Here is a 72,089-nt window from a genome sequence, read left to right on the forward strand (position 1 = left end):
TGTAAAGATGCTTGATCCACCTCTAAAAGATAGGGCGAGATCACTGTGACGTCATACTTAACTTTCTTTCTCTCGACAGTTTTCGTAAATGTTCGGATAAATTCGGGAAAGGAAATGACGTCATATGTCAACAAAAGTTCAGATAGGTACAGCTTTTTTTTTACGTAAGCATATGTGTTGTTTACTTTCGTGTTTTTAAAGGATTTTGTATTGTTAAATAAAATAGATGTATGCGATTTAGAGGTAAGAATTTTCCTTAGAAACGCTCCCTCTTCCACCATGTTGCTATGCACCGCAAAGGATCACTGGGATAGTAGAACGTTTTCACGCGGGTCCACAAAATTTTCTTTGAACAATGTGCAGATTTCAACTCGAATTTTCTCCGTTCGTACACGTTGTCTATGGAGCTCCCGCCGCCTCGCTGCGCTCGCTCTTAAAAGAATCATAGTTAAAAGTCACTGTATGAAATATTTACCGGTGAAACTAGAACAATTTTAACAAAACCTTGAATTTTCGGTTGGACGTAACTATTTTTTATACCCCTGTAAAACAGTTACTATATAACTCTATACAAAAAAGTCCAGCATTTTGACTGTTGGACTGGAACTGATGGATTGAAACGTTTAAAATCGACTGTAATAAAAGACTGCTGACCGGTGACGTTACATTCAGCAAAAACGAGTTATTGATTGGAAGGGGTATAACAAAGCAGTTGCTGACTGTGTCTCGGGCAACAGTTGATCTGTCGAACCGGCTCGCCTTCGGCCTTGGGCAACAATTTGCGAGCCGCTCCGGCAGATCAACTGTTGCCCGAGACACAGTCAACAACTGTATACTATTTCTTGCGTCAAAACAGTTCTAAAAAGGACGCTGGTTTCGAGTGAAATAATGTATATGCATAGATTGCAGTCTTAGCTCAAAAGTCAAACAAATCCTCTTGATTTCAAAGTGGTCAGCAATGAATCGAAATAGACAGCCCTACGTGAGATCGCTGTTTGACACAACTTCTTAAAGTGCAAGGTCTTGTTGAAATGGTTCTAAATCGCCGAAACGGGGTGCTTTGTTTCATATATTAATTACCTGATTTTGTGAAAGAAAAAAACCTGATTATAGCATACTTTATTGTGTAAATTACACTAGATGATTAGAAACAAGTTCTTACAACTTACATGTTCCTCTCCTAATGATAATACATACAATTTAATGTTACCGTCATTACCGATAACCTGTCAGAACCATTGCAGCTTCAAAAGTTTACATGTTGCCTATAATGCTGCAAATGTCAGCTAATCAAAGACAGGAAATTGTTTAAATAGAGCAAAAAAAACTATCTATACATACTTTTAGGCCCACAAATAACTTCTTCAGCTGCAACCGTCAATGTAACAGGCACGCGTCGAATATTATTTCTTCCTGCCAAATTTATCATATGAATCAACCAGAGGTGTTCCAAAAAGAAGAAAAAGATTCCGGGGGTATTTGTTTTGTGGAAAACGCAACAATTCGCAGTGAGATAATCTAGTAGGGCATATTAGGGAAAAAAATGTTTGGTTTTTTTTGTTTATCTACATTATTTGTGCATGCTCTTTCAAAAAATGCAAGTGGTAGAATTATTAGGATAGACGGCATGCCCCATAAAATGTAATATTCCTTATAACGTGGGTGCTAAATATGTTTCAGAGATTGAGTCCCCATAAGTCAAGGATTTTGAGTGTGCTCTCTCTCTCTCTCTCTCTCTCTCTCTCTCTCTCCATGTAAAAAGTAAACTACTAAAAAATAAAGCTATCAGACATTAACATTTTGTTTTGTCATTTAAATGTTGACAATTATTTACTTATTCTTTATTGAAATTAATGTGAATTTCAAATAAAATTCACGCCAGCCACTTTTGTCTCTGTGCTGTACTAGATGAATGATGCTTATTCTTTGCAGCTTTTCTTCAGATTGGGATGAACTAATCTTATTAAGTACATGTATCTTTATTTGTTGCCGTTGTTTTGGGAGCTTGAACCGTACACGAAGAAATGGAAAAGAACTTCGTTATTTTCGTCAGGAAAGGATCTACATTTAGGATTCCATATTTGAACCATATCTGAACCTTTGGGACCCACGGACAGACAGAGATTTTGAATACTACTCCCAAGATAACCGTATTATATGAAATTTGCTATTTTCACCAGGCTAGCTATACTTGTTTATGGTCGTGTAAACCCATTTCCTTTAAATTGAAGGTTAATTGATAGTCTCGGAACCCCATTCTGACCAAAAGGTTCATAAAATATGGAATGTGAGTGTTAATATATTAATCTGAATAGTTCACAATTATGAAAAGTATAAAGACATGCACTAAATGCCAAAGTCAGCACAGTATTTGAAGTTCATGATCTCATGCGTGTTGAGGGGCATCTGCATATGTACACTCATGAACACACATGTTACGCTTCAAATTGTATAAGCATAGTTAGTTGATAAATAGAAGCAGAGACTGTTTACTTATAATATCGGATCTTCTTGACGTTACAGGTACTTGTTCCAGTTTCAGTCACCAAGAGGTTGTCTCTAGAGTCTACACATATTCCGCATGGATAGCGTAAATTGCAGTTGTCAATGTAGCGGAGAAACAGTCCGTCTTTATCTATGATGTGAACAATGCAATTGTACCAGTCTGATATCAAGATCCGACCCTGGCTGTCTGACGTGATGCCGACTGGATCAAATAATTTGTTAGAAACCCCTGTGTAAGTAAATCTGAGTTTTCCGGCCCTATTAACGACTACTGCTGCAGAGGCCCCATTGTCAGTTACACATATATCTTTGTTTCTGTTTTCAGTGATGTATTTTGTGTAAGCAAATGGAGGATTGGATGAAAAGAGAGGCTGTTCTCTTTCATTGAACTGAATGCTTTGTTTCTCTTTGGGACCATCGTATCGTACAACTTTTGTTTGTGTGTTATCCATTTTGAGCATAAGAACCAAAAAGTCACCAGAGGAAGTGCTGCAGACTTTTAGAGGGATCCATTCTATTAGTTTGATCACAGTTTGTATCGCACTATTTACTATATTCAATGATTTATCTTTGGGGTCAGTGTAAACTAAGTTTCCCCTCTTTGTAACTGCTATGTCTTCCGGTGCGTTTCCTGACTTGGTTTTGATTGACTTTAGAAGTTGTCCCTGCAGGTTGTGGAGTTTCATCGCGGTGCTTTGGCCGATGGTCCATATTCGCTCATCACTCAGACAGGCTACACTGGATAAAAATGTAAGCCCTGTGTCTACAGTTTTAACGATTCGGGGTACGTCCAGTAATTCTCTGCTAGAGAAGCCCAAAGACTCTATATACACATGTTCTTGTGTTGTCATTGAAGGAACTGAAAGAGAACCGATTTGTTCGTAGAGTATATCCGTGTCAATTTTAGTTCCCGAGAAAGTTGGTAAAGAAATATTTAGTAAAGGGGGCAGTTTTCTGAATTCAGAATTCCTGGATTTATAATCAGAGACAAGACATACATCATTGGAGCGCATTAATTTTTGCAGTTCATGAATGCTCTGTGTGATTTCTGAAATATTTTGTGCAATTTCATCTCCCTGTTTTTGAAGGGCATTCAGGTACTTCACTTCCATTTCACCAATTTCAGATTTCATTTTGTTGATAATGGTGTCTATTTTTCTGTGTATGTCTTCACCACGTTTATCAATAATTGTTGTTAATTTCTGGGAGTTTTTAATCAATTCCGATTTTTGAACTGGGATTTTTGATGCTATCTTTTTATACCTGGGATTAATTGACTTTTTTAGTTCTTGTAAATCCTTTTTTACAACTTCTTTCTTGCCTTTGAAAAAATCCAAAATTTCTACGACATCATGACCATTATGTGTTTTAGATGAAACACAGAGTACACAAATATGAACGTCACATTGTTCACAGTGGAGCTCACAAAGTTTTGAGGTATGTGTCGGACATTTCGGACAAATAGGATCAGAACTTCTGTTCTTGATCGACACCACCCTATGTTCTTTGGATTCATCCAAGAGGTGTTTCCCGGCGCAGACCGTACATAGGTGTACGTGACAGAGTTCGCAGTATAGCGTTGGAGATTCTTTATCGCAGAGATGACACCTTATGATGTCCTGGGCACTGAAGCCCGTGCCCATTGCTCATGAAACATTCATAACATGGACCAGATCTAAAATGTATTCGTTACATTTTTGAATTAATAATTTTGTTTTAAAACAGAACGTGTACAAGATTTTATTATCATCATGGTTTCAGGTTAAGTTAAGTTATTAGATTGTGTCAAAGTTTTAGTGATACCAGTATATTACATATAATTCATTTTAAGTGGTACAATTCTAAAAAAAAAATTAACGTTTTTCCTCGTGATTAATTCCGAATTCCAAAGATAAGAGAATCTGAACCATACTACCCTGATTGTGATCGCCGATACCAGGATTAGGTACCAAGATTAAGATAACAAGTACCAAGATTAAATTAACAGGTATCAAGATTAATATAACTGGTACCAAGATTAATATAACCGGTACCAAGATCAAGATCGCCAATACCAAGATGAGGATCACAGGTACCAAGATTAAGATACATGTAACCGGTACCAAAATAAAGATCGCCGATTCCAAGATTTAGATCACTGATACCATAATTAAGATAACTATGATCAAGACCACCGGTACCAAAATCAAGATCATCGGTGCCAAGATGAAGATCACGGAACCAAGATTAAAATCATCGGTACCAAGATTAAGACCGCCGGTACGTGTACCAACATAAAGATCTTCGGTATTATGATAATAATTAAACCAGAACATCGATTAAGATCACAGATACCGAGATTTAGATCACCAATACCAATATGAAGATCACCGGTACCACAAACATGAAAACAACAGCACAAAGAATAAGATCGCTGGTACCAAAGTTTGACGATAGCAGTTTTAAGACCAAGATCACAGGTACGAAGATTAATTCAGATCATGGGTACCAAGATTAAAATCGGCAGTACCAACATTAATATCACCAGTACCAAGATTAAGTTTACAAGTGCCAAGATTAATATCACCAGGACCAAGCTTAAGATTAGCAGTACCAAAATTTTTACCGGTAAAAAAAGATTGATGTGACTTTTGATACACTTTTAGGCAAAAGACCACTAGCATGAGAAAAAAGGGTAGTTGAGATACATGTAGCTACCTGAAGGCGAATAATATCACTACTATTACAATAGTTTTAACATGTACATTGTATGTAATCTTTTTCCAATGACTAGGAATTTCAGAAACAAAGCCGTTGGAGTTAGCAAAATGACGAATATGATCGCTTGTATAAGTCCATGCAATGACCGTTGAAATCAATGCCGCTTGATTTCGAGAATGGGTTCGGGTTTCATCCTCGAACGACCTCTTCATGAGGTCAACAAATTACTAATTAGATTTATCATTTATCATTTTAGGTCATAAAATATTACTAAATAAAGAAAAAAAAGAAGAAGAAATGTCAATGTTTTAAAAGCTTTAAAGTAATTGAGTAATTGAGTAATTTTCTTTATCATAATACAGATCTCTTCAAATACATGTATAAAGGATGCAAATGTAACCTAAAAATGGCTACGGTCCGATCCAGCCTTCGTAATTTATGCATACGCAAAGGATGTGCCTGGTTAATTGTACTTATTATTATATACTATTATACAAATGATTTTTTTTTGTAGATGAGAACTACTTATGTTCTCTCTTCCCTGTGGGTTTAGTTCATAGATCCGAATAAAGTACTATATCATACCTTGAACTGTCAATGGACACAGAAAAATGAGAAATTTGGCATAAGACAAAAATTGTTTGATAAAAGTGTAGGAACATAAATTATAATGTACCGAAGCATACACTTTGGCATCTTGGTTAGTGATATAAAATCCAAAATTAAAAATGGACTGAAATGTTATATAAATATCCAAGCAAGAAATCTTTCGATCATCACAGGCAAAAAAACACATGAAATTGATAAAATTACAGATAACAACTATTTTTCTGAGAGTTTTCAAACAGATACATGTATGCATGAACTTTTTGAACTCATCAGAAGCTACCCTAGTTTGCAATAAAACAACATCATTGAAAATTTGTATTCCTGTTGTTAAGTGAATTTGTTCAGGCCAACGTGTTGACAACATAATGATCTAATTGTTGTTTGATGTTGCTAATATCTTTTCAAACCCCACAGCATCTTCAATGCAGTATTGTGAAAAAAATGGCATTTTGGTTGACAGTTAAGGAACTTTTCTAAGGAAAAGGAGTAATTGTTTTCGTGGGTATACTTATGGCGATGGACTGGGAAATGTTAGAATAAGCACATCAGAATGTAAAATTCACTTTGCCGTTCCATCTGATCCTGTTTTGTCAAAAGCAGCAGCCCCTTACGGAGACGACGCCACAGAACCAGAGATTTTGACCTTAACCCTTGATGCATTTGCAAAAACACACCAGTCAAAGGATGTTAAATTGTCTATTGATGGGAGGAGACTTGCTATTGGATTTGGAAGAGTTGGCGATGAAGATATGATTGGTCATGATGCAAGTCCTACATTAAATGAAAAGAAATGGAGACTGAAAAATGAACTTAATATAATCTTGTGCAAAGTGTGATATCATCATAACTTGCTGATGATTTGCACAATCAACAAAGTCTTAATATACAAGAAAAAGCTAAGAAGAACGCATTACTAATTACAATTTCAAACATGAGCAATATAGGATTAAGGAACTACGAAATCTTATCTTGAGCAGAAAACTATATTATTAATATGTTGAGACCAACTTAAATCATTAGAAAAAAAGTAAACCAAGATGTCTCTGGGTGAAAACATAGTCCATTTACACCTTTGAATAAAATAACCTCGGAAATTCTTCGACATGTTTCTTTGTGAAAAAAAAGCTTTTGTTTTAGCGGAATAAACAATAACCACTTGTCAGACCAGTTGCTGGGAATTTTAAGAGATCATGGTTCAATACAATTTCAATGTTTTTAGTGTATGATATGGTGTTCCGATGGGGCCACTTCGACCTTCGCACCTTCGCCTTTAAGTCGAGATGCGACATTGCGAAGTTGCGAAGGCGAAAGTGCGAAGGTGCGACTGCAAAGGAGCGTAAGTGAGAAGATGCGACGGCGAAGCGCGAAGATGCAAAGGCGAAAGTGAGAAGTTGCGAAGGCGAAGAAGCGATACTACTATCGCTCCTTCGCCATCGCAACTTCGCACTTTCGCCTTCGCATCTTCGCGCTTTCGCCTTCGTCTTTTTATAATTGTGGAGCTCTCTATCATTTAAAGACAATTTTAGCTGAGTGTATAAAAGGACATATGAGGCAGACGATGAACTTTTTAGCTCACCTGAGCTGAAAGCTCAAGTGAGCTTTTCTGATCACCTTTTGTCCGTCGTCCGTCTGTCCGTCTGTCTGTCCGTCCGTCCGTCTGTAAACTTTTTACATTTTGAACTTCTTCTCTAAAACCGCTTATCCAATTTCAACCAAATTTGGCACAAAGCATCCTTATGGAAGGGCAAATTCAAATTGCAGAAATAAAAGTCCGATCTGTTTTCAAAGCGGAGAAAACCTTGAAACTGTAGAAAAAGGGGGGTGCATTTTTAAAAATCTTCTTCTCACGAACTACGGACTCCAATTCAACGTAGTTGAGCATAAATTATCCTTATGGGAAGGAAAATATAAATTGCAAAAATTAAGTGCTAATTCTGTTTCAAATCTGAGTTATTACGAAAATAATAATAAAGGAAAGGCGTGTTTCAGCTTCGAGTTCGGCATCCGGTAAAATGGGTAGGCAAGACTTGGCCTGGGCAAAACAAAAGATTGGCAGTTATTAATCTGCCAATCTCATTAAAATTTCAGGATATTTGATAAACCAGTATATTTGTATTCGCTGTAAATATTGCTGCAAAATAGTGCGTATTTGGAATTGATGATTGCCGATCTGACCGGCTTTTATTTTGCCACGGCCCGGGTTTGCATACCCATTTTACCAAGACTCGTACTCATACTTCTAAAACGAGGTTCTTTGTTTAAAGCAGCCATGACATTATACGAAAAAGGGTCGATCTGACTATGATAAATTTGCTTGTTATGCAACAGTTCGCGTATGAAGGGAAATTTTTGAAACATGCAAATATATTGGTGCCGATTTTGTGAAGTAAATTGAGGCTAAATATTTCAATGCGTTGACAGTTAACACATGACGTTGGTGTTAGCTTGCTCTGATTTTCGTTTCGTTTTCATTATTTATGCTTTGTAACCTGGGAACTATCGTCTGTATTTCGTGATTTTTACGTATCAAATCAAACAGAGACTTCGGTAAATCAAACAGTTAACTGTTTACCTGCGCAAATTAAGCAAAATCTGATGTATCAAAAGAGTACTGAAATACAATTCATTCTATCGGTAATTCGGCATTATCTTTTGCGTAATGGTAGATTAATGCAATAGGTTTTGTTGAGATGTTCGGCATTTTCTCTAGTTTATTCAGTTTAAATAGAGTTTGATATCGCTAATGGAAATATGTTGGTATATACATGTATATATATGATTCATTTCGAAAAAATAAATTGTGTTCTTTATTTGTTATAGTGCATGTTTCTTGTGTTTAATTGTTTACAATTTCTATTTACTAACCATATTTGAGTGTTAAGCTTCGAATTATAAGCAAGATACAGAGATTTGCTCACAATTCTATGTTTGTACATAGATCTTAAAAACAAAAGATTAAAAAAGTAAAACAATTGTCAATATTTATTAAGAAAATTTTCAAAGTCTGTTCTTCCAGAAACCAACTTTAACAACTTATTGTATTGTAAACTTATTAATAACCTTCTTTCGTCATTATTACTCCTACTGTACATGTGATCTTTGACTGTGTTTGTGTACATTTGTATAAACTCATTTTGAGCCTCAAATACCAGTGAACTTGTCTTGAGTGAATAAAAGAATTTAAAATCTTGGGCCATTCTTTTTTTTCCATTTTAAATGCTGAATAGGAAATACCAGGTTAAAAATCTTAAGCTGAATGTAATAAACTCATGTGAACAAAATATGACTCAAACCTAGGCGAACTGTGAGCTCTGTATCTTGCTTATAATTCTACGATTGACGCTGAAATTTTGGTTGAACGTTAGAAATTCTATATGAATTAGAGTATGTTAAATACTTGTACAAACAAAATAAAAGAATGATATTCTGTGTATACCTACTCTCTGGGGCCCCCTATTTATACAATAAATAATGTGAAATCTACATCAATTTTGATAATTTTCCATACACGAGTAAATAAAAACGACATATTTAAAACAGTTTCCATAGTTCTGACACATTTCTGTTGCGGGGATAAAGTAATTATCGCTATTCCTAAGAAAATATCACAGCGGAAAATTATCCTGGTTTGTACGCAAGGTAAATAACAGTCATTTAATTACAATGGAGAAGACAAATTAAAATTATGAATGTTTTTAATTTGAGGAATTGAGCACATTGAGGTACAATTTTCTTCTTCACATCTATACATGTAGGATTTTAAAAATAAAATACGATAACTGTTATATTTTTTCAAAAATACAATAACTAGTATGTAGTTGATGAAAAAAATGTACCTATATGCTCTCATATATTTTGATCGCTTTACAAAGTGTGTGTGTGTGGGGGGGGGGGGGGGGTTAGAACAAAAATATAGGGAATAGGAAGTTAACAACTTACCAGTATACCCCTACCAAATGTTTAGTTTTATATCTTGCGAAGGATTTTCTTATTCTGGTAAAAATAGTATTTCATGAAGGTACAATGTCAAAGATTACGTGTATGCAAAAATAAGTGTAAAATTCGAATACTTGACAATATTTATTTTTGTTATTCTACCGAGGGACCATATGGCACAATATCTTTTGAACGCCCATTGTTGCTCAGGTGAGCGATGTGGCCCCATGGGCCTCTTGTTTAGAATTTATTTTCAACAGCCTGTGCAGATCCATAACTTTTTCTTTGGGCGGGGGGGGGGGGGGGGGGGTCTGAGACATATTTTGGAGATTTTACAATATATATTTAATAAAATTAAATTCTCAGGGGGGGGGGGGGATCCGGACCCTCTTTCCCCCTTTACTTCATGTGTGAAATTATTAATATTGAATTTTCCGGGGGGGGGGGCGGACCCCCTCTCCCCCTCTAGATCCATACATGAGCAAGGAGTGTCGCATAATGAAATTAGAATGTTACTGTGTTTCATCCACGGTAAACAGACAGCTGGTAAGTGACAGGAGTCTGGAAGTGCGTATGTATACATAATGGCGGACATTACATTTAATGTGGAGTATATAATTAGGCATAGCCAGCACTGGTTAACATATATGTCACATATACACATTAAAATATTTATAAACATTCATAGTAATGTGACCGCGTAGATTTTACGGTGCTAGGGAATTCCTCTGGATCTGCATCGGTCGTGTGCAGTACGAACCGGGTGAGGGAATGTTGGCGTAAAGGGTATAAGGTATAAGGTGTAGGCGCGCTGTGGGCCGTAAGGTAAAAACGAAGGGTAGGTTTGCCGTATTCCCGAAGGTCCACCAGTATACAGTTCCAGAGAAATAAACAGGCAATTGATGCAGGATTCCACATTTATTGACCGAGATTCAACGATGGCAACATTATGACATTTTAACAGACAGACATTTTACAAACAAGTCGGATATGGCCAGTAGTGGCCTCCGGACTCAAGACTCTGGGTGAGTCGGACGTGGCCGAGGCTGGCCGCCGTATTCCAGACTGCCGATTGACAATTGTACATAATTATTTATAAGAATCTGAACAATGAGTATAAATTGACAGGTGATGACATAAGTAAGCTGAGTGAAAGGTTCACATATATAAAATAATTAAATAAACTCAATGAGTCTTTGATGTCCAAGACATGAAAAACTGATAATTGCACAATGTTGTTTTAAGAGATTAACAGTCCTTGAGACATGGCACTCTGTCTCTTTGAAATCACATATAGAGTCCGAAAATTGTCAATCACTAAATAAATAAGTAACTTTGTAAGAAATAAACTGTGAGAAAATATTACGAAACAGATGTTGAATTTTAAAAGAAAAGTCCAAAATAAAGTTATAATTAAACAGTGAATTTTGCACGGTGATAGTTTCCCACCGCTCCGGGGAAAACACGTCCTCGTGTTTTGAATGGCATATCACATTTCTTCCTCTGTTCTTTGATTTTCTTCCACCGGTGACGGACGTTTGAGGACAGCTGAAGTTTCTACAGTTGACCGTTGTTTCCTGGTGATGAATAGAGAAAACTGTCTGCATAGTTCATGGCGGCTGAAACTTTTGTTGTCCATCGTTGTTACGTTGAGACTGAGTTGATGTTCAATGGGGGAACTCGCTGGCTGAAGAGGTCCAGGATCTGACTACTGCAAAATGTATGCAGCAGCCCCGGGCGTTGTTGTTACCCTTAGGATTCATCCACCAATTGTGACCGCGTAGATTTTACGGTGCTAGGGAATTCCTCTGGATCTGCATCGGTCGTGTGCAGTACGAACCGGGTGAGGGAATGTTGGCGTAAAGGGTATAAGGTATAAGGTGTAGGCGCGCTGTGGGCCGTAAGGTAAAAACGAAGGGTAGGTTTGCCGTATTCCCGAAGGTCCACCAGTATACAGTTCCAGAGAAATAAACAGGCAATTGATGCAGGATTCCACATTTATTGACCGAGATTCAACGATGGCAACATTATGACATTTTAACAGACAGACATTTTACAAACAAGTCGGATATGGCCAGTAGTGGCCTCCGGACTCAAGACTCTGGGTGAGTCGGACGTGGCCGAGGCTGGCCGCCGTATTCCAGACTGCCGGTTGACAATTGTACATAATTATTTATAAGAATCTGAACAATGAGTATAAATTGACAGGTGATGACATAAGTAAGCTGAGTGAAAGGTTCACATATATAAAATAATTAAATAAACTCAATGAGTCTTTGATGTCCAAGACATGAAAAACTGATAATTGCACAATGTTGTTTTAAGAGATTAACAGTCCTTGAGACATGGCACTCTGTCTCTTTGAAATCACATATAGAGTCCGAAAAGTGTCAATCACTAAATAAATAAGTAACTTTGTAAGAAATAAACTGTGAGAAAATATTACGAAACAGATGTTGAATTTTAAAAGAAAAGTCCAAAATAAAGTTATAATTAAACAGTGAATTTTGCACGGTGATAGTAAGCACAATGGCCTAGCGCATGCGTACCAATTATATCATGGATTAATCGGAAAACCTTGGCGAGTACGGTGCCTGCATCAAATTCTATGTAATCGACCGAGACTTTCTGAATGCTATCAAAAAAGGCGAAAGTGCGAAGTTGCGAAGGCGAGAGTGCAAAGTTGCGAAGGCGAAGGGGCGATAGTAGTATCGCTCCTTCGCCTTCGCACTTTCGCCATCACATCTTCGCGCTTCGCCGTCGCATCTTCGCACTTTCGCTCCTTCGCCGTCGCACTCTCGCACTTTCGCCTTTGCAACTTCGCACTCTCGCATCTTCGACCTAAAGGCAAAAGTGCGAAGGTCGAAGTGGCCCCATCGGAACACCATTATAATATGCTGAAATGAATTATCATCAGCATAAAGTCTACTGAATGATGATATATTTCTTGCTACATCATTAATGTAAATAAGAAATGACAGTTGTCCTAATACTGAACCTTGTGGGGAACACCAGCGTTGATACATAAGGTCGATATAACTTGTTTTATTTCTTAAATAACAGTGACTGTTAAAAACATTGTAAAAGATGTCTACTTTTGCCATAAGTTTGAAGTTTAAAATTCAGAGCTTCGTGTCACACAAAAAGACCCAGTACTTCCTGAATCTGCGTATTCCGTTTGCAGCGGAAATAACAACTTAATTTTATTGGAAGCATGTACCATTTGATAAATGGTAAATGGTACATGCTTCCAATGGAATAAGTTTGTTATGGGGGGGAGGGGGGGGGGGACACAGTCCAATAACTCAGATAATATTATACATTGGTTCCCCAAGCGTGATTTATAGTATCATTTTTTATTGAACGAGTTTTATGCGTTTTATAATGCGTTTCCTTTATTATTAGTATCCCCGAGCTGATTAGCACTGTTGACAAGTGAACTACTACATGTATAATTGTCCAAAAACAGCATCAGCTGTAGATGACATCTGTATACTTGTTGATCGAACAACACGCCGTAAGGACAAGTAGGTAAAGTTCAACAATATCTGAAATATACTCCTAAATATTTACATCAACTACATGTAACTGTTACTAGGTATGAATTCCTTTATTTCTTACGAAAATTAACTGTAATCCACAGCTATATACTAGTATTTATATTTTCCGGTGTCTTTTTGCGATAACACTATGAACCCGAGAGTCCAATGAGTAAAATACGTTTCATCGATGACTGTTTTGATATTTAATCGTATTATTTTAATAATAAAATGCTTTCTTTGGTGGTTCATGCGGGTATATAAGGTGGTGACATTGTAGAAAAAATGCATAACCTGCGTTAGCGGGTTTGTTATTTTTCAAAAATGTCGCAACCTTCATAATCCGCATGAATTATCAAAGAAAGCATCTTATTGTTTATTTTTATATCATTCAAATTGATAAACTTATTGTAAAAAATAAGTTACATGAAGATTAACTAAATTATTGTCAATGTACATCAATACGTTACATGTTAACTAAAAGAAACAGCCAAATCGTCTCCCATGGGATTTTGAGTCTGACATCAGCATGATTATTTTGTGCAGTCCGTGATTTCTCTTCTGTCGCTATAGGTTTCGACCAATCTGTGATTATAAACGGGGCGTGTAGATATTAGTCCTGTTAGTTTCTATCGAGCTATGAATTGACTAAAGTGTCCGTAAGAAAAAGAATCATACTCGGTAGATATCCACACAATATGTATGATATGGATGACATTTAATTACTTGTACATGTAGATAAAAATAGTGGAATTTAAGGATTTTTTTTCCTTCTTTAAAAATACATGTCTAGTTGCCCACACTGTCGTTGTCGTATTCAAACAAAAGATATTAATATGAAAAAATGCAATTTTGGGGCGGGGGGGGGGGGGGGCAAAAAAAAAATAAAAATAAAATGCAATATTTTCAAATCAAAAACAACTTTTAATTTAACGCATCTGGGACAGTGCCCAGTGGCTTGTTGAAGGATTAATATTTCATATTAAGCGGTGAACTGACAGCAAATAATACTTATATGTGTCAACAGACAATCGCAATCATGCAGTTCACAGTCAGTTCATCTGTTTCCTATAGCGCCATGAAAGTCGTCTGCTCTTTGTCTATCTTAATAGGTAAGCTTTTAAAATTCGTTTTCTTTAAAAGTAGTTTGTAACAAATTTGAAGGTGGGTGAATTAGATAGCACAAATGCCTATTTTGGTTTCGTCGTAAAATAATTTTTCAAATGTTTTCGATAATGTAATCATTTAAGTTTGCAAAAGTACATTCAGTTTTGAAAAAGATAAAAAAAATTTTTAAAAAAATTGCGTAAATTCCGGTTGTATCGAACCCACAACCTACATGGGCGTCGGAACCGGGGGGGGGGGGGGGGGGGCTTTGCTTTTTTGGAAAAGTTAGACCTAACTATCAGGCAGCCTCAGGGAGCTAGTACCAGCTTCCCCCGCCCCTCTTTTTCTCGCAACAAACATATTTTTTCTTAAATTTACAAAAAAAAAAATTGAAGTATCGGGAAGGTGCCGCCCCTGCCCTGCATTTTTGGTAGAATGTAAGGAATGAAAAAGAAAAAAAAGTAAATATCAAGAGTGATATTGAAATAAGCAGTTATAGTTATACAAGCCCCCATTAGAAATTTCACATTGGAATTTTTTTTTTTTGGGTAGGAAGGAAAGATTTATTTTGGAGTTAATATAAATATATATATATATATATATATATATATATATATATATATATATATATATATATATATATATATATATATATATATATATATATATATATATATTACCGTCCTCCCCCCTCCCCCCCTCCCCTTTCCCCCCTAGGATAAGGAATTTCATGATTTTGGGAATTTGGCTTCTTTTTTTTTTTTGCTTGTCAAGAGATTTGTGATGATAAGTCTAGCCCCCCCCCCCCCCCACACACAGACACACTTTCAATTTGCTTCCGACGCCACTGACCTATATCAAAGTGCGTGTCTTATTGCTCTGTATGTGAATTTGGTCAAGATTTTCGAACTTGTATTATTTTTCTGAAACGTTAAATTTTTGGGATACAAAATAATATTTGGAATATGTAGTGGGTCACTCCTTAAACTTTTTGTTGATTTTTCATCCAATCAACAGTCGCTAAATATTGTATGAAGTGATGATTTTTAATCGTTAAGAATTTTTCAAGTTCAAAGCGACATCACTTTTTCGATTAACAGCTTAGAGAGCCGTAAACAAAAAAAAGACAATATCTGATTATAGCGCAGAATTAAGTTTCTATCAGCCAATAAAAAAGTTAAAAATTGGTCATGTTTTAAGTAAGTTAGATCATATTAAGTAAAATTTACGCAATTAAGAATGGGCTTGGTCGCCTCGCTCACTACACCCTCTCTTAATCGCGGAAATTTTACTCAATATGATCTAACAATTACATATGCATTATTTTGAATAATTTCATAAATTTCTTCTTCATCAAACTTATTGATATTTTAATTTTTCAGTATCTTATCCGTCATAATGTAGGCAGTTTACACGCCTTATCCATTTTTGCTTCGGAAAAAAGTAAAATAATAATAAAAAAAACCCAGATTTTTTTTTCTTTTCAAATTGTGCATACGTTTACATGTACTTTATATATATATATATATATATATATATATATATATATATATATATATATATATATATATATATATATATATATATATATATATATATATATATATATATATATATATATATATATTATATGACTTCTGTCTATGTAGTATTTGGTGCGTTGCGTGTGGTACGCAGCGAGATTTGCCATGCTGTAAGCGACTGTGATACTGACTGTATCCCTCCCCATTACAAGATCTGTGAGGGGGGACAGTGTTACTGCACGTCAGCGTACTGTAAGTAATCACTAGTATTCTCAAAAAAGTACAAAAGTCCGAAGTGATAATGGTCATTGAATACGCTAAAACCGTTTGCATTTGATTTTATTTCATCCAATTAGCTAGGGAGGCCGAAATTGGTCATTTTATTGTCTGGTCTTATTTTTACTTCTACTGTCAAAATGTGTAACAGTTAGCTGATGAATTTCAATGTGACATTGTGTTAACTATATTTTAAGTAGTTTTGAATATGAAAATGCGCAATAAATCGTTAACCATATCTAACACATGATGAAGACAATCTCAGCATAAATTATGTAAATCATATTACATGTAATACCCAATTCTCTCTTTCAGGAAACTAGAATGCACAGAATTGCGCAATCTAATTAAAATTAGATCCTTCACGCTCTCGTATTTGATATGTCGCTGCGAGGAGATCCTCACAGGGGCGACATATCAAATATGAAAGCGTTAAGGATCAAATTTTAATTAGATTGCGCAATTCTGTGCATTCTAGTTTCCTGAAAGCCCCAAAAGAAAAAAAATATCGCACTTTACCATTTGCTAAATGAAAAAAAAAAAAGATGTCCGTTCTATCTATGGCACAATGAGATGTAATGATTAAATTTCAGATTAGATTTTCACTGTCCTTTTCCTTCCTACAGTTTGTACAACAGACTCGGACTGCGGTCAGCAGTGTACCGTGGATCCACGCCAACCCAACTACAGATGTCTGCAGTTCAAGTGTGTATGTTACAACCCCAGGCATTGAACGAATTAAAATAAACTGAGAGATCGTATTATAATAAACAGTTTTCTGTAAAATTACCAAATTTTAAACTTGTTGGGAATTTATGGAACAGAACAAAATACATGTATGCATTTGTATCAAAAACGTTTATGTAAATCCCATGCTGATCTGCAGTCTCAAAAGCAGGGTTAGCTGCTCTTTTGGACATGAGAAAGTTTATCTTTTGCTTCCAATGTCCAGAATCTCAGCATGCATGTCTTCTGATATTTTGAGAAATTATTGGTGGACTGAAGTCATATTGTAAGTGTCCATTCAGAAATTTAGAAAAGAATCATTAAAAGACCAAGATTTTCCATGATATTAATAACTTGGAAAATATGTTTACAGGTATATGGTTGATTTTGGAGAAAAAAAAACTATACATATTTCATATGATAAATATTTTTATTGTGCAGAAAGATTGGAATTAAAGTGAACAATAGAGACATTTTATTTTTTATCACAGATTTGTTAGGTATATATTTCTATGGCCCCAAAGATTATTTACAGTTGTATGGTAGAATTACATTACATGTACCACAAATGAAAAATATTGATGACAACCATTTCAATCTCTAATATCCTCCTTTCTTCATTTATAAAAAGGCAAATTCGAAAATAATGAATGAGAAAGTATGCCAAATAAATGAAAGGAAAGGAAAATTTGAGAAAAAATTAAGAGGTCTGAAGGCTGAACGCCCTTTTTAGAGTAAATTTATCTCCTTTTAAAAAGATGGGCACTATACAGAGATTAAGAAAATATTCTCAAATTCTAAAGCTAAGAGCAATGAAATTTTTCCTTCCTGGATTACATGTATAGTTTTGAGCTAAAACTATCAAATCTTAGAGTTTAAGGTACATCTGGCAACCCAGCCGCCTTAAATGGTGTAACAAAAAAAAACCCAGTGAGTTACATGTAATGAACAGAGCATTTAAAGCTTAGACACTATAATCATATAATAGATACATGTAATTACATATAAGATGTAATTATATACATTGTATAAGTGATAACAAACATTTGGAAAAAAAACCCCCAGAAATAACATTCATAAAACTTGAGGAAGTTTATAGGTTCAAAATCATGGAAGACAAAATCATTTCAAATCAATACGATGTACACAAATTTAAAGAGGGATAGTCATGGAGTAACAGAATCATAACGAATAACCTCCCTCCCTTGTAAAATCTAAAGCAATAAACATATTCAACAAAATAAACTTTCCTTAGTACAGTCTAGTATATTATGTATGTTAAGTCATGGCAAATTTTTTATACACTCTCTTTGGAAAAAAAAAAAACCACATCAAAGAAACAACTGCACTCATTGGCAAAATGAAAACAAATAAAAAATAATCCTCTTTTAATTTGGATGTCTAGCTTGTAAAAGCTTTTGAAGTTTTCACAAAAATCAACCTAAAAAAACATTTTTGGTAGATAAAGCTATGAAAAATTAAAGTGATGAAGGCATAAAATCCTTACAAAAAATAAATATCCATCTATCAAACTTTGCAATCCCTACAGCAAAAAATGTCATATTTACCAAAAAATGATTATTGAAATAATTTTATTTCTTTTAACATTCTAAGTTGATACCCACTCCCTTTTCACATAAACGAAAACAATTTAAAATAGAGTTTTACAAAAATCAGAAACTAGTATGTAAATGTCATTTTCACATAACAACAAGTCAAAATAACAAATGTGCCATCATAATTCAGAAGTCCTCTCTTGGTTTGCATCCAAATAAACATGAAACATATAGCCACAACTTCGGTCTACAAGTTGCTCACTTCTGATTGGTTACCATCTCTACGCGTGACACAGTCCAGCGATTACACTGGGATTCCCCCGCCCACCCTGCAGATCCCGTTCTGACAGTACCAAGGTAGATCGTCGCGCCCATGCTCAGTGACCTCTACGACCTTTAGGGTCACATGGTTGTTTCTCTGGCAGTCGATTGGTCGCTCCTGTAGGTCTAATGCTGAGTCGTCCAGAAAACACAGGGTCAGCATCTCGACACCATTTGTCTGCATCTGTTATAATATAAACACTTTATTCAGGTTTTCAAAAATGTTTTAAAGATTCTTTAATTAATAAAACAATATCTAAATATGTAGATCTAGGGCTGAGTTAAGAAAAGTTCAATACATGTTCTTGGATGTGGTAGTTATTTCCCGTTTGTATCATATACAAGTATTAATCCAGTAATAAGTAAAATAAAAATATTAGTAGCTTACTAATCATTAACCAATACTAACCATGTAATAGTACACTGGTAATCAAAATTGATTTTTTTTTAATTTACATATTTACAGTACTTTTATATCATATGTCAAAAAATCATTTTGTGTAAAAAGAAGTCCAAGCATAACTTAATACACAAATGTAAATTAAAAAAAACATTTTCCTGCTGAAGGAGGTAAATATAGCCTAACAATGGCCACGCCCACCCAGCCCTCTTAATCTCATTGAACTTAATCATGATGACAATTTTTACACCTACCATGCAGAAGTTTTCCTCCACAAAACTCTTCCACGACTTGTTGCTATACTCATAAGACAGTTTTGTAGTGAATTCGCCCCCATCTAGTTTTCGAATGGCAACTTTAACATATTTTTCTATTAAAAAAGGAAAGGTAGAGATTAATTCCATTCATAACATAACTTTCTCATCATTGATCATATATTATCAAAATATCAAAGGACATGACAAAAAATCATTTCAAATGTCAACCAAAGCATTATTACTTTAATTTCAGCTATCAAGTTACAAATCATATGCCGATGGCTCATAATTCTTTGCTATATGTCATTATGGAACGATCGAGCCTTGTTATTCACCGCTTTTACAAAATTTAAGCACAATAAATTTTAAAACAACAATTAAAATTTATCAATAATCGTATTTTCCATGGCAACAGACAAGTATAATATTAATGCAGAACTTGCCATTTGTTTCCATGGTGACATATTTTCCCATTACAAGTTGAAGACTGTCTTCATAATCCTGTTCTTCTAATTTCTCGTGCAGAATCTCACCTTGTGCAAGTGAATAATATGAATCCATATAAAAATCCTACAAAAAACAAAGCACATAATTATACAACTTACGCATATACCAGTATTTTTCTCCAAAAACTCATCAAGGAGGTAATATTTTCTCAAACCAAGTACATTTTGAGAAATACGTGTAAAATTTTGGCTACATTTTACAACAGAAATTACAACAAATGACCAAATTCAAAAATGGTCATAATACCAAAGCTGGTAAATGTGATTTAAAACCAGCTAATCAAACTTACAAGAATTGAAATTATCTGGATATTAAAGGTTATACAATTGTTGAGGATTCTTTCATGATTACCATGAAAGAATAACGACTGTTAAACGCAGGTATACAAGAATGTATAAATTAATAAATGTCTATTTTGTAGAGAATAAAAACTCAACACAATTTTAAAGGCAGTAAATTGCAATAGATCACATGAGTGCATTTATGATAAAAAAAACCCCCCAAAACTTGACAATAGTTCAGTACTTACCATTTCAGCAAAATAGGTTTCACTGTGCTGTGACAAAGCTCTCGTCAACTCTTCTGTAATTTACAAAACAGCATGAAAATAACACCGCAACACATCTCCAACATGTAATTAACCATAGATATATTTGTAACCGGTACATATTTATTGACTGCCAAGTATTTCTCCAAATATATTTTATTAATATTAGTTAACCATAATTTGTACTAGCTATTCCAAACAATTAGACTAAGTATGAAAATTGCATTATAAAAACTCTTTACAGTTTACAATGGTTTTTATGAAAAAAAAAATGTCAAGACTCCTTGATTTCCAACATTTTTCCACCACCCAATTAAATATCACTCAATCAGATATGTTGATCGAGTCATCTTGATTTCCAACATATCCCCCTCCCCCCTTTCCGCTACTTTTTTCAAATTTCAAGACACCTTGATTTCCAACATTTTTCCTCCCTCTCTCAACTAGTTTTATAAAAAATGTTTGAAATCATGGTGTTTAGAGATCAATTAAGACACCATGATTTTAAACATTTTTTTTCCCTTCTCTGTTTACTTTTCCATATATGTTGAGGCATCAAATATGATGAGCCATCTTGACTTCAGACATTTCGTCCCTCTTACCTATTTCTTCATCCTGTTGGCTCCTGGGAGAGGATGATCGAGGCGAGGGGAAAGGACCGGGCTTCATCATGCTGTTCGGAGAGGACGTGACATAGCCAGAAGTGGGAGTGCCCAGATAATTAGGAAACGGCTTGCGTGCACTCACCTGGGGGGTGTAGTAATTCTGAGGGGTTAGTGGAGTGTAAGGTCCTCCCACATCCGGGTTGGAAAAGCGTTTGGTGTTGTCCTTGGGAGTCTTGGGCTGACTTTTTCTTAAGTTTAAGTCAAGTTTTGGGAGGGCCTTTTTGAAGGAGGTTGGTGGGTAGAGGGCCTTACTTGGGTCAGTGTCCACAACCACCTGCTGTTTACTGGGGTCACGAGGATCTTTTTCTATCGTGAATGGCCGTATAGGTCCAGCTACCATAGCCTCGTTTTGAGATGCTCCCGATTCCTGCCCGCTTAGGTTCAGGCTGGAGCTGTCTTTCAGGGAGTTTCCTGACTTGGTTTTATTGGTCTCTTCCTCAGACTTGCTGCTATCTAGCGGAGTCTCATCAACAGCAAACAGATCGTCGTCGCTGATATTCTTGTCATAATCATCAAACATGGTGTTGTGTGGCGATATATCCATACCTTGTAGGTCCAATGGAATCATCTTTGATTGTCCAAGTCCATCATTCTTTTCCTTCTGTCCTGAGGAAGCTTGAACTTCACCTTCCTCTCTCGTTACCTTGATAGATTTCTCTGCATCTGTGTTGTCTTTTTCTTCTCCATCAACTTTTTCTTTGCTGCCCACTTTTTCTTCGCTGCCCACTTTTTCTTCATTCTCCTCTGGAATATGTTCCCCAGGTGTGTGAAAACTCTCGCTCGACTTCGACTTGGAGGAATCAAAGTCAAACAAAATGGAATTGGGGAGGTTTCCTCCAATGGTACTGGTACTTGGACAACTTGTCTCAGCAGTCGGCACTTCCAAGAAATTCATTATTGACTCATCAATGGCAGAACTGGAGGAATTCCTCGACCTATTGCTGGTGCTCTCGCTCCTAGCCGAACTGCTTGGAGCCTCGCTGTCATTTTCAGGTTTCTCCATGAGGGTCTGTATGATGTGATCCTGATTGAAATCGCTGCTGCCGCCTTGGCTTCCACTGTTGAATTGTGGGCTTGGGCTAGCAGCTGCAAGCAGGTCACTGTTGCTGCTGGTCTTGGAGAGTTGTTCTAAAAGAACCTTGGTGTGAAGTCTCTCTATCTCTGTCTCATTGCTTAAAATGCTCTCAAACATAGGAATATTGTTAGGGCTTTCGGGAATTTGTACCTCACCTGTCACTGTTGTGTCTAAATGGTTTGGAGCCGTCTCGTCTTCTACATACAGCGGCAGCACAGTCAGGTTCGTTTCTTGGAAAGGAAAGTGATTCAAGATCAAATCATCATATAGATATTGCTTGATTAGCTCGCTGGGATCCTTTATGCTGTCTGACAATATATCCTCCTGTGTGGCCAGGGTGGACTTCTTCAGACTTTCCAGATAAAAAGAGTTTTCCCGACTCTTAAAATCCCCCTGGCCTTGTTCTACCACCGTTCCAGGTATTCTTAAAGATACAGCGGTGGCCTCCTTTGGCGAGCTTGGAGGAAAGTCCTGCGTAAAACTCCCATTCTGCAATATAGTCTGTAATTGAAAATCCTTGTCCGTGACTGCCGACGCGTCTTCTACCTTTTGGGACTTTCCCAGTATACTGGTGATGTCATCACAGAGAACCAGCCTGTTGTTAAAGATCTCCTCGATTTTCTCCGGGTGGTTAATGCTCTCCTCGATCTCCTCCAGAATTTCCTGGGTTTGGCCGGTCAGTCGCGAAGAGGGGAGGTGGGTGTCATCCTCGGTCAGATTTCCAGATGGGAGCACAGAATACAGGTTGTCACCACGCTCATCTGTAGTAGGTAAACAAAACAAAAATTCCAACGATTTTCTTAATTATTTTATTACTGGTAACCTTTAAAAATTTAATAGGCTGACTTTGTTTTCTTACTTTTATTCAGTGTTTCTAACATTTCTTAACTTTTTTTACTCTGTAATTGTAATTTTACTTAATTAAAGCAAAAAAAAAATAAAGATAAGGTAAAAATATAGAATAAATTTATATGATATTTTTTTTCGTTTTAGAATTTTTTTTATGAAATAATTCAATCTAATGACTTTAAAAAATAATGTGATGAACCAAAACCCCAATTATAAAGAAAAATTATTCCTTTCCATCAACCAAAAGAAGCCCTGAAAAGCTAGTTTCATTTTCACTTACTAACAAGTTGGAAGGCGTGGTGTTGGAGGAGGGCTAGAGCAGTGGGTCTGTTGACCGGCTTCTTCTCAAGGCCCTGCTCAATCAGATTCCGTACATCTGTGTAGATGTTATGTGGAATGTCCTCCAGTGGAGCCGGCTTAGTGGCTATCTGCAATCAGATTTTTAAAAAAGAGTTTTAAATTTATCAGCGTAGAATTACCAAGCACATATTTTGACAGCAACCTAAATTACACATGGTTTGCATATTCCGTATATTATATTTTCTTCTTTGTGACATTCATAACCCAGCTCCTTCCATTTTTCCGATTGTTGTGAAACATAAATAATTCATACATATATAGGTTCCTTTGGATTTATCTAACTACTGAAATATTAAAATTTGAAAATATGATTTCCTCTCCTCTCTCTGTCTGTTTTTTAAGCAGAAAGGGGAAACCTACCACTAGCTTATACCCTTCCACTTTTTTAATATCAGCGATTTTGGTCCTGAACGGATAACAGTCCAGTGTATAGAGATAATCTTTGAAATACTCATTACAAACAAATTTCCCCCAAACCTCTAGTAAGATTCAAAATACAGAAATACTCAAAAAAAAAAAAAAATTTTTGTAACTTTACTCCGATCCCAAAAACAGAAATACTGGTACTTCAAAAACCTTAGCAAAACAAACAACTATTTCTATTACTCTATTCAGTTTTTAACAAATTTTACCATCACTTTTTTTCCTTAGCTACACAAACAACTTTTTCCATTACTCTATTCAGTTTCGAACAACAATCAATCATCCAAATCATAAATCATACCAGGAACTGGAGGGCGGTGGCATTGGGGTAGCGCTTCACCCAGGGTGGGTCCCCGCTCAGGATGTGTAGGAGGACACATACAGACGCCCACAAGTCTGACTTGTAGTTGTGTCCACTGCTCTCCGCCTTCTCGGGGCTAAAATGGGTCGGCGTTCCAACCAGACCGGAAACTTTCGTGGTTTGACGTCGTGCAACTCCGAAGTCTGCCAGCACAATCTCTCTGCCGTCTTCTCTTAATAGAATGTTGTCAGCTAAAGAATGAAAAAAAAAACGACTTGTTCAAATCAAATCAATTTTATATGCCCATGAAATTTGGTTTCAATTCTGTGCTGACTGGTTCATGTAACCTGCTTAATGAACATAATACATACATGTACAAATGATTATTTTGAGAGTGTTTCTTTCTCAATTGGTAAATTTTTTTGCAAAAAGCAATTCAATTTCATCAATGCTGCTTTACTTCACTGAACTATTTCTTTTGTGTCTTTAATTTAGAAATAGCCAAAATACTCATTCCTTCTATAATAAATTACCTAGTATTTCCTAATTGTGAAGCCTATACATGTATACGCCATAATTTTTCATGCAAAATTTTTAGGCTTAAAATCTTTTTGATCCAGCTATTTCTACTTACATTTGATGTCTTCATGAATAACTGACTTCTTCTCTAGATAAACCAAAACACGCAGCAATTGCTGAAAAAGCTGCAAAGCTTTCCTCTGACTCAGACGCCTCATCAGGGTCTTCTGTGCGTTTATGATCTCCGTAAGATTACCCCCTGTAACATTAGAAGAATTCATCACTATTTTGTATCCTTGAAAAACCTCGAGGAAAAATGACAGAAGAAGAAAAGATGCAGAAGAAGTACGGTACCATTTAGTAGAAAACTTACAGCCTGTTTCAAACCTGTTATAAACCTGCCTATTAATAACATATTATTTTGCTTCGTTACCATCATTCAGATTCTCAACCTTCTTGGTGTGAACTAATTGATGCGATTATCCGTAAGTTTACACAAAGAGTTTTATCAACATGCTGAACTACACGCACCTGGAATGAATTCTGAAATAATGTAAATTTTCTCCTTTCTTCGAAGGGCCCCATGGAATCGGACAATGTTGGGATGTTCCAAGTCAGACCAGATCTTGATTTCATCCTCTCGGTACTTGGAGATGTGAATCTGTCATGAAGAGAGAGTTAAAGCCGAATTACTTAGATGCATCTGTAGCCTGTCAAAACAGATAGTTTAACTCAAACCCAGTTAAAAATACTTCAAACTTAAACCTTTTGTGTGCTTCATGCCTGCTTATTAAAGAAGCTGGTAATACCGTATAACGGGTAATTTTTACTGCTGTGATTTTTTACGAATTTGTCTTAAAATAGGGCGATTTGAATTTTTACGCGTAATTTTTTTACGAATTGGACATGTCTGTAAAAATTAAAATCATCTGTGGCAAAAGGGGTAAAATTTCACCATGACTTTGTTACAGTTAACACACATATAAATCAGAAAATCATTTTTCTGTTAACGAGTCCTCAATCAAAATGATGGTGTTTATTCATTTACCTTTATTTCATGTGATATACACTTAACTTATTCCTATTAATCTGGGTATCATCATTGATGTACACCATGTGCTCGTCTCAGTTCGATTTACGGGGAAAAAGAAAGACAACTCCATTTCAATTTTTTTCTCTTTTTCTTTCTCTCTCAAACTAAGCGATCCATTTGGGTATAGCATTGTAGATAATGGTTTGAAATAGCTTCGTATCCCCGCCATAGTTATTGACTGAGTGATTGAAATCTAGCTACTAATGTGGCGTTCTACGTAGTTTTAAAAAATACTCAAGACTCAATGAAAGATATGAACTGTTATCACCACATGACCAAAACCACTCAAATATACCTACATGTACAGCTGTCAGGGACTGAGCTGAAGGTCATCAACATTTAATCTCATACGTACGATGTAGAAAGTTTACGTGCGGTGTTTTTTTACTTCCATGAAAATTTACGCGTTTAATTTTTAGGATTATATAAAACTCGTAAAAATTAGTAAAAAATAGCAGCACGTAAAAAATACCAGTTATACGGTATGTGTAGTTAAAATACATATATAATTAGAAACTTGACTTCAATTGCCCTGATTTCAGGTGACTTAAATGTTAAACAGTTGAAAAACAACATTTTACATGTCCATATATGTGAATGTATTAAAGTATTTGATACAGAACCCCATCTCATATTCTCTATTTTCGTTAATATATGTTTACATTATGCTGTAATGTTATTGAATGTTTACAGCATTTGATGCCGTTTTGCAATTGTTTGTCTATGGTATTTATATTGAAATTGTTTGTTTACAGTATTTGATCATGTTGATACTGTATTGTAGTTGTATGTTTAAAGTATTGATGCTGTATTGCAGTTGTATGTTCACAGTATTTGATACTGTATTGAAGTGGTATATTCACAGAATTTGATGCTGTATGAAATGTATTGAAATTGTTTGAATTGTATTGAAATTGTAATGTAATTGATTGTCTATGGTATTTATATTGAAATTGTTTGTTTACAGTATTTGATCATGTATTGTAGTTGTATGTTTAAAGCATTTGATACTGTATTGTAGTTGTATGTTCACAGTTTTGATGATGTATTGTAGTTGTATGTTCACAGTATTGATGCTGTATTGTAGTTTTGATGCTGTATTGTTGTATGTTTACAGTATTTGATGCAGTAAGTTTTAGTATTTGATGTTATACATACCTTTTTGATACAGAACTGGTACTCTGTATTGTAGTCACTAGCCAGGTGACAGTTTCCAAACATGCCTCTCCCCAGATGAGTCATTCTCACCCACTGGAAGTCCTTCTGGTAGCGGTGACCCATGATCATCAGAATTTTCTGCAGGAATAAAACCCACAAAAAATTAAATTCATGAATCATTAGTAGGCACTGTTGCAGTTGTAATTATGTCTCCCTGCAGGTTGACATAATCAGTCTAAACATTCATTTCATATAGCTGTAACTATAAATTCATTAATTGTTGCACATATGTTTTATTTTCTTTTTCCACCAGATCAGTGGACTGCCTAAAATGCATGGTACAAATTAACTGACTACCTGTGTCTAGTTTTGCTAGATGATAAACCATCTAATTTTTCAAGTTTTTTTATAATTTAAACAGTTTCAATATATCCCAATACAAATTTCCCCCAATACCCAGCCCTAATTTTAACTACAGGTAGGTTACTTCCCACAGCAAAAAACTGTATACAGGGTGATTATTGCCCTTTGTTATTTGCAAACAATTTCGCCCCATTTTTAATTTGCCCAGACATACATGTAGTTGTGTTTGAAGAGAGATAATTTAAGAACATTGGAATTTGTCCAGTCTTAAATTTGCCTGCTGACAACAAGGGCGAAATGGGCGAATTAAAATGTGGGTGAATATTTCCCTGTATACAGTCTATGACCTTGAATTTGTTTAAATAATTATAGTATACTGCTCTGCACACCAGATATATAAATAGTTTTTAACTCAAACTGAAAAGATCCAACTAAAGAATGATACACGTATCTTCAATAACGTTCAAACTGAACGTTGATAAATGCATGATTTCATCCCCCTGCATTATCTTTCAATAGTTTTATTTTTCATATTTCAATAGACATCATCATGCTATGAAGTTTGAATTTTAAATGATATGAAAAATTATTTAACGACCATTGGCAAGCATTTTTTCTTCATTAATATAACATTCATGTTCAGAAATTTAATTCTCCGAAAAAAAAAATGAAAAAAAAGGGAATAATTTTTACATTTAACAATTCACAATGAAAAAAAATAACTTTAACGTAAAGGTGGTTTTAGTGTCACAACTATGAAGAAAAGAAACTCTCCTATTAAATCGTACTTTACAGTCAGGGTAGATAACTCCTTCCTCCTTGACGCTCCTCTGCAGGAGCTTGCCGTACTCCTTGTACTGCTGTCTGAGAACCTCCCAGTAATCAAGGACCGCCAACAAAATGTCCCTGTAACCGTACACCACCTCTCCTACAATTTATAACAAGAGATCCACCCACATAAAAATAAGTTAAGAGGGTCTGATGGCCATGGCCATTTTTCAACTGAATTGATCTCCTTGTAAACAAGAGTTCAGTATAAAGATATATAGAAGAATGGTCAAATTTTAGGAATTTTTCTTTGCTAAATAAAAGTTTATAGCTTAATTTACGAATCATACTGTAAATTCCTAATTAAACGCAAGGAATTAATATCCGCGAAAAATCGCGAGAAGCATCCTTCGCTTCGGATTTTAAAATCTCGCCATTATTTTCTGAGAGTTGAAAACTATCAGAAATAAGGAGAAAAGTTCAAAGTTCGCGATTTTATATTATCGCTCTTTGATACAAACTAGCGAGATCGCGGAATTAAGTACTTGCGTAATATAAAGAATTTACAGTATCTACAAATTCAAGGTAGATCTCATCTGATGGGTAATTTGTGGACCACCTATCCTCATTAACATTGCTTTATAAACGAAAGTCAATTCTAACAAAAGTTGCAGCGAAAATGTAAAGGTATAGGATTCCCTCTCCCCCCCCCCCCCCCCTCAAATAAATCTGTTTTTGAAGAAATCTAAAAGTGTGAACTTGTGCCCATTAATGCAGTAAAATAAATGTACTTTTATTGCATTCCTGCAAAAACTTGCGCTCCCAGTATGTGTGCGTAATAATTCGGGTAATATTGTGGTATGGACTGCATGTATCAATTAATTACTGTCAATAAGTTTTTTAAAGCCTAACCCCAACTCTCTTGACCCCCCACTCCCTCCAAATAAAAGAAGATTTCATGTACAATGTACCTATGCCAGGAGATCCAGTCGGCTTCTCTTTGAGGGACAAGAATTGGGTTTCTCCAAAATGAAACGGGTTGCTTCCTTCCTTAACACTTTTAAGCTGCCCGCCATAGGTTTTCTCCAAGGAAGAGGGTTCTGATGAAAATACAGATTCCTCACTTTCTACGGCAACCCCAGTGGAGGAATCCGGGAAAGCATCAGATTCCACGTCAAGAGCCTTCTTCAAACTTTCAGCCCTTTCATTTCTAAAAGAGACTTTTCGTACCAGTTTTGTCCCTGGCGCAGTGGTATTTTTTGGCATCGTAAATGATGGTGGGGGCCCTGTTACCACTGGTGATGGAGGATGGATGGGTAGTTTCTCCGAAGATGCAAATCTGTTCAAAGCTTTCGATTTTAATTTTGGTGTGCGAAAATCAATAGGCCGTAGGGCCTCAATGGTTCCATCTGGTCTTTTCTTCAAGATTGGCTCTGATCGAGAAACACGCTCTGGGGGTGGTTGAGGAATGTTCTCCTGCACATTCAGACTTCTGTCCTGGTCTTCAGGTATGATAGTTAAAGACGGCATGTACATCCAGCTAGGGCGTTTGGAAGGGGCTGGGGGATTCACTGGGTTTCCAATCCCTTGGAATCCGAAAGATGTGCCGGGATTGATGCTGGTTAAACTGGTCATGGAGAAAAATGTCTCGCCTTCATCCACTTTGCTCTCTGCAATTTCCTTTCTTTGAATGAACCCACCGATGTATTTTTTCAGTTTTCGCCATATCTTAGCTTCCTTAGTGAAGATCAATCGCGGATCCTCATTGATCAAAAACGAGATTTTCCTGCAGACCAAAACAGGACACTGTGCGCCATCATTGCTTCTCGCTCTGCAGAGAAGAACGTGTTGCTGAACCAGGCGGAACAGCTGAGTGCACAGGTTGCATTTCTGGACCTCACTGTTGCAGCTTCCAAAGTGGGAGGTCAAGGCCATAAGGCAAGGACATATGTCACAGTTTTCAAGGTCGTTCCCTGACTGTGACCTCAGGCAAATAACAAGGCACGGATTGATGTCCTCTATGAAGTCTTTTATCTTCAACATTAAATCTGGAGGAATATCCTGCAAAGCAAATGCAACATTGCATAAAGAGATGAACATAAATATTAACTGACGAAATTTTTTTATCAAACTTCAAAAAAGATAATGAAAAACAATTTTAATTAAACTATTAATAGGATTAAGCTTATTGAGATTCAAATGTCAATTTTTTTTTCAAACCACATGCAAACTTGTATTTCTTTCCCTAAGCACATGACGAACATATTCTAATACATTATAGAAGTTATCGTCAAATCTATTGATCTGTAAAACAGTTATTTATTAGTAAGTGTACATGTAATGGAAAACAATACACATCCTCTGTTAAGAAATCCTGATCTTTGATGTGTATCAAATTGCAAGAAAATAAAATCACGAATAGGCAACTTTTATTTCTAATAGATCTGAACTTTCAGAAAATAACCATCATAGTGAGATTTTAAAACGAACAAATACAAAAATAATTGAAAATATGGTTCCTCAACTGACCGTCAAATTTTGGTTGCTCATCAAAAAGCAATGAACCTTATTAGATAGTTAAACGCAAATTGAAAACATACAGTGTAATAAACAGAAATATTGAAATTCAAGGATTTTCAGCTCAAATCGTTACCATGCCTCTCAAAGCAATCAGAAGCTGTTTACCTGATCCAGATTCTGTAGTATTCCCAGAAAGTCAGTCAGCTCATGCTGACCATTTCGTAGCTTGCCGTGTTTTCTGCGATATTTAAAATTCGGATCCACCGCCCTTGATTTACCGGAGAGATCATTACTTGGTCCCCTTCTCAACTTGGGTCCTCTTTCACTGAAAGGAGGGTCCTCCTAATCAAAATAAATTTAAAAAATTTACTTTTTATTTCTTTCTTTTTTTGACAAAAGATTAGTAAGATGCTGAATATTATTCAGCATTTTATGAACCAAATTAAGTAAATTGTACATGTAGAAATAATTTCTGTAAGTTAAGTTCTTTTTAAAATTATTTAGAATTAATTTCTAATTAAGGAAGCTACTAAACCATGAATACAATAATGGAATGCAAAGATGGTAAAAATACCACTGAAAGGATTTTAAAATGATCCAATTCAAGATAAAATGATATTTATTCATTAAAAAAGTCACCATCTAACGAGTGAAAAAATAAATCTAAAACAATTTACCTTTTCATCTCTGTCTTTCTCATCATCATTGTTTCTATTTTCTTTTTCACTGAGATCTGCCTTGCTTGATTTCTGTCCACCAAAAATAAAGTTAATTTAAAAGTGCAATTAATTCTAGAGACAAACATGAAGTTTAGTGTGAAATTTCCACTTCAAATTTCAATCTTTACATCAAGTTATCTTTCTTTGTTTACATACTTGAATATTGCAAAAAAAAAAAAAAATTGTTCTTTAACCAGTATTTTTTGTTTTAAATTAAAAAAATTTGTAGTTATGAATCAGATGACATGTAATAATTACATACATTTCAAATTAGTAAATTGTAAAATATTTACTTTTTGTTTAAAAATGGGTAGATGTATTTATGCAATTTCTTTTTTATTACATGTGTACAAGTAAAGATCCAATATATTTTCACCCAGACATACCCCTGAATTTTTTCTCTCTCCTTCACTGTCCCCTGGGGAAGGACAGACAAATTTATCCCCCTTTCCTGCACAGGTTAATACGATGATGCTGGCTTTAAAAATTGGACATACACACGGCTGAATTCTCCTCTTGGATCTTCTCCCCTTGTATTTTTCTGGTCCTGTAAAATTAAAATAAAATTTGAAAGCAAAGTGATTAATGGATTCAATATAGGCAATGCACATTACAGACTATGAGAGATACCGTACTATATCCATTTTTTCGTGTACGTAACAAAATTTGTGAAAATGGAGGTAAATATGTAAACTTTATCTCTTTGTCTCTACAGTCATTTATGAAAAAAAGTGACAATTTGATCACTATTTAGTTGAACTGTAGATATACCTTTAGAGAACAAGTGTCCATTTTGTAACTCTGTGCAGACAAGCAAAGAATGGATATCTGCTTCCTCTGTCCAGACAGACAGCCAATTCTTTAGCTCGTCATAAGATTTCTGAATTTGGTTTAATCCATTTTCTGGAAAAAATAAATACAAGATAAATATTCAAACATGTATCAGTACATTAAGGTATTATAGGTTTATATTCTGTATAGTAGATGATAGCTGACACGAGAACATTACCAATGATATATGCCATATATCTGCCTTTTTTCACGTCCCAAATTTTGCCAAAATCTTGTGAATTGACTATGTTTTTTAATAAGTTATTATTCAAATTCTTGAATTTTTTTAAGCCTAAAAAAAACCAGCAAAATGATATTTTTTGCCTATTATTTATTTTGCAAATATATACGATATTAATTGTGTTCATACATTACTACATTGTATACAAATACCAGCTAGCTTGATATCCTCTCGGAGACCAGACATTGATTTGTACAAAGCATGGGGGTTGGAAGAGACGTCTTTCTCACAATCATTCTCCTTTTCTTCTTCAAGATCAGCGTCAGCAGACCGTTTTAATAAGGCATCGTCATGATCCACTTCCCTCTCAGCTTTTGGTTCAGAATCCTTGGTGTCAGAAAGCTTATCTATATATAAATTAGAGCACAACTTTATTGTCCATTTAATTTAAATTGGTTTTGATCTGTACAGGGCAATAAACCAGATCATTCAAAAATTTTCATTTTGAAAGCTGAGTCATACTATTTGTACAGTATACATGCAGATAAAAATAACATTCCAATGGTAAGAGATACATGTACATGTACCTTATATCAGGTCTATTGGCATCTAAAAACTTATGTGTCTTGATCTTTATTGAATTTGAATGATTTGAATTCAATTTATCGATTCAATTTCAAAAGTAAGAAATTAAAGCAGAAATTGGATGCACATTGATATCTATAAATATCCAGTAATCCAGTCTGACTAAAAATTAAAATACTAAGATCATTATTACTGTAAAGTTCCTTGGACAGGTCCTCAAAGTTAAGAGAGGATAGTTCTTTGGAAGAGTGGAGAGAAACCTCCAGACTCAACGGGTGGGCGACGCCCACTTCCTTCCCTAGGTCTCCATTGTGTTCCTCAGCACTTCTATAGAAATAAAGACAATTAAGGTAGCTCACTATATCAAGACTTATACTTTTAAGAGACAATGTAAAAATGGGGATTTAAATGTTTTGTTAAACTGTCTGTATCAATCAATTTGTTTGCATGAATATCACAATAGTTCATTGGTTAAAGTATCCGAACTGCAGATCTCCATTGGAGAATGAAGATCTAGCTCTGAATAAAGATATATGGGAAATCGTTTCAATTTTAAAGGTAATATATTCTTTACCATATAATGATTTATTGCCAAAAAAAAACATATGAAAAATCATTCTCTAAACATTTAAGGTAGACCTAAAGAGCACTTTGTTACCCACCCGGCCTTTTTAAATTGTAACCTTTAAACAAATCTCAAACAAACTTTTGTCTATAGAGCTGGTATGACTTGGAGTACTGGAGGGACATGTGAGCCGGGGCCTGTGATAACTGTGTTGGCTGGTTCACTGTCATAACAAAGCTGGGGGCCAAGTTTGCATATTTCAAATCACTCTCTTTAGTATCTCTATTTAACATGTTACTTTCTTCTTTGGCACAGCCATTTCTGCAAACAGAATTTATAAAAGCACAATATTAATTTGTACCTCAGTTACGCTTTTTTTTTTTTCACGAATTAATGTCGGTTTTTAAGTACGGTACAGAATCACATGTGTGTTTAATCACAGGTGTACTTATTTCCTTGCTTACCTTTGGGTGGGATTTTCCTTTGGTTCGTCAAGTTGGCTTTCATTTGCACCTGTTTCTTCATACACTTCACAAACAAGTTCTTTCGGTGATGTCTCTTTCAAATTCAACCTGTAATTAAAAATAGATACAATTGTAATATATGAAAGAATTTTTTTTTCTTTTTTAAAGAATTCTAGATGTGTTAGTTGTAGTTAGTAAAATTTTCATAGGTATGAAATTCTGTAAATACACATGAATCAAAATGCACAACAATAATGTAATTTGTATATATACATATAATGTGCAATCATATCTGTTGTAGATTGATGCAAGCTTAATAAAATATAACTGCAGAATTTTAATCATATGTAAGCTGTCCGACAATATTGAATAGAGGTGGATATATATTAGTAAGACACATTTTTTCAATATAAGAATTCAATAACATTACAGACAAATCATGTGAATCAAAGAAGGAAAACAAACGAGTTGCCAAATAAAGAAAGGAAGGAAATAAAAAAAAGCAATTAACATCATGCAGTCATGCACTGCGATAAATATAGTAATTGCAATCGCTTCCCTGTGTGTGACTTCATTAACCCCGCATACATGTTAAAATACTTCCCACATTTAAGCACTTGATGGTACCTTAACATAATATTGAATGAGCCCCATAAATTGAAAAAGACCCACCCGAAATAGCTTATAATTCCTCCTGTTAACTATAATGACCATTAATAGCTTAATTGACCTCTTCATAGTAACTGCGGTACTGCTCTCTTGCAGGGCATTTTGTAAAATTTTTGTTTTTTTTGAAGGTTGACAATTCAATGATGTTAGTTGATAAAACAAATGCAACAACGTCATATTTCAACAAAACATGTCAATTTGCCCTGCAAAAGAGCATTACCGCAGTTATCTGATGAAGGGGTCTATCATTACTCTACCAGTGTGAGATATGACATTGACTTTTGCTTCAATATTTATCTTAATTTTGAGAGTATTTATATATGTATACCTGAACAGTACTGTATTACTGGTACTTATTTGCATAAATTTGGAATTAATTGGAATCTTGAGATTTTGGGCTTTCATGAAAAATGCCCTTTATAGTCAGTCCATAACTAACTTAGACTAATGATACTGCATCGTATGATATTGTATCATATGATATGGTATTGTATCCTATGATATGGTATTGTATCGTATGATATTGTATCATATGATATTGTATCATATGATATTGTATCATATTAAAACATGTAACAAGAATTTTTATTACCCGGTTATAAATGCTTGATCTATTAATTACTAGTATATGTCTTCATTTTTGGACTATATATACATATGTATAATCTGTCTGCTTCCTTAATATGTACCTTAAATTACTTTTATGAAATATTAAATGCATGTACATGGAAGCATTGGTTTGATGAAACTTGTGCATCAGTTTTTGGAATCAATAATTATAAAGTTTAATATTTCCTGTATATATTTTATTTTCCATAATTTCAGGTTTAATTGTGTCAATATTTTGTATATTATAACTAGCAGGGCTTAAAAAATTCAATAGTTCAAGCTAGCTGATACATGTGCATTGCGAAATAACCACAATTCATCACTCAACTATGCTTTTAACCGCAAAATTGAATTTCAACTGCTACATGTAAGAGCCACATTGTGGTTGGCTTGGAAAAAAGTTTCAATTACCTCCAAGTGCATGGGCAATTTATTTAACTACGGTATTGCTCTATCTTTCGCAATGCTCATGATCATAACATTGGATATCTAGCTATAATGCTTCAAAATGCATGCATTTATAATGTCCACATCATGCTTATAAATAAAAAACAAATGTTGTGAAATAACAAATAAATTGAAGTCCCAAATGATATTTTTAAAAATCAGTAAATATTTAGTTTTAGAAATTAAAATATAAATTGAGTGGATTTAGACTATCAAATCAAAATGCACAGTGTAAATTAAACCTCTATTTAACTACTTTAACAACTTTTAAAAGAGGACATATGGTAAATCATCTGTTTATAGAAAAACAAATTCTATGCAAAATCCCTTTTTAATTGCACTATATCATCAATTATTGATTATGATAATTGCAAATTGGTTTGCAATACACTAGCTGTCTTTGGATGAGTAATTCATTAGTAATGGTACATCAGACCTAGCTTGTAGCTACAGTACTGCTCTTCCTTGAACTACTGTAAACAGTAGTTGGCCATTTCGAGTAGTCTTACTTCATATTAAATGCGAGCCTTTACATCGTTAAACGAGGAAAATTGCAAGAATATTTCATATCCTAGGATATACAACAAAGTAATATATATGTTTGCCTATAGTCATTTTTACGTTGTTCATAGAAGTACGAGGGTCAATCAAAAAATACGAAGACTTTTCTCATAGCTATTTTACTTAATGTCATATCACTACTAAATTTGGTAGACATAATTTTGCAACAGTTTCAAACAGTTTGCAAGACAAAAAGTTATTAAATTCCTTTATTTCAAAGAATTTTTCAGAATCTAATCCTGCAAAAATGAGGTCACGGCGCACGGTCAAAATTTGGGTTTTGTCAAGAATAAACCACATAATGTTGAAAGTAATATCTCTATAAATTGGGCTTAAAACAAAATAATATTGAAACCTCAAATTAAGTATAGTCATGGTATACTATGTACCAAATAATGACGGGATATGTTGTTTTGTCGAACAGATATTAGTAACTAAAGACGGATAGTCCTCTTTAGAATTGACTAAAAACATCGACGTCGCTGGATGTCACGGCGCAGCGAGAAGTACAAACAAAATGGATTTAACTCAGAAAAAAGCCGATACAAGCTGTGAAAATGCTAAATGGTGCAAAACATAAGTCAACAATTATTTGCAAGCTTGTGCTTAAATGTAACAAATTTTGTGGGGGTGATGGCAATTGTATTTTGAATATAAAGCAGTCGGAAAGAGAGTAGAATATCTGTATATATTTGGTAAAAAAATGAGTAACGTCAACCGACGTTCAGGGTTTTCCTTACTGTAAACTAAGAGATACACGGTTAGAAAATGAAAACTTTTAATAAATGATAAATGATAACTCACTTATGATCCTCGAACAAATGTGTGCAAATAAGATGTTAAGTGGTTCAGTGCCATTTTAAATTGTAAGGAGAAAGGACAAGAGACTAAGCGTGATAAAAAGATGGGGTATATCAGTCTACAAACTCTGCGTCTTTAATCTTGACGTCATGTTTTGAACGTTACCGTGCGCCGTGGTGACAAAACATGTTGTTTTTAAAAAGGGGTAACAAAAATACCGTTTCATCAAATGGACTAAAACTTCGCATATTAGTAACATAAGTGTTGGTGCACAAATTAATCTGTTAAGTATGACTTTCATGAAAAATATATGATAGACAGCCACCTTGTCTTCGAATTTTTTGATTGACCCTCGTAGTTGGTCAAAAAACTTCAGGTGATATGACGAGATCTACGTTAACGCCGACCATTTTCATGATTTTGGGAACTAAATTATGGCCAACTACTGTAACTTACTAAATAATCATAAATATTTTTTTGAGATCAGAACTCATTGACATAATCGCACCCATTTATCTTCAAACATTGTTTTGTTCTGTGTATTATTAGCTACAGTACAGTACATTAAGTAATCCCCATCACACTGTGGGAAGCATGCTGTGCATTTTGCTGCATGTTCCACTGTGCATGTACACAGTGTTTCATATGGTGCATGTATATTTCAAATGTTGAACAGAAAATCCATTCAGGCCCACCAATTCTCCGAGTAGAAGCCCATGGAGGTGGACTGTGTTGACATTGCATATTATGTCGGGCATTTACGAAATAGATACATCAAATTTGCACACCATGTTGACATTCAGAACTATCGGAATTTTTTTATATCAAATGCACTGAGAAAGAGTCATCTCCCGTATTTCTTTCATGAACAGAATATGTAGCAAATTTTTAATGAAAATTTACACGTATTTGTATCATCGTTTTTGAGTTTATCCATGCAAATGTGATATTGTGGAAACATAAACTAAAGAGCATCCCATGATTTAGATTGTAAAATCCGAAAAATTTAAACAATTTCCGAATTTTTTAAAGGAATTTTCGTTGATTATTAACAAAGCCTGGTTGAGAAAAAAAAATAATTGGTAATCTCCAAGTACCAATGATGTTAAAATATATAAAACGATTAAAAGACAGTACTCTTCCGATTTCTCGGTATTTATAAGCCCAAAATTTCGAGTCTATTATTTTAATATAGTAGTACAGATGTCTGTTAATTTATTAATATTTACATAATGTTTATCTAGTAAATGAATTCATTTGAAATTGGACATTAAGTGACCTTTTTTTTTTTTTTTTAGACAATTGCACATAGTTATTAGAACTGACCCAGGCCTAAAGATATAATTAGCACAGTGTCTGGGTCCCTTCCTGGAACTTAATATTAACAAATGTTAGATTTATTTGTAATGAGATCAAAATTCATAGACACCTGCATGCATGTATCTTTAACCTAGATGCACATTGAAGACAATTGATTAATATCAAATACCATGTTAACAGTTAGCAACCCAAAGGTTCAATTCCTTTCAGTCATTTATATAAAAGTCTATGATTTTCAAATGTCAGCCATCTCACCAGGTTACTTGAAATTTCAAAAATTTTAACTTGCATATTAATATCATTTAATGATATTTAATATCCACCCCCTAAATTAAAGTTTTAATTTAATTAACAGGGTCACCATTCAGCAGGGCATTCCTTTGTGATACAGCTGTTTGTGTTTTACGAATTTAAAAGTGTAAGAAAAGTAACAAATCAGGTTTATTTCTTTGGGGATCATCCTGTTCTTATTGTTATAGTTTGTGCTTAATAATAGTCCCAATACTAGACCTTGACGGTCCCAACCCGAGTACCACAGTCCCTAGATGGACCTGTCAGGGAGTCTCGTGTTCACATTTTAAGCTTCATTTTTGAGTCTTTTAACCCTAAATCCAAGACTCCTCTGACTGTTACCCCTGTTTTTATTATTGGGTGTTTACCAATGATAGTAAGTTACACGAGTAACTCGTACGATTAAAAATAAAATACATGTTCATCATAGGGCTTTTTTTGTCATCCCTTCCTAATTAAAAAGCCTGAGCCCCTGCCCATTAGGTAGTGAATAATACTCAAAGAATGATTCCTTATTCCTTATATACTTGAACAGTGTATTACAGGTACTTATTTGCATGAATTTGGAATTAATTGGAATCTTTGGATTTTGGGCTTTCATGAAAAATTCCCTTTATAGTCAGTCCATAACTAACTAAAGACAAATGATACTGCATTGTATGATATTGTATCATATGATATGGTATTGTATTTTGTTATACTTTCATGTTAAATACTGAAATCTGATTGGTTTAGACGCAGTTCATAATCCGTTCTATTACTCTCAGCATTAGCAACGGGTAACATTAAAAATTGTTACATGCGGCTAACTGTACGCGCATAATTTACGCCCATGTAACAATTCATTGTGTTACCCGTTGCTAAGTGTGTTGCTAACTCTGAGGGTAATAGAACGGATTATCATCTGCGTCTAAACCAATCAGATTTAAGTATTTAACATGTAAGTATAATAACATATGATATGGTATTGTATCATATGATAGTGTATCATATGATATTGCATATATGATATTGTATCATATTAAAACATGTAACAAGAATTTTTATTACCCGGTTATAAATGCTTGATCTATTAATTACTAGTATATGTCTTAATTTTTGGACTATTTATACAAATGTATAATCAGTCAGCTTCCTTAATATGTACATTAAATTACTTTTATAAAATATTAAATGCATGTACATGAAGTGTTGGTTTGAAGAAACATGTGCATCAGTTTTTGGAATCAATAATTATAAAGTTTAATATTTCCTGTATATAATTTATTTTCCATAATTTCAGGTTTAATTGTGTCAATTATAATTTTGTATATTTATTTATAACTAGCAGGGCTTAAAAAATTCAATATTTCAAGCTAGCTGATACATGTGCATTGCGAAATTCCAACAATTCATCATTCAACTATGCTTTTAACCACAAAATTGAATTTCAACTGCTACATGTAAGAGCCACATTGTGGTTGGCTTGGAAAAAAGTTTCAATTACTTCCAAGTGCATGGGCAATTTATTTAACTATTGCTCTATCTTTTGCAATGCTCATGATCATAACATTGGATATCTAGCTATAACGCTTCAAAATGCATGCATTTATAATGTCCACATCATGCTTATAAATAAAAAACAAATGTTGTGAAATAACAAATAAATTGAAGTCCCAAATGATATTTTGAAATCAAAATATAAACTAAGTGGATTTAGACTATCAAATCAAAATATGCAGTGTAAATTAAGCCTCTATTTAAATACTTTTAAAAGAGGACATATGGTAAATCATCTGTTTAGAAAAACAAATTCAATGCAAAATCCCTTTTTAATTGCACTATATCATCAATTATTAATTATGATAATTGCAAATTGGTTTGCAATACACTAGCTGTCTTTGGATGAGTAATTCATTAGTAATGGTACATTAGACCTAGCTTGTAGCTACAGTAATGCTCTTCCTTGAACTACTGTAAACAGTAGTTGGCCATTTCGAGTAGTCTTACTTTATATTGAATGCGAGCCTTTACATCGTTAAACGAGGAAAATTGCAAGAATATTTCATACCCTAGGATATACTACAAAGTAATATATAGGTTTGCCTAGTCATTTTTACTTTGCTGTTAGAAGTAGCTAGTCAAAAAACTTTAGGTGATATGACGAGATCTACATCAACGTCGACCATTTTCATGATTTTGGGAACTAAATTATGGCCAACTACTGTAACCTACAAAGATTAAAGATTTATTTGAGATCAGAATTCATACACATAACCCTTCTCAAGCATTTATCTTCAAACATTGTTTTGTTCTGTGTATTATTAGCTACAGTACGGTACAGCTCACATTAAGTAATCCCCATCACACTGTGGAAAGAACGCAGTGCAATATTTGCTGCATTGTCCACGGTATACAAAGTGTTTCTAATGGTGCATGTGTATTTCAAATATTGAACAGAAAATCCATTCGGGCCCACCTGAAAATTCACCAATGCTCCGAGTAGAAACACATGGAGGTGGACTGTGTACCAAGGAATACTTGAGCCATTTAACCAATTTTAGCAATCTTGGTATATACCGGTAGTCTATAAAACTAATTAATTCTTTCTGTTTTTAAATTAAATCGATACACTTCATTAAACGCATGTCTCTTCCTTGAACTACATGTATTAACTTACTAATCATAAAGATTTACTTGAGATCAGATTTCATAGAAATAATCGCACAAATATATCTTCAAACTGACATTGTTTTTTTCTGTGTATTATTAGCTAATAAAAATAGTTTTTGTTTTCATCAATTATAAATTAAATTCATATTTGCACATGAAAAATTAATTTTATGATCAAGCAGTTCTTGTATATAAAAACTAACTACTAACAGTAAAACTCATTTAGAACAAACAGGTTTTTTCTCAGATATAGCAAAATTTGGGGAGTTGTAGCGAAATTTACTTCTTTTAGAAGGAAGTCTTTTATAGTTTTAAACAATTAGCATTACCAAATGAATCATTTATATTCTCTGAATAAGTTTTTTTTCATATAAATCCTTCAGTTTACCATCTAATTCTGTTAACTTATTAAGTAAAGAGGGTAACTTATTTCATGCCACAATAAGCACAAATGGTAGTCATATGGAATAAAAACATGTATAGAGCGAATTCGCTATAATAATAATTACAAATTCATTATACGGATGTTATGAATTAGAGATACAGCAAAGTAAATCTAATGGTCCCTAGGATTTCACTATACCCGAGATTTACTGTAGTAGAATGTCATACAATTATGCACAACTAGACTTTGACCTGTGCATGCACAGGTTGACATTGCATATTATGTCGGGCATTTACGAAATAGATGCATCAAATTTGCACACCATGTTGACATTCAGAACAATCGGAATTTTTTTATATTAAACGCACTGGGTTAGAGTCATCTCCCGTATTTTCTTTCATGAACAGAATATATAGCAAATTTTTAATAAAAATTTACACGTATTTGTATCATCGTTTTTGAGTAATGCGCATGCGCAAGATTGTAAAATAAAAAAAATTCAAATGATTTCCGAATTTTTTAAAGGAATTTTCGTTGATATTAACAAAGCCTGGTTGAGAAAAAAAAATTAGTAATCTCAAAGTACCAATTGAATGATGTTTAAAATATATTAAACAATTAAAAGACAGTACTCTTCCGATTTCTCGGTATTAAAGCCCAAAATTTCGAGTCTATTATTTTAATATAGTAGTATACAGATGTCTGTTAATTTATTAATTATACATGTATTTACACGTACATAATATTTATCTAGTAAATCAATTCATTTGAAATTGGACATTAAGTGACTTCTTTTTTTCTTTTAGACAATTGCACATAGTTATTAGAACTGCAGACCCAGGCCTATGGATTTAATTAGCACAGTGTCTAGGTTCCTTCCTGCAACTCATTAATAAATGTTAGATTTATATGTAGTGATAATTATCAAAATTCATAGACACCTGCATGCATGTACATCTTTAACCTACACCAGACCGTTGCATGATGGAATATTGAACTGTATCTGCAGCATGAGTCTAGGCATTAATTTAATTACTTTGTAAACAAAAATTTAATAAGAAATTATGAAATATCACATGACGTCTTTTTGTCAGGTGATAATTGTAGATGTAGATTGATGACAATTAAGCTTAATTATCAAATACCACCATTAGCAACCGGAAGGTTCAATTCTTTTCAGTCATTTATATAAAAGATGAGTCTATGATTTTCAAATGTCAGCCATATCTCACCAGGTTGTTTGAAATTTCAGAAATTTTAATTTGTATATAAATATCATTATGATATTTAATATCCGCCCCTAAAGTAAGGTTTTAATTTAATTAACAGGGTCACCATTCACTATAATGATCAAGCATTTATTATACATAATATGTAAAATAATATCACTAACTAATTAACATACAAATGACTGATAAATTAACTTATTTAATACATGTGCGTCTGCACCCACATATGGTTAGTAATATAATTATCAAGCATTTATTATACATAATATGTAAAATAATACAACCGGACTTTAAAATACCACACGGAGATGTCATCAGGTCAAAAAAATGTTTTGTATATTTTAATTGTGCTCATGAAATTCAGACTAAATTGTCATGATTAATGTTAGCTGCTGGCTGCATAGATCAAGTAATTATTACTTATATTTTGTTGTTTGCACTTATTCATATCTAGAGTATTATAACTACATTAGCCTGACCTCTTAAGTAACTACAAAAAACCCCCCAGTTTTTATCTCTTTGTGACTAATATTGTTATTATTCAACATGTGTACCTGGAATTGTTTTATGTTTCTTTGTTTTGACAGTATATAAATTGTATCAAATCCATTAAGTTGAGCCAGTGAATAAATTAAATTAACTGATCTAAAATTCATCAATTTTAAAAATAGATTAGTCTTAAATTATTTAACAAAAATTACTTTAAAATTTCTGCTTAAGAATAAATTAAGCCATCATTAAAAATATATTTGTTTCCTCTAACCCGATCCTAAATTTTGAAGTTGGGTAGGTAGGTTAATAATTTTTTTTTCTACCAGGGCAGAAAATGAAAGTAAACTCTATCAAATTAGATTTCCTAAAAAAAAAAATCTACATTGTGGAAAAAAAAATTCAGTCGGCAGGGTTTAATTGGAACGGTTGCGTTTGAGGAAATACAAAGTTATTCTTTATTTTGGCCTTACTGTACATGGTACAGCATCATCACCGCACAATAAAGTTGTTATGCAATCCTTATTTCAAAGTGAAAGTATAAACTGAAAATTCAAATTGAATAATTAAATTACACGAATAAGAAAATTGAATCTTTATGTAGTAAGTCATATTATGTAATATACCTAATCGAAAAAAAAAATAATATTAAAGAAAATATAATTAAATTTCTTTAAATAAAGTTCTTAATGAGACATTTACGGGTAATTATTTTTTTAACCTCAGTCTACCGTTTGAGCACTTTTCAAACTTAGTGGCAATTTCTTATGATGGATGATTCAAGAATAATACATTAATCTTTCCAATTTTCCTTTAATCCTAATTGTATTAGGGCTCGATAGTCATAGCCATTTTAAGACCATTTCAATCTCCTTGGGAAGAAGAGCTCTGTATAAAAATATTAATTTTGATAAAAAAAAACCAAAACGAAATTAACGAATTAAGGAGTCTGGGCGGTCAAAAAATTAACAATCAGATCTGCCTTAAACTTTGACATGATATTTAATTATTTATGGCCATTATAAACTGCATGAACATTTAGTCAAGTAGATCGAAATCCAAATATTTTAGCTTTAAAATTTTATCATTTTCCAATTATCATTAAAAAACATCATTTAAAATTATATATATACATGCATGCATGTATATCGCAATAGTTATTCCATCTTAAGTATAGATTTCAGCTGTGACATTGTACTTGACTTGAGTATAAATCTTTAATTCTCCCTAACCTAAATTCAGGGAACTAATCCATTATCAAAATAAAATTAGGTCAGTACAAATTGAGCTACTTGCAGTAAAATTCATGCAAATTTATGCAACATTTCAAAACTTAAAATATCGAGAGAGCTGGGTAATTTTTCAAAATTTGTTAATTTATTCATTGACAAGATGAATCATTCTCATATATTTTACATATCCTTGCCAGGTGTACTTTGAAGAAAATGTCACATTATATAGAGATAATTTTCTCCATCTTTTACAAGTTTTTTCCACTAAGTAGATGGGTTTTTTTTTTGTATACCTGTCATATATATATTAACCCATCTTTTTTTGATGGGATGTAACACACATTCCAAATATCAAAAGAACCTGCACTTTAGGTATTCCAATAGGTAAATAATTATAAGGAAAATGTTATAAATCAAATCCATAATATTATAAAAAAAAATACCTTCCCCCCCCCCCCCCAAAAAAAAACAAAACAAAAAACTTTACACTATCAAACCATGAATGCATGCATGCTTACCTTAATCGCAACTGCTTAGCTTCATTCTTTCTATCAATGTCTGATTTATTCCTCTTTTCTTTGTCTCGCTTCTCTCCCCTGCACATGACCAGTCTCCTGGGTTCCTTCTTTGTCGAATGCTCTTTATCTTTGGGAGAGGGGTCTTTTCCTTTCTGGACCTGCTGATCCATCTGTTTAAAGCAATTGCTTTCTTCCCTGTTGTCTTCAGTTATATTCTCCATCTGAAGATTGCCATTCTTGCTCTGATTTCTGGGCAAAATTGACATATCATTATCGTTACTATTCTTCACTGCACTTTTCTTTTTTGTGGTTATCGAGCCCTCCGTTTTGTTGCACGCCCTTGCAGTTCGTAAATTTTCACTTTTCTCAGATGTGGCTCTCCCATTGGCCAGCTCTTTTTGGTTTTTCTGGTTGGGGTCCCTCAAATGACCTTGACCCTGGCAATTATACCAAGGTTGTTTCGTAATATTGGCACCCGATGATGCAATACCGTGCAAGTTTCCTCTGCATTTGTCAGATCTGTCGATGGGGTAACTTGTATTGAAGATGGCTATATCAATATCGTCCTTCTCGATGTTGTCGTTCAAACAATGATCCCGCCCCCTCAAATTCTCCTCTGCCGGAAATTTTTCTAAGTCCCTCATGATTGACCCTCAAGGACTCCTCATAACGGAGTTGATCGCGATTTCAAGATTTTTATCTAAAACAAGAAAAATGATTATGAAATACTACCACATCAATTCACATGACTTGCATGGTTGGTGGAAGTTTTGAGAAATTCTTGATTTTTTTTACATCCGTGTTTTTGATGCAATCACAACCAACGTGTACAATTGACTCGTGGAGGTCTCTCACTGAACGGTCATGGTTGGACTACTCAACGATAAACAAAAGATCTCTTACCAGCCGCTGATTAATGTTCTATGCAAATGAACGTCGACTGGTGCGTGAAACTTTTCTAAAGAAAACTGAAACCATACCGCAAGAATATTGAAAGTTAATTGTGTATCTATCCACAAATCCGCTGTGTCAAGTGAGTGAAGTGCACTCCAGTTGGTAAAATGATCACGCCCATGCCTGTCATCAAGAATGATCACCCAGCTAGACCTCAATTTATAAACATAATTTCAAACATGTACTGATAGAAGCTGTCCAATGTATAATTATACTGCAGAGTTTTGTTTTTTTTTACTTTTGTGCAGTATGTCTTTCATTTACATATCAAATGAAAATTTAAAAGCTGATCATTAACTTAATTCAAATTTTTCTTCTTTAATCTAATTAATTCATTGACATGCCAATTGTCTATCAAAAACATAAATCATTTTACTTGCAAGTTTTTGATTTTTGCATTTTTACTTTAAATTCCATTGAACCCAATGCAACAATAATTTTTAAAGCTTTTTTTTTTTTTAATATGAGCTTTGGAATTAAATTACAGGTAAAACTTAATTTGAAAATATCTCATGCATATAACAAAGAACGCAATCATTTTATATTCATGCATGCAGTTCCAAATAATTTTTTCATATAATTTCAGAATTCTTAGTTAGCACAATAAATCATTACATGACTTTGTAATACATGTACATTGATTCAATAAAATTCATTCTTCTTAATACAAAGTACAAAATTTTAAAATCTATTTATAAAAACAAGCAATTCAAAGGCCAATGTTCTTTATATACAATACACATGATATATTTCCTCTTTCAGTTTGTACATCCATAACTTCAGAATTCCATTCCTGTAGCCTCAAACACCCATTAAGGGTGAAATCTACAGATCCCCTCTTTCTCATTTCAACCCGTCATCAATTTACTTTATTCACATTAATTTTATAAGTTTATAATCAGCTATGTTTTCAGATAAAAATGCAAACAGAAAGCATTAACACCTACTTTATTCCATACAACTTATCACTGCATTTCACTTTTCCTTTTGCCAGACTAAAAATACACGCAATACCAGTGCAGTCCTTGAGTGAACGAAGTTTGAATAAGAATTCACATTTTTTTCCCCTTTATTTAATTAAGCACAGACATGCACCGCCATTGTAAACCGCAATTGTATTTATTTCCTTATCAAACAAATAAACTTTGGCTTGTATAAAAATAGTCACTGTGCGTGAACCTGTATCATAATAATTATGATATGAAATCTAAGTTACTTAGTCTCTCTTAATGCCAGATACACACAGTTTGAGCACTTAAGTTGTAATTGCTTTCTCTCCCTCTTGTAGCACTTACCTTTATCAACTCGCTCCGAGGCAAAGTCAAACCCTTCCAAGTCTGCCTACAATCTGTAGTACAATGTAGTTTCCCCCCTGGAGGTTCTAATTTCCGTCTGATTGCGAGGGAGGACACAAAAAGTAGAGGTCCGTCTACATAAATGCCGATATATAAACTGCGCCGGCGTGCAATGTGTGGAAATACTTCCTTATTTGACAATGACTCGAGAGGTTTTTAACAGCAAGAGAGCACGACTGTATGAATCTAGGTCAAGGTCTCTCTTTAGCAGCCCAACTCTGAAAAAATACACAAATAAATAAAAAGCCTCCTGAGACTATTATACAAAAACCAAGGAAGTTCATAGGTGTAACCTTTTATATTGTCAACTTTTAAATATAGAAAATGTTGTCTTATCACCTATGTCACCAGCATTCAATATGTAAACAGCAACTAGCTAAAGTGTATTACTGAAGATATATAAATACATTATGTTAACAGCTGCAACTAAAGTGTTTATATATATAATTCAATTGTTATTAAGATTATATTCAAAATATTTAGTAAACATTACAGCAACTAAAGTATACACCGACTATATAGTGAACAACAGTTAATTAAAGCATTTAGTGTACGTATCATTCAACATATTATAATAAAACTACTAATAAATGACCATATAATTATTAAGAATTAATTACCATCATTTTAAAAAAAAATTTCAAATATTATATATATATATATATATTTCCAAGGATATCTCAGGATAGATCTTCACAGGATGAGCAGGCATGATAACAAGTCTTTATTTTTTTTTTCATTTTCAATACCAAAAACTTCTTATCATATGATTATTGATATGATATTAATAATATGAATCTGTGCTCAAAATTTTTTTTTGACAAATCAAAAGTATACCTATCAAACTTAACTTGTATAATGACTTTCAAATATACAATTTATATATATTTAAACCTATAAGTGCACCTAGAAAATGAAGATTAAACAAACCACAAAATTCAGTAACGGTCTCACGTACCATATCATACAGCACAACAGATTAATTGGTAATGTGCAGAATCTTTTGAATATAATCTCAACTGTTAAAACACCAGGAAACTATAGCTACCAGAGTATTCAAATCTTATACGATGTACCAGTATTATAAGGGAACTATCAAAAGATAAGTCTGTATTTCCCTATACTTATATATAAATCTGATATAATAAAAATAGAGCACTGTCATAGAAATTATCCACTAAATATTTTTATCTTTTGGAGAAAGATTCGATCTTTTCGTATTAACCGCATTAAATGCCATTTGTAAAAACTTGAAAAAGAAAAAAAAAAAACTGGTGATTGATATTGCTGAAAAGTTATATGTACTGTTTGACTATAAGTAGTGCAGCTTTAATATACATGTACCATTCTACTTGAAACGAGCGATAACCATACATAGAACCATTTTAACAATACCTTGGACTTACGATTAGACGTAGCTTTCTATTTCTTGCATCAAAACAAGTTAAAAATGATGCGGTTTCAAGCGAAATATGCACCGATTGTGTAGTCTTGGCTCAAAAGGGAGACAAATCTTGTTGATTTCAAAGAGTCATGGCTGAGTGGCCAGCAATGAAATAGACAGGCCTACGTCATATTGCTGTTTGACACAACTACCCAATTGGTCCAAGCTCTTGTTAAAATGGTTCTAACAGAGAGCGAGATGAAAGATCTATATATAATTTCAATTAGATTGTACGTGTACAAACTCCATGCTATATTTGAACAAGGCATATATCTGTTGATTATGCAGTTGTCTAATATGATATACATGTAGTTAAATCAATTAAGAGAGCTATGAAATTATGAACATTTACATCAAAATCTGTGGAAGCCATGCAATGTTGAAAATTCAATGTGCCATGGATTCATATAATTTTAATATCAATCTTATGATATGCCCCGACTGTCAAAAAATGACATTATATACAATGCAGAGTTAAGTCCCTTGACCTGAAATACATTGGTATTTTGTATTGAGTTTTATCTTATTACTTCAGAAAGTTTACTGGTTGGTTTAAATCAATTTAAAGAAAATAAACCAAAAACAATATGTCTGCATAATTAAGATGTCTAATAATAAAATCATGTAGCTTTGTAAATACCATTTTATACTATATAAGAGAGTGAATGGGAATCACCACGAGTCATTTTATATAAAATCAGGTCATGTTTACTTTCTAGATCAAAATGCTCCATTAAAATCTATTTAGATCCTTTAATGTATTAAAGCTGTATGTCTGCTACATGTATACATGGTATATATACATGTACTGGTATATCTACTATATGTATATATATACTCATATATCTACATGTATATATACCAGTATACATGTAAGATGCAAATCTGGACCCCAACCCAAATGGCATTCTTTTATACATGTAACTCAAGTACACATATTGCTTTAATTAAGGTCAGACACGACCTATCTTCCATTTTTTTCTATTTTTCCTATCTCCGCAATGTGAAGATTTCCATTAAGTAATTCCATAATCGTATTTTCATGTAAATATATGATACTTTCTTTATTTAGATATAAAGTGTTCTATTCAAAATTTATACTATGACTTTATCTATAAGCATTAAATTCAAATGCATTTTGCCTGCTATTTAAGGAAATTTCTAAATATAGCTCTATAGCTCCAAAAATAGCCTGGTAATGTACCCTGAATTTTTGAGAGTTAACAGGTTTAAATGTTAATAAATATAATAATAAGGAATAATATATAAAGGAAAATTATATAAAATTGAGGAATGTCTTGTGCGTCCTTAAAGTATGGACCCTCTGGAAAAATCATATGGATCAGACCAGGATAACCTGTCCAAAACATCTGATATATATATGACTAAATAATCAGTGTATTTATGACATTTACATGTAGTTAACTATCTGCAAATTGTCAGTGCATCTGAATATGTGATTCTTAACTTTAATAAATTGTAAATAATGTGATTTTGGCTTAATTAAGAAATTAACTTTTAAAGAATACTTTTTGTCCTTGAAATTTTAATCCTGCAAAAATTAATGGACATTGATCATTTCTCTCGATCACCATGCAATTATAATTCTGAATGTCACTCACAGATCTATAGGTATGGTCACACAGGTATATAAAACCTACGATTTTGTTACACCCCATTGCACAACTGAAACTCGTGGCTGACACGTAGTATTCCCTATATTGTCTTAGATTTTGCGCATTTATTTCTTGTTATTTGCATTTTCCGTTTGTAAATGATGCACTGACCTGTATATTTGATGTTCTTTTTCTCCTGGCTAAGAAAAAGTGAGGAAAAAAAATTGATAATTTTATCGCGATTGAATTAACATGGCATGTAAGTTGTATGTTCACATAGGTGAGACCTTTACAGCGAAATACTCTGAACTGTTAAGAGGTCTTCTGCTTATATACATGTAGAGGTTGTAGGGAGAGCAGCAATGACAGAGAAATATGGCGGACAGTGCCTTTTACGAGTAGTGTTCAGCTTTAAATATCTCTATATATAATTGCACATAATTGACCTTTTTCCTATGCATATCTCCTTCCCTAATACTGTAGCTTATATGCAGCAGTGCAGTAAACTGCACTCTTATTAATGCCATCTATACTGAAATGTATTTCAAAATATTTATGTTATTACTGCTTACTTATTTTTTACTTAAATGCTTCCTTATCATTATGAATTTTGTCTTCTCAAAATAACTTTCAAATTTACAGGCAATATTGAATAAAAAAAAGAACATTATCACTGATGGAAGGAAATTCCGACAGATAGAAAACAAAAAATCTATTTAAAAATTGAATTATTGATAAGGAAAACAAATTATAGCATCATGAACTACACTATTCGTGAAGTACTAGCTGCTACATTGCTTTGATCATCATACATCTAATATGATTGAGAGACAATGTAGTTAATGTACATATAATGAATTATCGAACTAAATCTTAAATTTATATTAATGGACTTGCTAACTTTATTCATAGTAAGACAATAATTCTGATATAAAAATTATTGAGCTTTCATTAATCCTTGCAAGCATCTGTTTAAGGAGATATCATAAAAAATATATAATCCGCAATTTTCAATACTACACAATTATTTTTTTATTTGAGAATGGCTCCAATGCTAATACCACATTTTGTAATGTACATTACTTATATATCTTTAGAGAGAGGGTGATCCAAATGTATTTTTAATCTAAGTAGTGTATTTGTACAATAAAAGCATGCACAAATTAATACTACAATTAACATTTGATTTCTTAAAAGAACAATTTTTAATGATCCATAAAAAACTGCGCATTGGCAAATATGGTTCAATTATTTTATCATTAAACTGGGTCTGCAGAACATTGTCATGTTACTTTGTTAATGTACATGTATTGTATGCAACACCCATTATCACGTTGTGGCTTTTTCCGAGAAATCAATTTGCATGTATGATAAGACAAAAATAGACTGTGATAACCTGGAAACATATCAATCATAATAATCTGTAAAAGCATAAAAAATCGAAGTATGACAGGGCATATCAACTTCTTTCCCCATGCTTAAATGAGATATTTTTCAAAAAGTCATATTTATCTGGATTTTCGTTTAAAATATAGTGCAAAGTCGAAACACCAACCTGTTGGGAATTCTTACTTTCGGTTTCATGTATCCCAGAATACAGTTTGGCGAGGTGTCTTATCCATTTGACACCGCATACTTTCGGCTTGATTCAATCGTATTCTTTTACTACTCTTATTGTTCACGAAACCGCCCGTAGCTCATCAATAGCTAATTAAACAAATAACAATGTAAAATTGGTCTTAAATGGTCATATTCAGTACATTTACATGCCAAACGTACGTTCAATTTTTATATATTTCATTTAAAACAATTTTAACGATCTTTGTAGTCTGATTTTTTTTCGTATGTTGAAGAATTTTGGATTGATTAACCAGTTCAAAACGCATAAATTGCAACTTTTTAACACGTTAGAAAGTGTAGCTCCCAGGTCGTCCATCCGAATTTTTTTCAGACTGGGAGCTATCAGACTTGCTGCTAAGGAAATTCATGCCCAATGGTGAGAAATTCTGGTGTTATGGTTCTAAAAAATTAGATTAATAATTATTGTACTTTACTTAATACATTATTACTTATTAGGTTTGTTACTGACTGTTTAAAGAAATTTGTGGGGTCGGTAAAGTCCATAGAAGGCTCGGCGGAGCCGAGCCTTCTATGGACTTTACTGGCGTCAGTACCGACCCCACAAATTTCTTTAAACAGTCAGTAACAAACCTAATAAGTGTTTTGTTTTGTCGAGGACCTAAAGTTTAATATGTAAACAAACAAAAAATAATATATAACAATTAAATTCATATATTATTTCTCTCGTTTTTTACCTTCTTTGTCAGTCGTTTGTGCAAACCTGGATGCCATTGTAGGATCGTAATATTTCGTCACGGGCAAAGGGGGGGGGGGGGGGGCACTCTAAGTATTTTGGGGCTTAAAAATCAAAAGTATGGTTGAGCGTTTGTGTAAAAAATCAGCTCAAAGAACGTTACGGCCGCCATGTTGCCGTATAAATTTTGACGCTCGCTGTGTAGAGAAATTTATAAGGCAATCACGTGACGCGATTCATCCAATGACGTCGAGACATTCTAGTCTGAGGCAAAACAAAAATTATATATTACCAAACAAATATAAATTGATAAAAATTATACAAGTAGTGCAAGTGACACAGAAATAAAATTAAATCAGTGCTACTTTTAATTAAACGTTAAATGTAATATTAATTGTTTGTTTAAGTAGACGTAGAATTCAGTCTAATAAGAAAAAATGCAAATATTAATATTTTACTCAAATTGACATTAAATATATGAAAGACCTAGCTTATTTGTTTACTTTGACTAAATCTCACTTGTGTATGAATGTGCATGTGAACTACTTTAAATTGAATATATTTTCATCCCAAGACACTCCAAATTTAGTACACACATGCGCATCAGTTATTTTTAAATAGTTTAAAAGACTTACAAGACTTAAAAGACTTTCAGGATTGGACATTAATGTGATCGATATCATTGCAATATAATTAAATACAGTTATCTGACGTATAAATCCGAATGATTTTTACAACTTGTCTGAAAATATGTAATGTCTATAATTAGGTCTAGTTGTTTGGTATCAGCAGAAAGATCATCTCATTCTGTGTCCCAAAAACCTTAATCTTTGAAGTAGCGACTTTGACAGGGGTTCTTGTGAAACCACTATTTTAGTGTATTGCGGGTCACTTTCGGATTAGTAGCTAAACTGGCACAAAACAGTTTGACAAAAATATTATGTATATTACTTACAAAAAAGACCAATTTCTTCCATTCTGCCTAAAAATAATAACCGAAATCATCATTTTAGTCCATGTTTTTGTACTTTTGACTGCTTTAAAAAATGAAAAATCTTATAAAACGCTTCAACCATGCAAATTTCCTCCATAGATATTAAGGGGGCTAGGTCGTCAGCAAATTAACTATCATATCTGCCTATACTTTGACATATATGATATTTTTTGCCATAAAATATTATTTAGTAAATAAAAAATCCTAATATTTTAGCTTTAAAATTTGAGCATTTCACTATATCTTTCACAGCCGCGGAGCACTCCTTTTGCAATCGAGAGAAAAGGCATGGAAAATGTTTTGCTTTCTGGCAGGAAAGTAAGGAGAAAAAATCTAGAGAAAAGTAGATGACTTTTTTTTAACCATTTATCTCTGAATCATTTAAATAATTAATCGTTTGTAAACATGTATCTTTAAAAGTCATTAAAATATGTAAATTATCATTGTTGTCGATCAGAACGTTACACAGAAGAAACAGCTTTGTCAATAAATGTGAAGGTTACCACGGTAACTGCAACCAGACCTTTTCCTCTCCGTGTCCGTCCAATGAGGACTATGGTCAATTACCACTACATGTACTCTCACATCTTTCCATTTGTAACCACTGAGGTTATTATGTCTTTAAATTTAAGTAATTGTCTTAATAGTTGAACGGTGGTTGTTGATCAATTGTGTGTTTTGAGCAGATTTAACAGCTGATGAGATAAACGCAGTTGTCTGTGCAACAAGTCGTGTTACCAAATATTTTGTAGTTGCGATCTGTAATGGGGCTAATAAACACGTCTGTGTGTTCTTGTGCTGTCCTGTTGCACAAAAGGCATCTTCCATCTGAACACGTTTTAAGCCACCATTGGGAAATGGGTTGTCTAATTTCGCTCTAAATCTTTCTTAGTTCTTGAGTACAGAGTAATAGGTTGTGATAATTGGAACCCTATAATTGTCTTTTTTTTCTCTTAATTGCAAAAGGGTTTCCACGTCTTTTTGATTATATTGCAGATTGTACTGTATGGGCTTTGCAGCCTCGAATACACAAATGGGATTTCAACATGTTGCTCTGTTTCTCAAAGATTTCATTAGAAGAACAGAATCATCAAATTTGGGTACTTTATCCTTTAGAAACTCATCTAAAAGTATGAGGAATATTATTCGAAATTGACTGTGTATAATGATAATAAAATAAATGCTGACCATCGGACTTTCTCGTGACGAATCTCTGTGAGACGAATCATCCGACCTTAGCGTAACCATCGGACTTTGGCGTGCATATTACCGTAATATTACGGACACCAAAAGATCGGACCTCTGCAAAACCACGTCGGACTTTGGCGTAGCATATCTTACATAACCCCGAAGGTTTTTTTTTTTGATTATTCATAACGGATATATCTGCCTTATATCATTACAATATGCTTACAAGGATCGGAAAATTCGATTTTTATTTTGAAACAGCAAGGAGAAAGTACTTGCCTGTCTTCCAAAACATTAATTGCTACACAAAATTTATAAGAGACACTTAAATTGCCATCTCTCGACACACATTTTCACTAGTAAGTAAAACATGCAGTCAGCAAAAATGATACTCTGTCATTTCCGACATCGACTCCGACACCGCAAATTACTGCCCGATTTACGATTTAATGGCTGTAGGACTTAAATTTCGATGGTGTTCAGGAGATGGGTTCATTCGGAGAATTTATAGTTAGAGTTATAACTAACCAAACCTCTAAATGTGTGTTAATTTTTTTTTGTAAGAAAAATTGTACATTAAATTTTTTAGAGGTCGGTGTTATCCGTCTTATGCCATAATGAATTCTTTTCAAAACAAGTTATTGTCTTATACGTTTTTATGATATTCAAACAATGAAACTATACATGACGATCTCTTTTAAGACAGGTATTTGATGGTGTGCAGATAGGTAGCTATCATTGCAGAAAAAATACACAACCTTTATTTTATTCTGCAATATTTGCTACCTTCATAACCTGAATGAAGCATTTCAATGTTTATTTAAAAACACCTATCCGATCAATTGTCAATTAAAACGAAGTTAACATATTTTTATATTTTTGTCAATCAGTACGTTACACAGAAGAAACAACCTATATACTGTAGATTGGCAAATCACGATGGTTTTATTTTCACTATGTTCGCGATTTATCATGTTCCCGCGAAATTAAACCCATCGTGATCATGCAAACTATCATTAGTTTTAAAAAACTATTATATTCATGTAGATACAAAGATAAATAACTCTTGCAGCGTGAAATTGAAAACATCGCGAATGGTACATTTGAGAAATCGTGACATTTTAACACTGTGGAATTAAACTGTCTTACAGTATGTGAATTTAAGGTAACAATATTAACACTCAGTGTATATTTCCCCTTATGTTTGCTTTGGAAATCGGTGATGTTCATGTTTCTATAATTAACACGCCAAACCTGATCACGGCGTATGAACACATTATCAAGTAAATGTCATCATGCGATTTGAATAGATTTATCATTGTAAGATTAAATGAAATGATCAACCTTTCATAACACATTTGTTACGTACATGTACTTATGAGAAATAATCGTTAAATCATATCTATTCGTTATTAAAAAAGAGTTTTCTCGACAAAGCTGCTCAATGACACTATATTTTTAGGTGCGGAAGCAGACTATACCGTCCGGTATAACATGTTTTAGGGCTGCTCCATCCATTATTCACATTCCTGACAAAGACCGTATATAATAACAACCTTGAAAGGACGCTACACAAATATTTCTTACTAATAAACATCAATATAAATATAAATCTAAGCATTGTATGCTTATTTTTGGATGTCGTCGGTCCTATATCACACCAGGTCGTGCAGACAAATTATCATATTACAGTGCTTACGGGCGGTTTTCAATTTATCAATTTCATACGAGTTACTGGTATATAGAATTTAATTTGAACAATGTATATTGTGTGATTTGATCAAGTAAATTTTAAAGACTTGATTAAAACTATAGATAGGGAATGTTGTATGGATAATGCCCGGAACCAGGTGATACATGGTTCAGTATTTAATGCATTATCGGTCCATCGTGGTGTGATTTTATTGGACGTTATTGACGTCATATGAAATCAAAGTTGGTCGACAACAGAGAAATATAATTGTCTCTATGACTGATATGTATTGGCAAATGATATATCAAAATTTTTGCACATTCACTCAGTAATTAAAGTGACACTCAGTGAAATCTTGGAAAGACCCAATCGTGTAGGCCTCCTTCTGTATCAAATACGTTGGTCAAAATTAATTATTTGATATTTATTATGCAATAATTGTTCTAAAATAGCCCTTGCCTTTTACTGGTGGTCATTTTCAAATCATTAGGGATATTGAAGTTAAGAATGTTTTGAAAAATTATTTATCTGCCAACAGATATCAATAAACAATATAGAATTATGCTGACACATTTTTAAAGCCAGTCTTATACTAAATACCAAATATTCAACCTCATTGTGCAAAAAAGGTGCAACACCTCATTCATTTCTATGTTCTCGCATGAAACTGCCAAAGTACTGTGCTACGGCTATTCAACAATCCAGGTCTTTGGAAAAGGTCTACGACAGAGTCAACTGAAACAGTCCATGAAAGAACGTTTAGAAAACAACAAGATACAGCCTGTAAAAGAATATGTTGGTATCTCCCTGTGATTGGTATCAAACAGATTATTCGAGAAGACATGCAGATGTTGAAAACAGTTAATTTCAATGGAAATTTTTCACCATTCACAAATCTTAACATTTACATATACTTTATTTTATGCCTCAGTATGTCAACTGCATACATGTACTACAATTAATTCGTCCACAGTTTATTCGCATTAACTGAATGATTGATGGTATACCTGATTACATGAAAATCTGGTTAATCTACTGTCTGCTAGTCACAAGAGCGCACTAAAGTCGTGCTATACCATGTTTTGCATTTAATGAAAACTTATTATTTAAAAAAACAATTCAAATCAATTCAATTCAGGTTATTCGCTGAAACCATGAAATGGTACATGAGGTCAATCATTATATACAGTTCAATAGTCTGAGGTACATTTCATAAATGAATAGATAATTAGTAGATACATAGTAAATAAGCATAAATATACAATATATATAATTAAGATAGGAAAAAGTATAATGATGAAGGACAGACAATTATATCAGACTGTATATTTTGATAATAAAATAACATAATTTTTTTCAGGTTTGTAGCATTAGAACAAGACATAAGTGTACAAAACTTTATAGTATTTGGCGCTGACCAGTATTTATCATCAATAGCTCTTTACATTCAAGAATAGAATGGAATTCGTCAGCAATTTGACCTGAATTACACAGTTTACACACTAGTTGGTTCAAAGGAGTATTGTACCATCTCCCAGTCTCCACTGGGAGATGGTGATTTGAGGTTCTAAATTTCATAAAAAACCTTTCTGAGCTTATGTGGCAATATATTTCATGTAATTTTCATAACTAAACATTTTCTTAAAAAACTTGTTTTGCCCTTGCTAAAGACTTGCTATATGCTCATAATTTGTATTTGCAGATTCGATGTCAATATATTCGCACATCTATTTCATTTTAAATGACATGCAATACATTCTTTGAAGACTTCAACAGTTTAGGGCCTCTTTATGTTTGGTCAGATTAATTTAATTGATATTTTTATGAAAAATTTGTTTTAAAATTCAAAGATCATCTCATTCTGTGTCCCAAAAAACCTTAATCTTTGAAGTAGCGACTTTGTCAGGGGTTCTTGTGAAACCACCATTTTAGTGTATTGCGGGTCACTTTCGGATAAGTAGCTAAACTGGCACAAAACTGTCCGAAAAAAAATAAATATTATGTATATTACTTACAAAAAAGACCAATTTCTTCCATTCTGTCTAGAAATAATAACTAAATCATCATTTTAGTCCATGTTTTTGTACTTTTGACTGCTTTAAAAAATGAAAAATCTTATAAAACGCTTCCACCATGCAAATTTCCTCCATAGATATTAAGGGGGCTAGGTCGTCAGCAAATTAACTATCATATCTGCCTATACTTGGACATATATGATATTTTTTGCCATGAAAAAATTATTAAGTAAATCAAAAAATCCTAATATTTTAGCTTTAAGATTTGAGCATTTTACTATATCTTTCACAGCCGCGGAGCACTCCTTTTGCAATCGAGAGAAAAGGCATGGAAAATGTTTTGCTTTCTGGCAGGAAAGTAAGGAGAAAAAATCTAGAGAAAAGTAGATGACTTTTTTTTAACCATTTATCTCTGAATCATTTAAATAATTAATCGTTTGTAAACATGTATCTTTAAAAGTCATTAAAATATGTAAATTATCATTGTTGTCGATCAGAACGTTACACAGAAGAAACAGCTTTGTCAATAAATGTGAAGGTTACCACGGTAACTGCAACCAGACCTTTTCCTCTCCGTGTCCGTCCAATGAGGACTATGGTCAATTACCACTACATGTACTCTCACATCTTTCCATTTGTAACCACTGAGGTTATTATGTCTTTAAATTTAAGTAATTGTCTTAATAGTTGAACGGTGGTTGTTGATCAATTGTGTGTTTTGAGCAGATTTAACAGCTGATGAGATAAACGCAGTTGTCTGTGCAACAAGTCGTGTTACCAAATATTTTGTATTTGCGATCTGTAATGGGGCTAATAAACACGTCTGCGTGTTCTTGTGCTGTCCTGTTGCACAAAAGGCATCTTCCATCTGAACACGTTTTAAGCCACCATTGGGAAATGGGTTGTCTAATTTCGCTCTAAATCTTTCTTAGTTCTTGAGTACAGAGTAATAGGTTGTGATAATTGGAACCCTATAATTGTCTTTTTTTTCTCTTAATTGCAAAAGGGTTTCCACGTCTTTTTGATTATATTGCAGATTGTACTGTATGGGCTTTGCAGCCTCGAATACACAAATGGGATTTCAACATGTTGCTCTGTTTCTCAAAGATTTCATTAGAAGAACAGAATCATCAAATTTGGGCACTTTATCCTTTAGAAACTCATCTAAAAGTATGAGGAATATTATTCGAAATTGACTGTGTATAATGATAATAAAATAAATGCTGACCATCGGACTTTCTCGTGACGAATCTCTGTGAGACGAATCATCCGACCTTAGCGTAACCATCGGACTTTGGCGTGCATATTACCGTAATATTACGGACACCAAAAGATCGGTCCTCTGCAAAACCACGTCGGACTTTGGCGTAGCATATCTTACATAACCCCGAAGGTTTTTTTTTTTAATTATTCATAACGGATATATCTGCCTTATATCACTACAATATGCTTACAAGGATCGGAAAATTCGATTTTTATTTTGAAACAGCAAAGAGAACGTACTTGCCTGTCTTCCAAAACATTAATTGCTACACAAAATTTATAAGAGACACTTAAATTGCCATCTCTCGACACACATTTTCACTAGTAGGTAAAACATGCAGTCAGCAAAAATGATACTCGGTCATTTCCGACATCGACTCCGACACCGCAAATTACTGCCCGATTTACGATTTAATGGCTGTAGGACTTAAATTTCGATGGTATTCAGGAGATGGGTTCATTCGGAGAATTTATAGTACTGTTAGAGTTATAACTAAACAAACCTCTAAATGTGTGTTAATTTTTTTTTGTAAGAAAAATTGTACATTAAATTTTTTAGAGGTCGGTGTTATCCGTCTTATGCCATGATGAATTCTTTTCAAAACAAGTTATTGTCTTATACGTTTTTATGATATTCAAACAATGAAACTATACATGGCGATCTCTTTTAAGACAGGTATTTGATGGTGTGCAGATAGGTAGCTATCATTGCAGAAAAAATACACAACCTTTATTCTATTTTGCAATATTTGCTACCTTCATAACCTGAATGAAGCATTTCAATGTTTATTTAAAAACACCTATCCGATCAATTGTCAATTAAAACGAAGTTAACATATTTTTATATTTTTGTCAATCAGTACGTTACACAGAAGAAACAACCTATATACTGTAGATTGGCAAATCACGATGGTTTTATTTTCACTATGTTCGCGATTTATCATGTTCCCGCGAAATTAAACCAATCGTGATCATGAATACTATCATTAGTTTTTAAAAACGTATTATATTCATGTAGAAACAAAGATAAATAACTCTTGCAGCGTGAAATTGAAAACATCGCGAATGGTACATTTGAGAAATCGGGACATTTTAACACCGTGGAATTAAACTGTCTTACAGTATGTGAATTTAAGGTAACAATTTTTACACTCAGTGTATATTTCCCCTTATGTTTGCTTTGGAAATCGGTGATGTTCATGTTTCTATAATTAACACGCCAAACCTGATCACGGCGTATGAACACATTGTCAAGTAACCGTCATCATGCGATTTGAATAGATTTGTCATTGTAAGATTGAATGAAATGATCAACCTTTCATAACACATTTGTTACGTACATGTACTTATGAGAAATAATCGTTAAATCATATCTATTCGTTATTAAAAAAGAGTTTTCTCGACAAAGCTTCTCAATGACACTATATTTTTAGGTGCGGAAGCGGACTATACCGTCCGGTATAACATGTTTTACGGCTGCTCCATCCATTATTCACATTCCTGACAAAGACCGTATATAATAACAACCTTAAAAGGACGCTACACAAATATTTCTTACTAATAAACATCACTATGAATATAAATCTAAACATTGTATGCTTATTTTTGGATGTCGTCGGTCCTATAACACACCAGGTCGTGCAGACAAATTATCATATTATATCAGTGCTTACGGGCGGTATTCAATTTAACAATTTCATACCTACGAGTTACTGGTATATAGAATACACTTTGAACAATGTATATTGTTAGTGTGATTTGATCAAGTAAATTTTAAAGACTTGTTTAAAATTACAGATAGGGAATGTTGTATGGAAAATGCCCGGAACCCGGTGGATACATGGTTAAGTATATAATGCATTATCGGTCCATCGTGGTGTGATTTTATTGGACGTTGTTGACGTCATATGAAATTAAAGTTGGTCGACAACAGAGAAATATGATTGTCTCTATGACTGATATGTATTGGCAAATGACATATCAAAATATTTGCACGTCACGTTCACTCAATTCAAGTGACACGCGAAGAAATCCTGGAAAACCCAATCGTGTAGGCCTCCTTCTGTATCCAATACGTTGGTCAAAATTAATTATTTGATATTTATTATGCAATAATTGTTCTAAAATAGCCCTTGCCTTTTATTGGTGGTCATTTTCAAATCATTAGGAATTTTGAAGTTAAGATCGAATGTTTTGCAAAATTATTTATCTGCCAACAGATATCAATAAATAATATAGAATTATGCTGAAACATTTTTAAGCCAGACTTATACTAAATACCAAATATTCAGCCTCATTGTTCAAAAAAGGTGCAACACCTCATTCATTTCTGTGTTCTCATACGAAACTGTCAAACAACTGTGTTATGGCTATATATTGAACGAACCAGGTCGCAAAGGGTCTACGACAGAGTCAACTGAAACAGTCCATTAAAAGAAGTTTAGGAAACAACCATGCAAGATACAGCCTGTAAACGAATATGTTGGTATCATCTTGTGATTGGCATCAAACAGATTATTTGAGAAGACATGCAGATGTTGAAAACGATTAATTTCTTCAGAAATCTTTTATGGAAATTTTTCACTATTCACAAATCTTAAAATTCATAAATACTTTATTTTATGCCTATGTATGTGAACTACAGTATTTCAACTACATACTACAATTAATTCGTCCAAAGTTTATTGCATTGACTGAATGATTGATGGTACCTAATTACATGGAAATCTGGTTAATCTACTGTCTGCTAGTCACAAGACCGCACTAAAGTCGTGGCATAACATTTTTTTTGCATTTAATGAAAACTTATTATTTGAACAACAATAGATTCAATTTAATTCAGTTTATTCGCTCAAACTATGGTACATGAGATCAATCATTATAAACAGTTCAAAAGTCTGAAGTACATTTTATGAATAAATAGGTAGTAGTAGATACATAGTAAATAAGCAGAGATATACAATATATACAAGGAAAATAGGAAAAAGTATAATAATGGAGGATGTACTTTTATATCAGACTGTATATTTTGATAATAAAATAATATATTTTTTCCAGGTTTGTAACATTAGAACAAGACTAGTTCACAAAACTTAATAGTATTTGGCGCTGACCATTATTTATCATCAAGATATTTACAATGTATGTCTAAATGTCTATAGCTCTTTACATTCAAGAATATAATGGAATTTGTCAGCAAAAAAAAAAAAACCTTAATTACACAGTTTACACACTCTTTGGTTTAAAGGAGCATTGTACCATCACCCAGTCTCCAATGGGAGATAGTGATTTGAGATTCTAAATTTCATAAAAACCTTTCTGAGCTCATGTGGCAATATATTAATGTAATTTTCATAACTTAAACATTTTCTTATAAATCTTGTAAATTTGCCCTTGCTAAAGACTTGCTTAATGCTCATAATTTGTATTTGCAGATTTGATGTCAATATACTTGCACATCTATTTAATTTTAAATGACATGGAATACATTCTTTGAAGACTTCAACAGTTTAGGGCCTCTTTATAAAACATTATGTTCGGTCAGATTAATTTATTTGATATTTTTATGCAAAATTTGTTTTAAAATTCAAAGATTTGCGTCAGTTGATGCATATTGCGGAGAGATGATAACCAAAATTAGCATGATAACTCAACTTTTCTAACGAAAATGATAAACAGGCAGTGGGTATTTTAGAACAATAATTGCATTAAAATATCAAATAAATGAAATTGAAATTGACCAAACCCATTGGATACAGAAGGAGACCTACACGACTGGGCTTTTTCAAGAAATCACTGCGTGTCATTTAAACTGAGTGAATGTGCAAAAATGTTGATATTTCATCTGCCAATACATATCAGTAAGAGAGACAATTATATCTCTCTGTTCTTTATCAATGAGATGGTTTCGTGATTCTCTTGGATCTACGAGGGGGATGTAATGGAGTCTTATTAAGGTCTTCCGTTTTCAACGGAAGACCTTGTACTGATTCTGTTGGTAATTCTTTTTATTCTTTTTTTTCTTCTAGACGTTTTTTAAAACTCAAATATCTTGCTTGTTTGTTGTCCTATAAAGTTCAAATTTGCAGAGCTTATTGGTAGTTACTATTTCTCAATATCTATGGAAAATCGTTGATATCGACACTTCCGGTACCGAGTTATTCCCCTTTTCCCCCAAAATATAGGCATTCTTGTGCACGCAAAGGCTCTGAAACCGCTCACAGCCTGTGTTACAAAGTCACAAATCTTCAAAATAGAGAGTTTGAACGTTGTCCTCCGAGTTTTGTTTTTACAATTTTCCTCCTTTAAAGTTTCAAAAAATTAATTTGAATTTGTTTCAAAAAATGCTGATTTTTTGTTGTGTTTTTGTTATGTAGCTCTTTAGTTTAAAATTTTCTCTAAACACATATAGAACAAAATATGTGCAAAATGTCAAGGGCTTTCACTTGACACCATTGAAAAAGGGCTGGCCCCTTAAATTAGGGGTCTAGAGCACTTAAAAGTCTTCGCTTTATAACTCAAAAATGGTTAATATTTCGCTATAGCTGTCGATAGAAAAGTTGTTCATTATTGTGTTATCAATGTCGTTACAAAACTATTTTGTACCGGTAATGCGTATTATGAGTGTAAAAAGCTTGTCTTTTTAACATGTACCTGTATTCATTTGGCAAGTAAGCGAATCGTCTTCGTGCGAATAACGTACATATATTAACAGCTGAAAGTGTTCCAGCATATACGGGATGCTTTGATTCATTTGAAAAAGTGTCTAAAAAGTATACGTGTACATGTTTTTCTTACAGCCTTTTTTTGGAGTAACCTCTGTTTAGGTCCTATAGTGGACAACCGTTAAGAAAAACAAAAACGAGAAAATATAAACGTTCTTTTTCTTATCTAGTGAGATATATAAACTAGATTTTAAAAAAAATAACTTCCATGAAATGGATTTGAGTCATTTTACTGCAAGCAATTCAAATCGCCCTAAATTCTTAGTTGTGTGCGTCATTACATAACCCATCTCGCCCGCGGCCGAGATATTCGATCGCCAAGGTCGCGGCTGGACTACCTAGCGGTCAGCTGTTATCTAATACACAAGAATCGCGTCTGTCATATGTGATTTTACTTAGCAGCAAACACAAGAATCGTACACAATGACATTAAAGCTTACTCTTCTTAATTTGAATTAAACGATAGAATAAGAAATCGTTCTGTTTAATCATAAACTCGAACTGAAGCAGTATCAGACAGATAGATCAACTGTGGGATTAAAGGGGAAAAAAACTTATATTAATTAGAGTTTATTCATCATACTGCAAACATTGTAAATCTTCCTGGGTTCTGAGCTTTTTATGTGTGTTTTAACTTTACGTAAGTTATCCGATCCCTCATCCGCGGCCGAGGAAATCGGTCGCGGCTGCACTACCTAGAGGTCAGCGGTTATCTAATAACAAGATATATATACAAGAACTGTTTCAATTTTATGTTCTTTTTTGTTCACCTTCAATTTATTGAATGAAACATTAGAATGTGAATTGAGAAGCCCCTCTAAAAATTGATAAAAGCGATATTGTTCCAAATCAGAAACATCATCAGACATAAATCAATAGTGAATTTGTAATTCTAAAATGTTCTAAAAACTATACATGTACTAATAATGTTATAGATAAACAACGAAAAACCACAAAGATTAAACCTTCAAATGATCACCCCTAGAACATAGCCAAGGAGATCCCGCGCGAGTGGACAAGTTATCCGCGGTAGCTCGTGTTCTTCTGCATGTACTTGATCACACGTGCATGTTTATTGATATTTTGTACGATTCCAACTATTTGTTTATTCGAGATTTTGACCTTGACTTGTGTTTCAATTTAAGATTTTTTTTATTTACCCACGAATATTTCCGCTAGATACTGCTGAGAGGTTTTATAGATATTGTAGAAAGTAGTTGACGTCTTCATAAGGTTGCACATAAAATGAGAGAGAAGGAGAGAGAGAGAGAGCGCGCTCAAAATTGGAAGCATTATTTAGCCGAATTAAGAAAATGAAACAGTCTCCAAGCGTTCAAGGCAGGATAAAAAAAATCAAATATCAAATTAACACATGCGGTAGAGGCAATTGCAACTTCCCTGGCTTTTCTGGCAAGTTTGGAAAAACACCTCGAATGTATTAACATCACCGGATGTTAGAATATTATACAAAATGGAGTCGCTTCCCATTAAAATAAGTATCGGCAAGAAGTTTTGTATGTCGTTTCTGTGTTATATTTTAGTGTATATTGATACCTTTAATGAAATATAGCTCACATCTCAACAGATCATAAAATGTGATGTAATTATATCAAGTTTTAAAAAGGGGGGGGGGGGTCGTCATGGACGCCTAGGTAATCCATTCGAAGTGTTTTTCCGAGCTTGCCAGAAAGGCCCGAGAATTTGCGATTGGCGGTAGAGGCCGACACGATAGAATTGAGGGATTTAGTGATTATTTTTAGAATGTTCACATGAGTTTTTAAACAAGATTTGTTTAGATTTTATCGGTTTCATGATCACAGTGCAAGGGATTTTTTTTTTTCAAAATGTGGCGAAGACCCATTTTTGGCGACTGCTTAACATGTGTACATTTTTCTCCTCAATGTATGTCACCTTCCCACCCGTGTGTTTATTCGGTCAGTCTATGCTAAGTCAAATGAATCCGCTCCACGTGCGACCGAAAGTCTCGTGTCGCGTCAGCGCACATAGCCTAGAATATTGCCCCTGGGCTGCAGATCAGCAATTGATAAATAATTGAGTAACATTTGGAAGGATGCTTTCAATGCAGCGGTCAATTGTTAAACAATAAGTGTTTAAATATTCGATGTCAATCAACCTCACATTAAAGGTGCGATATCGTAATCTGAGAATGTGGCTAAAAAATTAACCTGTTGAACACGCTAAACTTCTATAGTTATGAACAGAATAAAATATATATTATCAGAGACTTAAATAACTTAAAAAGTTATTTATGTCTCTGGTTTTATAAGTTAACAGTTTTAAGTCAAATATTAAATAAAATTTGTTCTCAGGATTAGAAGTAATGATATACGACTACATTAAGCAATAAAGTCGGTCGATCGTCATTAAATCATCAGAGTACTGCAAGTGTCGACAGTTTCTTATTTCTTTGAAATAATTGTAGTAGTTCAATTGACTTGCAGACTATAATATAGCGACTTTTCTGCCTCCCAAAAATGTATGCATTTAATTGCGATAGATATTTGTTCTTGGGGATTTTACTTATTGTTATATGCACATTGATAAAAAAAAATCATTGAAGTTGTGTAATATGAGGTTGTAATGCAGATTAAAACTCAGCTGAATATTTTATTTTTAATCTAGCTTGTCAAAATGGGAGATTGTTAACTTGTAGCTTGTTAACTCTGAAAAAGTCTAGAACAGAAGAAATAAAGTCTTTATAGCTTTCGCTACATCTTCTTATTTATGTGTACGCGTACATAAAGCTATTATAGATTTTTTTTTTACTGTATAAAAAAGTGTTGTTTTTCCTAACCTTAAATTTAAATCTATAGAAATTCAATATCTACATGTAACATCTCAATAGCTTTGATAGCTTATTACCGCTTGGAAATCATTTAGTGATGCAAATTGACAAATGCCCATGAAAAGACATTATTGGACCCCAAGGGTTTCTTATCCTTTCCGACGATGATGAAAAGAACTCAAATGTGCATACAAATCATACATTTACATGTATATTTATATGTGATATGATAGAAATAATTGAAAAATATAGGTCTTTTTTGTGCCGCACAAAACGGGCTAAAAAGATTTTTAAACCCCACGAAAAAAAATTGGGGGGGGGGGTTTAAATAAAAATCACCTTGTCCGTCCGTACGTCGTGTCCGGTCTATATCTTTCTGATGGAGAAACATTGGAAGTGTTCTTACTTCATACAAATAATACTCGTTAACTGACGAAGCTTCATGACCTAAACACAAGGTCATTTGGACAAAGTAAAGGTCACTGGCAGGAAAAGTGCAAAATTTGTTTCCGGTCCACTTTGGAATTTCTTACTTCACACAAAGATTGCTTATGACCTGAGGGTGTGTAATGATTTGTTCCTAAGTCATTTAAGGAGAAACATTGGGAGTTTCTATTTCATGTAAAGATTCCTGATGACCGATGATGTGTCATGAACTTGACCCAGGGTCAGTTGCGCAAGTTCAAAGTCATATTAAACATGTGTCATATCTTGTATTAATGGAAATGAGTAAAAGCTAGAGTTTGTCATAAAGATTACTTGTGACCTGTAAATATACCCTGCCTTGTCTGACTCACTTATTAAAGAAAACGAACCATCCATTATTCTCTAATAGAGAAATACGTGAGTAATGACTTCTTTCTTAGCGGGGATATCATTTGTGAGCTTGCTAACAGTACCTTTTAGATGGTCCAGTGGGAGCAATACCCCCTTTCTCTCAACCAAAATTTCCCTTAAGTTAACGCTTAGAAAATTGATTTTTGGGTCATTTCCCCCACCGCCACATCCACACTTTTATTATGATTAAATTAATTATATACATGTACATAAATGATGTACTTTTTAAAGTTATCCTAAACTTGAAGTAAGTTAAACGAAGAACTTGCCTGGTATGAAAATAATACTTTGAAATTGAGTCTCGTTTTCGATTTCTTGAACTTACTATTATCATATTGATAATCCAGTATAATTAAAAACCATTTCCCTTCTCCTTACACTCGCCAGGTTCTGATAGACCTGTATCAATAACAGACTATACCCACTTGACCTCCACATTTGCATACAAATTAAATAAACACATACTTAGCAAAGATATGCCTTTATCTGTTTAATGAGTAGTGCAATACGCAATCTAGAGGTTACATAGAAAACAGGTATGAATTAATTTTTTTTGTCTCCATTTGAAGAGTTCCAATCAATTTTCTAAAGCTCTAATTCGTAAGAAGAAATTGTCATGTAAAGATGACCTTTTATCAATACAGGGTCTGTCAGGCTCTGACAAGTGTCAGGAGAAGGAGGTATTTTAATGAGACTGATGGACAATCCTTTCGCGACACGAAGTTGCGACGGAAGACCTACTCGTTGCTTTGCAACGAGCTCGGCTCTAGTTTACCATGTTTTCTGAATTGTCACTGGGATTGGTATCAATTATTGATAATCGTTGGGAGGTAAATTAATTTTGCTAATCATTCATCACTACAATCTTGCTAATGAATTGAAAATGACCATCAGTGACAGGCAGGGGGTATTTTAGAACAATAATTGCAACGAAATATCAAATAATTTAATCTGATCAAACATATAGGATAGAAAATGTGTAAAAAGTGCGTAATTTTTCAGTGTGCTTTTTAACAAGGCCTACGCAATTGGACAGTTCTAAGAATTTACTGCGTGTCACTAAAATTAAGTGAATATTTAATTATGTTGATATATTTTCTACCAATACATAACAGTAAAAGAGACATTTATATTTCCCAGTTGTTAATGAACGATGACTGTAATTTTATATGACGGCAACAAAGTCCAGTAAAATCACACCACGTTGGACCATTAATTCATTATATACTGATAGCCTGGTTATGGGAAGTTTTCAACCAACATACATGTACCTTGAAGACATATTCCGATCTATATATATCTTTTAGAATTAAGGTCAGACGACACGTTCCTCAATTTTAGATAACTTTTTCAAGGAATTTGTTAATGGTTTACTACTACTTTGACAAGCTTTCTTGCAAAAAATTAGGGTACCTTACCAGGCATTTCTGCAAAATACTAGAGTATGCAATATCCTATATAATCTTCTTGAAAATACACTTGAATTGCTGATATGAAAATAAATACATCTTCAGCACAGCGAAATTCACTAAATTAGAACAATATCTCCGCCGGGGCGGGGCTTTGAACTCACGACCTCTAGAACCTATACGCTTTTGTCAGTAAGCGGCCACGGTCTTCACCACTCGAACATCTAGACATATAACCAAATCCAAGTAAATTTTGATCATTTTTAAAGTAATTATAAAATTAGTATTTTTTATTGGAACTTTTTATTACGAGGAGATACGAAAAAGATTTTTGAGGAACGTGTCGTCTGACCTTAAGCCTTGTACTCGAACAAACAAATCGCACCAACAATATACACTATTCAAATTTTGTTCAGTGTATATTTATGGTTTTTATATAAAAAAAAGAAGTCAGGAACGTAATACAGACGTGGTTAAAGAGGGATACAATAGTATTCCAATTTATAGAATATTTATTTTGTTTAAAAATTCATTTAACACGACAATTTTTTCAGAGAAAATGCATTTGTCTATATTGGGCATCCATGTTACTACGATCAAAAATGCGGGCAGGGAAGTTGTTTTAGATGTGTTTTTTAGATAATAATGAAATTTTTTCATACAGTTTTCTGATTTACACATCTGCAGAATATACTCTCCTCATATATTGTGTATTGTGATACGAGCAAGCAATTAATCGATTGGAACGAATTTCGATTAAATGATTAGCAATTCTGCAGCTAATTGCCATCCCTAGTTGATAAAGAACAAGTTTGTTTTACAGTTTTAAAAGTATGAAAGAAAACTAAATAGTGAAAAACTTAAATTAATGTCAGGTTAGAATTCTAATTATAAAAATAACCGTATCATTACTTCTCCTTGTCTCCCAAGCTCTTACATGTTGCACAGAACAAAGTCATAATTATGGATGGGTTTAAGATGTTTAATAGCTTCTCATTAACAATATGAACGAAAAGTTAGATAATGTCATTTCTGATAAAATACATACCGGTGCTTTATTTAGAAGATTTCTGAACTGAAAAAATGATTAGAGTGAGTTTTCGGAACATTACATTCCAGCTTTATTTGATAAAATGTATTAAATTGATCTTATCCTGTTTTCACAGTAGTTTTAAAAGTGTGGACATTTTAACCTTTTTATCTCAATATTCATATACATGTTTTAGTATCAAAATTTAGAAGGAGAGTCTACGCTAGTTAGACATTCACAAGATTACTGTATACAGGGAGATATTCGCCCCGTTTTATTTTCGCCCCATTCGCTCTCGTTGACAGTGGGCGAATTTAAGACTGGGCGAATTCCTAGGTCTTAAGTTACCTCTCTTTAAACAAGCCGATGTCTGGGCGAATTCAAGACGGAATGAAGCCGTTTGCAGGTGAAGTCAGACGAAAATAACACGGAGCGAAAATAACCATGTATACAGTATCTGCAAGCTATATAAAGGTACAGAAACGTTTTCAGTGAGTTTTCAGTGAATAACATTTTATAAAATGTCATTGTAATACCGAGCTCCATGTACCCTGTTTTTGGCTAGAGGAAGCATTTGCCTTGGTCAACATTTAATCCTTTTAAATGAAATAGACAATCCTAAATCTTCATTTTAATCATATTGTACTAAACATATGTTAAGTTCTTTTTTCACATTGCTAACTAAAAGTCAAATTTATATTTTTTTACTATCTTCATTTAACAATCAAATCAACCTCTAAAGGAACGATCCCTGTATGGGCAAAATGTTAAGTAACGAGGGCTAAACTGTCTGGCTATTTTTAGACTTTATTAATCTTCTTTGTAAGAAGACCCTTGTATATAGACATACACATAGGAAAATATTGAGTTTAGAAAGTTAGACTACATTGATTTTTCCTTTACTAAATATTACTATTAAATTTAGTAATGTAGTTACCATATTGTAACTTGTTTTCTAGATCTGATGGGTAATTTGTTAATCATCTAGATTCCTGAATATATGTATCATCATTTATTGTACAAAACGAGGCAATGTAAGCTCTAAAAACAATAATCTCACTGTTTGGATAAATAAGAATAGAACTACTCTCAAAATCCAAGGTTGTATGCTGACTGTTTGCACAATTATAATTGGTTGGTTGAATTATATTTTATCAGGAATAATGTATCTCCAAAGGCAGGTTTCTTGCTTGGATTCTCTCATCTAATGCTTCACTTTGCGCGACTGTCAACCAGTTTTTCCAGTCGCCAACTTCTCCTATAAGATGATTAAAGTGTTAATATAAATGAATAGAA

At 33.6% G+C, this 72,089-nt stretch overlaps 4 protein-coding genes across 7 annotated transcripts in view; 1 reads left to right on the forward strand and 3 right to left on the reverse strand.

Moving 5' to 3' along the window:
- Positions 1 to 910: 910 nt before the first annotated feature.
- LOC128163851 (uncharacterized) lies at positions 911 to 4,227 on the reverse strand. Its single transcript, XM_052827524.1, has one exon. The coding sequence runs from the start codon at positions 4,146 to 4,148 to the stop codon at positions 2,490 to 2,492; it is 1,659 nt and encodes a 552-aa protein (XP_052683484.1). The 5' UTR covers positions 4,149 to 4,227; the 3' UTR covers positions 911 to 2,489.
- Positions 4,228 to 14,319: 10,092 nt separating this feature from the next.
- LOC128162729 (serine protease inhibitor Cvsi-2-like) lies at positions 14,320 to 16,966 on the forward strand. The gene is made up of 3 exons (XM_052826070.1): positions 14,320 to 14,401; positions 16,046 to 16,171; positions 16,822 to 16,966. The coding sequence occupies exons 1-3, from the start codon at positions 14,329 to 14,331 to the stop codon at positions 16,926 to 16,928; spliced, it is 306 nt and encodes a 101-aa protein (XP_052682030.1). The 5' UTR covers positions 14,320 to 14,328; the 3' UTR covers positions 16,929 to 16,966.
- A 374-nt stretch (positions 16,967 to 17,340) lies between these two features.
- LOC128162728 (uncharacterized) lies at positions 17,341 to 52,110 on the reverse strand. Of its 3 annotated transcripts, XM_052826066.1 has the most exons (24): positions 52,076 to 52,104; positions 50,692 to 50,720; positions 47,401 to 47,678; positions 45,152 to 45,851; positions 33,949 to 34,056; positions 33,626 to 33,805; positions 33,113 to 33,246; positions 32,547 to 32,741; positions 32,094 to 32,225; positions 31,709 to 31,869; positions 31,281 to 31,352; positions 30,769 to 30,945; positions 29,055 to 30,144; positions 28,104 to 28,243; positions 26,953 to 27,090; positions 25,233 to 25,362; positions 24,817 to 24,960; positions 24,183 to 24,433; positions 23,379 to 23,526; positions 21,112 to 23,010; positions 20,492 to 20,544; positions 19,899 to 20,025; positions 19,453 to 19,568; positions 17,341 to 18,982 (listed from the first exon to the last, which is right to left on the reverse strand). In XM_052826066.1, the coding sequence occupies exons 4-24, from the start codon at positions 45,793 to 45,795 to the stop codon at positions 18,782 to 18,784; spliced, it is 6,240 nt and encodes a 2,079-aa protein (XP_052682026.1). In that variant the 5' UTR covers positions 45,796 to 45,851; positions 47,401 to 47,678; positions 50,692 to 50,720; positions 52,076 to 52,104; the 3' UTR covers positions 17,341 to 18,781. The 3 variants fall into 3 exon arrangements, with proteins under 3 accessions (XP_052682026.1, XP_052682028.1, XP_052682029.1); XM_052826068.1 differs by lacking the exon at positions 50,692 to 50,720 and having other exon boundaries at positions 52,076 to 52,110; XM_052826069.1 differs by lacking the exons at positions 17,341 to 18,982; positions 19,453 to 19,568 and having other exon boundaries at positions 21,257 to 23,010.
- A 19,474-nt stretch (positions 52,111 to 71,584) lies between these two features.
- LOC128164339 (sulfotransferase 2A1-like) overlaps positions 71,585 to 72,089 on the reverse strand; it is a 6,640-nt gene continuing 6,135 nt past the window's right edge. For both annotated transcript variants that reach the window (XM_052828130.1, XM_052828131.1), the window contains exon 6: positions 71,585 to 72,051. In XM_052828130.1, the coding sequence (XP_052684090.1) occupies positions 71,948 to 72,051 (104 nt within the window). In that variant the 3' untranslated portion in view covers positions 71,585 to 71,947. The remainder of the gene's footprint in view (positions 72,052 to 72,089) is intronic.

This window comes from Crassostrea angulata, chromosome 9 (genome assembly GCF_025612915.1).
Source record: "Crassostrea angulata isolate pt1a10 chromosome 9, ASM2561291v2, whole genome shotgun sequence".
Taxonomy (NCBI): domain Eukaryota; kingdom Metazoa; phylum Mollusca; class Bivalvia; order Ostreida; family Ostreidae; genus Magallana; species Magallana angulata.

What these genes read in the sequence shown, in the direction of transcription:
- LOC128163851 (XM_052827524.1), bottom strand. Translation starts at nt 4,148, where the DNA reads ATGGGCACGGGCTTCAGTGCCCAGGACATCATAAGGTGTCATCTCTGC.
- LOC128162729 (XM_052826070.1), top strand. Translation starts at nt 14,329, where the DNA reads ATGCAGTTCACAGTCAGTTCATCTGTTTCCTATAGCGCCATGAAAGTC. An exon ending in CTCTTTGTCTATCTTAATAG is followed by an intron (nt 14,402 to 16,045) that starts GTAAGCTTTTAA and finishes CTGTCTATGTAG; the next exon opens with TATTTGGTGCGTTGCGTGTG. An exon ending in TTACTGCACGTCAGCGTACT is followed by an intron (nt 16,172 to 16,821) that starts GTAAGTAATCAC and finishes TCCTTCCTACAG; the next exon opens with TTTGTACAACAGACTCGGAC.
- LOC128162728 (XM_052826068.1), bottom strand. Translation starts at nt 45,795, where the DNA reads ATGAGGGACTTAGAAAAATTTCCGGCAGAGGAGAATTTGAGGGGGCGG. An exon ending in TATTCATGAAGACATCAAAT is followed by an intron (nt 24,434 to 24,816) that starts GTAAGTAGAAAT and finishes TTCATTCTTTAG; the next exon opens with CTGACAACATTCTATTAAGA. An exon ending in TGTCACCATGGAAACAAATG is followed by an intron (nt 19,569 to 19,898) that starts GCAAGTTCTGCA and finishes CTTTTTTAATAG; the next exon opens with AAAAATATGTTAAAGTTGCC.